This window comes from Castanea sativa, chromosome 7 (genome assembly GCF_040712315.1).
Source record: "Castanea sativa cultivar Marrone di Chiusa Pesio chromosome 7, ASM4071231v1".
NCBI classification, from domain to species: Eukaryota; Viridiplantae; Streptophyta; class Magnoliopsida; order Fagales; family Fagaceae; genus Castanea; species Castanea sativa.
In genome coordinates, this window is record NC_134019.1 from 20,290,037 (window position 1) to 20,362,125 (window position 72,089).

Here is a 72,089-nt window from a genome sequence, read left to right on the forward strand (position 1 = left end):
AATTTCTTAACTCCCTCATCTCTAGGAGTGTGCAGCCAACCCCCCAACCCACAAAACCGACCCGACCCGACCCGACCCAACCCAACCCAACCCACCGAATTGGGTTGGTTTTTAAGGCTTGGTGGGTTGGATTGGATTACAAAAAACTTCTTGATAACAGGTCGGGTTGGGTTTGGGTCATAAAATTCCAAACATGCCAGACCCAATCCGACCTACCCATATATTTAATATATATATTTAAAATATATTATATAATTAATAAAATTTTAAAAATAACTGGCTCTTCCTATCCTATACAAAAGTCAATTAGTTCACAAAAACCCTAGTAAATTACTATTGTTGTTTAGTCCTATGAAGCACGGGTGCATTTTCAGATTCGGGTGCGGGTGCGGGACTCGGCAATTTTTGAAAAAAAAAAAAAGGTGCAGGTGCGGCAAGATGTGGTGATTAAAAAATTATTAAAAATTATTTTTATTTATATATCTTATATATTGCTAAGTATGCTTATTTATATAATAATAATAATAATAATAATAATAATAATAATAATAATAGAAAATTCATATTATAATAATAGTAATAAGTACACAAAAGTTTTTGACACTTGAATTATTGACAAAGGTATTAAAATAGATGAGGCTTCCCATAAATAAATAAATAAAATGTGGCTTAGTGGCTCGCGTATTTAGTTAGCCTAAAAACAAAATAAAGGATATATGTGGCATGCATTAAAATAGGTGTAGCTTCCCATTTAAAAAAAAAAAAAAAAAGGATAGATGGGGCTCAGTCACGTGTTTGGTCAGAGGCACACAAAACAAATAAAGCCTAGTTGTTAACAAAGGCATTTAACAATCCTTTTCTAAAAATAAAAAAAAAAACAAAACAAAACAAAACTTATCAACAAAAAGAAACAGAACAGTCTGTACGCTGGGCTCCGGCGAAAAAAAAGGAAGAAGACGAAGAAGCAAAGAAGAAGAAGAAGAAGAAGAAGAAGAAGAAGAAAGGGGTTAAGGCCAGTGAAACTGTGACAACGATAGTGGCGTGGTATTTTCGGTTTAAGTTTTTTTTTTTTTTTTTTTTTTTCCTTACTGCTAAGTTTCTTTTTCCGGCCGAAACACACCAATATTCGGCTGATTCGCGATTTGGCACAAATCGGCGTGCATCGGCACGTATCGTGAAACAAAAAAAAATGGACACGATTCGATGCACAGGCAGCGGCATCCCTCGTGCGTTGCCGCGTCGGACGCAGGTGCGGTGGCCAGTTTGCTGCGTCTGTGCATCATAGGTTAAGTCATTAGTGTTGTTTGCCTTTAAGAAATTATATTGATACTAATCTTTAAGTTTTTTTAATATATTTATATTTATATTTTTTTCTACTCAATTTAATAATAATAATAATAATAATAATAATAATAAATTTTTCCAACCCATGGGTTCAACCCGACCCATGTGGGTTGGGTTGGGTTAGACTTATATGATGAGTTGGGATGGAATTTTTTTTGACCCACTATGGTGGGTTGGGTCAAAAAAATCCCCTTAACCTAACCCAACCCGACCCATGCATAACCCTACTCATCCCCTTTTGGTTAGAATTGCTTACCCGACGAGTAGTAACAGCAGTCGCTTGCTGCTCCCAAACCCTCTCAAGTTTTTGAAAAAAATCAATACACTGTCTCTCACAACAATCAATTGGGAAACCCACAAAAGAACTAAAACCTCTAATCATCCTTCTCACCCATTCTGAAGGCTCCAGAACCTCTTCCACTGAAAACCGATCTGAACCATCTTCCACAGAGACAAGATCAAGAAAACCATTTGGATTCCACAGAGCCAAAGGTGTAACGACCTCAGGATTACCAGCCTCCTCACCCTTATCCGAAGGCAAAGAGTCATCCCAACTCAGTCTAGGAAACTCAAATTCAATCAAACCACGAGCCACCTCAGAAATAGGAATATTCAAGTCTGAACCCACCACCAATTGGCTCTGAACCTGAACTGGACACCCAGAATTTTCAGCGGTTGTCGAATGAGCTCCAAAAGATGTATCAGCAACCAAAAACCCAGCCTCTTGGTCCACGATTTGATCAGTGACATCAAGGGAGTGAGCCGGTTCTCTATCGGCACTCAAAACTGCCTCCACAACAGTACCGTGAACATCTTGTAGCTGGATTGAGCCATCAATTGTCCTTGAATTTTCTCTAACATTCTCTAAAAAGCAACTTCCTTCAAAACTGTCAACAATTCTGTTATAAACAGCTTTTGCAATTGTAGTCTTTCCTATTCCCCTAAGACCATGAATCGCTACAATTCGAACATCATTTGACTCTAAAAGTGACTCTATCTCCTTGGCATGAGAATTTACTCCAACAGGGCATTTAGCAACATATAACTGTCTGCTTTTTAATTTGAAATTTGATATCCCTTTAATAACACGTTGGATGAATCTAGATTCAGATTCACTGCAAATCACAGAGTATAATAGACAATAAATGAGTTGGACTAGTTGGAAATAATAATGTGTAAATAAACTAAATTCAAGATGTCTAATTTTGTGCAATACAACCTACACTTGAATAAGTATTAATTTAGTACATTTTTTTGCTAGGAAATCAGATTTAGCCTTTCCATACTTGACCAAAATTATCAAGAAATTTTGGAAAAACTTTCAAAAGAATAGGTGGCAAAAACTCTAAAATTTTCTATTCCAATCATTAACCTTAATTAGTAACCTAACTACGAAGATATAATTAAAATAGAATAATTTTGTAATTTGTTATGTAGCTAGTGGCTATGACAAACTACTAAAATTATAAAAACCACGAAAGCATGAGACTAATTAAGAGATACTAACCGATTGTTGTAATGCCATCCACACAAATTAGCAGCTTCTTTTAGAGCTGTCCTCCAACTTTGCACCTTATTCTTGAATTTTTCTTCAAATTTAGTCAACGCTGCCCCAAAATTTCCCCTTTGATAACGTACTTTTGATGGATCAACATTATAAAAAAGTGGTAGAACCAATTGGCCATTTGTCCTACACTGCAAAATCTTGACAAGTTCATCCAAGCACCATGAGGACTCCGCATAGTTTTCAGAGAACACAATGATCGAAATCATTGATCTTTCAATGGTTTTGAGAAGTTCCTCTGAAATTTCTTCTCCCCTCTGAAGATCATCGTCGTTGAAAGTGTACATGCCATTATCACACAAAGCCTTATATAAATGGCCTGTAAAACCATTGCGGGTATCTTTACCTCTAAAGCTCAAAAAGATGTCATAGCTCCATCGGTGAGTGGAAGAAGAAGAGATGCCTCCTCCATCGGTCAGGTCAGCCATTAAGATCTATAAGGCATAAGATTAAGAAATAAAAATTATAAAATTATTAAAAAAAATTGAGAGAGAGAGAGAGTCAACACATGGAAAAACCGAACTTTACCTTTTTGACAGTAGCTTCACAGATTCGAGGAGTGAGTCTATTGCAGTAGAAGCCTCGGTTTGGTGAGAGCTCAGAACTTACTCCAACAGGGCATCTAGCAACATATGACCGTGTGCCATTTAATTTGATATCTGATATCGTTTCAATAAGTTGTTGGATAAATTTAAATTCAGAAATACTGCAAATCACAGAGCATAATAGACAATAAATGAGTTGGACTAGTTGGAAATAATAACGTGTAAATAAACTATATTCAAGATGTCTAATTTTGTGCAATACAACCTACACTTGAATAAGTATTAATTAAAGTAAATGACATATTACTCAAGGATATGAGAAGTATCATCAATTTAGTTCATTCAGATTTAGCCTTTCCATACTTGACCAAAATAATCAAGAAATTTTGGAAAAACTTTCAAAAGAATAGGTGGCAGAAACTCTAAAAATTTTCTATTCCAATCATTAACCTTAATTTGTAACCTAACTACCAAGATATTATTAAAATAGAATAATTTCGTAATTTGTTATGTAGCTAGTGGTTATGACAAACTATTAAAATTATAAAAACCACGAAAGCATGAGAGTCTAATTAAGAAATACTAACCCATTGTTGTAATGCCATCCACTTAAACTCGCAACTTCTCTTAGAGCTGTCCTCCAACTTTGCACCTTATTATTCTTGAATTTTTCTTCAAATTTAGTCCACGCTGCCCCAAAATTTCCCCTTTGATTACGTACTTCTGATGGATAAACTTTATAAAAAAGCGGTAGAACCAATTGGCCATTTGTCCTACATTGCATAATCTTGACAAGTTCATCCAAGCACCAGTGGGACTTCGCATAGTTTTCAGAGAACACAACGACCGAAATCATTGAACTTTCAATGGTTTTGTGAAGTTTCTCTGAAATTTCTTCTCCCTTCCAAAGATCATTGTCGATGAAGGTGTAAATGCCATTATCACACAAAGCCTTATATAAATGGCCTGTAAAACCGTTGCGGGTATCTTTACCTCTAAAGCTCAAAAAGACGTCATAGCTCCATCGGTGAGTGGAAGAAGAAGAGGAGCCTCCTCTATCGGTCAGGTCAGCCATTAAGATCTATAAGGCATAAGACTAAGAAATAAAAAATTAATAAAAAAATTTGAGAGAGAGAGAGTCAACGCATGGAAAAACCGAACTTTACCTTTTTGACAAAAGCTTCACGGATTCGAGAAGTGAGTCTATTGCAGTAGAAGCCTCGGTTCGGTTAGAGCTCAGAATTAATTGAAATGAAATAAAATTATCTGAATCGAACAGTGCGTTTGATTGGGAAAATAACAAAAAAAGATTGAATTTAATCAAAGAAGAGAAAAAGGGATCAGATCAGCACATCAGAAAATGCGTTCGAATGTATTGACAATTTGGAGTTTTAAAGAGAGAGAGACAGTAAAACGCGGCTTCTCCTATTTTACGAAGGTTCTATGAAGGCGCAGTGTATTGACAAAGGAGAACGACCAGTCATCCCTTTCTTCTTTCGTTTTACTTCTTTTTATTTATTTTATTTAAAGGACGGTAAATTATTGGGCATTCTTATTATCATAAATGCGTACTTTTCGCAATGAGTTTTACTAATTAAATTTATTGTAAAAGTCACAATTTATATGAGAGTAAGAAGTACGCATTTATGATACTCCTGATAAATTGGTCCATATGAAAATACAGACGAATACTCTAATGTAGCATCAGGAAATTCTTTGGGGCTTTTTTTTTTTTTTTTTTAGTGGTAGTAGCAAAAAGAAATCTATGTTTTTTATTTTATATATGATGGGGTATGATGAAATACAAAATCCAATCTCGTCCATGGAGGTTGTCCAGGACAAAACTAGGAAAGCAAAGGACTGTAAGAACCTCGTCCATAAAAAGCTCGTCCACGTAGGAAGGTGCTTGGACGAAGATTTACATGGTCAAGTTTTACAACCATGCCATGTCATCCAAGGGAACCATCAACCTCGTCCATAAGAAGGTCGTCCATAAAGGAACGACCTCCCTTGGAAGCGAGATACGCACGACTAGAGGACCCCTGGACGAGGACTCTTAGACGAGCCCTTGACACTTTGGAAATTCCTAAGTGTGTACAACAACTTCTTATCACACACATAACTTCCAGTGATCGTTGGATGAAAAAAATGTAACTCCTAAACAGTTGTGGAAGTTATTCCTGAACCCTCACACCTCCTCAAATCCAAGGGAGGTTACAAGTCTGATAACTATCTTTCGGATACTATATAAACGCTCATTTAGACTGGACAAAAGTACGTTTTTACACATCCTAAAAAGTTGGAACTCCAAAATTTGAGAGAGAAAAACTAACTTTGCCATCGGAGGGTTCTTGGCCAGAGACCCCGATCACCTTTGATTACTTTTCTTCCTTTTTCAGGCCATCAAGACAGCTAGTAGTCCTTTCAAGTCCGAAGCATCCAGCCTACTAATTTTCTTCGCATCATCAATTAGCGCTGTCTGTTTGAATAGTTTTCTTTTCGTTCGATTGTTTGTTTTCAACGATTAGCCTTTCCCAGACAAAAGGTTGAATGGTTCGAACAAGATCAAGGGCTACCAGCCCAGGTCACCAGGAGAGTAGGGATGCTTCTAGTAATCCCCTCCGCGATCGTCAGTCAGCGCCTGTCATGCAACCGCCTTCTGTTCAACATATACAGTCCATGGCTGCCGCTATGGCGGAATTGACCCATCAGAATCAAGAGTTGAACAGGGAGATCAATCCAAGGAGGCAGTGACATTATGCGCATGCGGAAGGACGAGCCTAGAGTTAGGAAGGTAAAGGAGAAAATGTTGAGTCCGAAAATCAGTCAAGGGGTACTGCTTCAAGAAGAGTGCCACACTTGGAGAGGGAGATGGACCAGATGAGAAAAGCCATGGATGAAATAAAGGAGAATATGAGGCGGGCAAACCCCGTGGATGATTTAGTTCACCGAACGAACTCTCCTTTCCCGGCTTCCATCAACAGTCACCCCTACCTCCGAAATTCAAAATGCCTTCCTTGGATTCATATGATGGAAATCGTGACTCGTGTGATCACATCGCTACCTTCAAGATGACCATGCACCTTCAAGGGGTTCCGGACGAGATTATGTACAGACCTTTCCCTACCACACTTAAGGGACCAGCGCGGGTGTGGTTCAGCAAAATACCTCCAAACTCTCTAGGCTCATTTGAGGAATTGAGTAAGTTGTTCGTCAATAATTTTATTGGAGGGCAATGCCACAAGCGTTCCTCTTCTAGTTTGCTAATTATAAAGCAGGGGGAAAATGAAAGTTTGCGGTCTTTCATTACTCAATTCAATAGAGAAGCCTTGACAGTGGATGAAATGGACGACAAGTTGTTATTGGCCATCTTTCACAATGGGGTCAACTCTAACTTATTCATTCATAAGCTCTACGAGCAAGAACCACAGACTATGGCCGAACTCGTCCATTCGGCCCAAAATTTCATGAATGCTGAGGATGCTATTATAGCCAATAAGAGAAAGAGATTAGAACACTCGGAAGCATGTCATCAGCGTTATCCAGATCAGGGTCCTCGTCCAAAGAAGGCTCGGGCAGAAGAGAAAAAAGAAAAAGTTGGTAAGAAGGCGAGTTCCTTAGCGAAAAATCAGCAATACACACCTCTAAATACACCACTAGAGCAAGTGCTTATGCAAATCAAGGATGATCCGTCTTTGAAGTGGCCTAAGAAAGTGAAAGAAGATCCTAATAAGCGCAATAGGAACAAGTATTGTCGCTTTCACAGAGACCATGGGCATGACACAGACGAGTGTTTTGATTTGAAGCAGCAGATAGAGAATCTTATCAGGCAAGGGAAGTTGAGGAATTTCCTTGGACGAGACCAGAGAGATGAGAAGCTGAAGGCCAACGTGGAAGAGTCATCACGACCCCTACTTGGAGAAATAAGAGTTATTATAGGAGGAACCTCGGCAGCTCAGTCGTTCAAGTCGAGGAAAACATACCTGAAGGTGGTGCAAAACGCCAGCTGTCTGGACGATCTCCCAGGACGAGGGAAGCAGACGAGTAAGCCATCACGTTCATGGACGAGGATGCTGGACGAGTTCACCACCCACACGATGACGCGATAGTCATTACCCTATTCATTGCAGATTATAGGACCAGAAGGGTGTTGGTAGACAATGGTAGTTCGACAGACATTCTGTATTACCCTGCCTTCCAACAAATGAGGCTAGGACGAGATCAACTTCGACTAGTGAATTCAGCGTTGGTGGGATTTGGAGGAATGAAGGCGCAGCCTGTGGGCACTATCACATTACCAGTGGTGGTTGAAGCGTATCCTTAGCAGATAGCCAAAGAGGTAAACTTCCTTGGTGTTGATGTTCATCATCGTATAATGCTATTATTGGAAGGCCAACTTTGAATAGTTGTAAGGAGGTAACTTCTACCTACTATTTGTCTGTCAAATTCCTGACCGAGCACAGAGTGGGCTAAGTACAAGGAGATCAGTTAGCCGTCAGAGAGTGCTACCTAGCCATGTTGGCGATGGACGAGCACGTACAGACAATGAGTATAGACGAGAGAAGGATCGCAGCAGAACCCACTGAGGTGTTAGAATATGTCCCTTTGGACGAGAGCAGACTCGAGAAGTTCACTAGAATTGGGGCAAGCATGGAAGAAGAGGCAAAGCATACTCTAGTCCAGTTTTTGAAGAAAAGCCTTGATGTCTTTGCATGGAGTTATGAGGACATGCCGGGTATTGATCCAAGTGTCATTACTCACCGTCTAAATGTGTGTCCCTACTCCAAACCAGTGCGTCAGAAGAAGAGGGTTTTTGCTCCTAAGCGAGATAATGTCATTAAAGAAAAAGTCAAGAAGTTGATCATCGCGGAGTTCATCCTAAAAGTTTATTATCCGGACTGATTAGCGAATGTAGTCATGGTAAAGAAGGTCAACGGTAAGTGGCGAATGTGTATGGACTTTACTGACTTAAACAAGGCTTGCCCCAAGGACAGTTATCCATTGCCATGCATTGACCAGCTAGTGGACTCGACGGCAGGTCACAGGTTGCTGAGCTTCATGGACGCCTTCTCAGGCTACAACCAAATAAAGATGGACGAGGCAAATCAAGAAAAGACCTCATTCATTACTAGCCAAGAGTTATTTTGCTACAAGGTAATGCCTTAAAAAGGTCATGAACTGCAGAGCGTTCAAAGTCCTTTAAAGACATGTCATAGCACGCCGTTATGTCCTCATCCATCACAACCTTCTCAAACCTTTCCCAAGCCAAGTCCTCGTTGGAAATAAGGTTTTGAGGCACTTGTTGAGAAGGTTGAGACGAGGCAGGAGGGGCAACTTTGGACGGGATTTGCACAAACGGGGGATCCTTAGGTTCGGAATCAACATCTAGAATTTGGATGGAATGACCCTGGGGGACGAGGAAAGAATTGGGTTGATCGTCTTGGGTTTGAGCGTCCTTAGCCTTGGACGACTTACGCTTAGCCCTTTTATCCTTGCGTCTGTTTGGAAGATTCTCCAAGTCAACTCCAAGAGACAAGTTCTTCCTTTTATCACCAGTGGATGGACGAGGCTAGGATTCCACCCCCTGCCCAGCTGCCTCGTCCACCACTTCCTTGTCCTTGTTCTCCTTCATCGTCGCCATTCTTGAAAAGAAAGACGTTAGTCACCAAAAAAAAAAAAACTTAAAAACTTACGTATACTGACGGTGAGTTCGTGGGCAATAGCTTCAGTGGACGGCTCTGGACCTAACCCCCAAATGGCAAGACGTTGAAGGCTCACCAAGGAATGGAATGTCCTGTCAGTGTATAGACGTGCTTTCTGAATTCGTTCAAGATAAAACCTGCTCAAATGAGGACGTCTAGCGCCTAAAAAAAAAAAAGAGGAGGGTGATTAGACGACTACAATCAAAGGCAACAAAAAGTAAAGGGACAGCCACAAACGTACCTTCAGTACAAAGGTTCCCTAACTCTCCTGTGTAGGGAGGGAATGGATCCCTGTCAACCTCAATAGGGCATCTAGCCTAAAAGCCAAAGACGAAGAAGAACTCTGTCTTCCATTTCCTAATTGAGGTGACTAAGGACTTTATCAGCCTATAATATCTCCCTCTGGCTATGAACTGGTAAAAGCCAAAGGATTGGTTAATCTCGGAGGTCTTATAGCAGAAGAGGAACTCGTCCACAATGAGAGGACAACCCCCCTCAAACACCTCCCTCCGTAAAACTTGCATAGCGACAATTAGCCTCCATGCATTAGGGTTAAACTGACATATACCTAAACCTAACCTAGAAAGTAACTCCCTGGCAAAGGCATTAAGGGGCAACCTCAAACCCCCCAAGAGGTAAGCCTCATAAATGCCAACGCCAAAATGGGGTTGACAACACCACTCGTCACGCACAGGTACCCTGGGATTTAAATTTTCAGGAATTTGGTACCAAGTCTTAAGGATGCCTAACTTTCTCTCGTTTGTTTTAGAGGCAATCCCAACAGCACAACTATAAACTACTTCTTCCTCGTCTTGAGCAGAAGACGAGGGGGCACTTGTGCCAGCCCTAGACCCAGACTCAGCCCTCATCCTAAGGTTTTCTTGAAGCACCTCTAAGGGAACCCCAGGGACACCTGATGTATACTCGTCCGTAGTGTTTCCCTCACTATTGCTATTGCAATCACTACTACTACTATCACTAGACCCACTAAAACTACTAGGGTCATGATACTCGTCTATGTCTTTGTCAACACTATTGCTAGACAAAGAAATGACTACCTCAGAAATTCTTTAAGAAAGCTTAAAACCTGAGGACGAGGATGGAGAAAATACCTAGATCTAGACGAAGGGAGACTATGGACGCAGGAAACTTCTAAACGAGGCGCTAAGACGAGGGATGTCAAAGAAGAAAATTTCAGAAAATAAGGAGGGTAGTGGAGGAATTCCACTATTTATAGGCAATAAGCTCTAGTACCTGAAGCGACGCGACCGGCCAAAATGTGACAAATGGCACATCCCTCGAAAAATGAGTTGACATGACCAGTCACCAATTAGATCATGACATGTGGCACCCATAATAGCTAGCGTAATGACACGAGTCCAAAAGATGACATCAGTTGATGTACTTCCTAAATGACCCATAGACAAGGGGGCAACTGATGGGATATGATAAAATACAAACTCCAATCTCGTCCATGGAGGTCGTCCAGGACAAAACCAAGAAAGCAAAGGACTGTAAGAACCTCGTCCATAAGAAGCTCGTCCACGTAGGAAGGTGCTTAGACAAAGATTTGCATGGTTAAGTTTTACAACCACGCTATATCGTCCAAGGGAACCATCAACCTCGTCCATAAGAAGGTCTTCCATAAAGGAACGACCTCCCTTAGAAGCGAGATACGCACGACTGGAGGACCCCTGTACGAGGACTCCTAGACGAGCCCTTGACACTTTGGAAATTCCTGAGTGTGTACAACAACTCCTTATCATACACATAACTTCCAGTGACCGTTAGATGAAAAAAATGTAACTCCTAAACAGTTGTGGAAGTTATTCATGAACCCTCACACCTCCTCAAATCCAGGGGAGGTTACAAGTCTGATAACTATCTCTCAGACACTATATAAACGCTCATTTAGACCAGACAAAGGTACGTTTTTACACATCCTAAAAAGTTGAAACTCCAAAATTTGAGAGAGAAAAACTAACTTTGCCATCGGAGAGTTCTTGGCCGGAGACCCCGATCACCTTTGATTGCTTTTCTTCCTTTTTTAGGCCATCAAGACAGCCAGTAGTCATTTCAAGTTTGAAGCATCCAGCCTACTGATTTTCTTCGCATCATCAATATATATAATTTTTATTTTGAAAATTTAATTTATAAGTGAATAAATAAATTTCAAAATTAACAACAAAGTGACCCTATTTTTTAAGCAATATTTTAGTGGAAGTTAGGATTGTATTTTTATCATATTGTCCTTTAGTTTTGTCTTTACTTGAACATAAAGATGTAGGGGTATATTAGAACAAAAAAAATTCGGTCCAAACAGAAGAAGCCCTTTAAACAGTAGAATAGCACAATCGTTGAAAGGACAATGATACTCGCACAAATCATTTTTTTACATCAACTTTAATATTTTAAATGTTAGAGTTTTTTTTTTTTTTTTTGCTTTTTAAAATGTGGACAATTTTAAATTAATTTTGAATATTTATGTAAAATAGCAGAAGTAAATAAGTGTAAGACAATATTTTCTTTTCTTTTTTTAATTTTCTAGTTAATTGTGATGTATCTATTAATTTACTTCCTAATTAATTAAAAAAGTGTAATTTTATGCCTCCTTATCAAGTTTTATTGTGTTGTTTTACTTCCTTTACAGTTGCTAACCAGTGTGATGCACGAAAAAACTATTAAATGTAAGATTCAAAAAATAATGACATGCACTTTTACAACATAAGGTATCAAAGAGATTATACAACTTATTTAAAATCACCTCCTTATAGTTGATAATTTTGGTGGTCATTGCCTACTCAAAAATATTAAAAAATCACCGTATTGAAGTAAAAAAAATTAAAATTTAACAATTATTAACAAATTAAGAGAAATTAACAATTATTAAAAAAAGTTGCTATAGATGGCAGTTGTAACAGAATTCATTCAATGTGCTATAATCGTTTACATCACCTCAATGTGTTATAATCATTTACATCACCTCATAACATTGCTTCATAATCCATGTATGCACACCTCATAATAATATAAACAACCTTGTATAATCGAGAAAGACCAAAAATAGATTGAATTTAATCAGAGAAGAGAAAGAGGGATCAAATTAGCACATTAGAAAATGTGTTCGAATGGAATTCAGATCGTATTGGAAATTTGGAGTTTTAGACAGTCATATTAATTATTAATTTATAATTTTCAAGGATAAAAGAGTAAAATAATTTTTTTTAATTTCTTTTCTTTTTCTCTTCCCCTTTACACCTAAATACATATGTTTTTCTTAAAAAAAAAAATACATATGTGAAATTCGATAAATAAATAAAAGACATATGTAAAAGGCCATAAGTCTTATAGCATAGTGGTATTTATTGTTCTCCTTTGTAAAGAGAACCAAATTTTGAATCCCCTCTTCTCCACTTGTAACAATGTATCCAAAAGTAATAATAAAAAAACACATGGGAAAAAGATTTTATTTTTCCTAAGCTAGGATTTACTTTTTTTTCCCTCTTCTCCTTGCTTTGCTTTTTTAAAATTAAACATAAACCGTAAAATGAATAATTATACATCAATAAAATGCCAAATATGATCGAGTCAGATTTAACTCAAGATGTGTTGTATTTATCTTTTTCATGAATAAAAGTTACAATCTTCTCATAATAAATAAATAAATAAGTAATTTGACAGTACAGAACACTTTTGACCTAAACTACGAGGATATTGTTCAATTGGGGATTCCTCAATAGCCATGCCTTCTTCTCCCAAACCATTTCTGTCTGTCTTTCTTTTTTATGTTACTGAAGCCACATTACAAAGGTAATATATATATAGTGAAGATGAAGTGAGATTCATTTATATATGGACTTTACAAAAATAAAATTTCAATGTCGTTTCAACAATATCTAAAGATTGGTAAAAGGTAGAGAATATTTTCGTGATTATGTATGACATGCAAGTGTGAGATTCTTTTGTCAATCATTTCCATTTTTTGCCTTACATGATTTACTTAGTAGAGTTGGCCTGAGGGAACATGGGCATTTGTCCCTAATTTACAAGTTATGCGGTAAAATGCCTTGTTTTGAAACTATTTCGCAAAAAGTTCCTATTTTTTAAACTTAATTTTAACAAAATCAAGTTATGTATAAAATTCGATAATCTCAAAATCGAGTTATGTGAAAAACTCAATAATCTCAAAATCGAGTTATACGTATATTTTTAAATGAAACTCAACATTAGTAATGTCGAGTTTCACTTAAATTTTCAAAAAAATTTAAGTGGCAAAATATGCATAGAACTCGACATTGCTAATGTGGAGTTCCACCTGTTACTTAATTTTGTTAAAATAGAGTTTTAAAATAAGGGCATTTTGCTAAATAATTTCAAAACAAGAGTATTTTACTGCATAATTTGTAAATTAGGAACAAATATCCATTTTCCGGTTGACCTATTAAACAAACTGACTTATACTTAACCACATTAGGTGTACGTTTGGCACCAAATTAAAAAATCATCTTATTTTACTATTTAGCTTGTTTTTGCCACTATTCATTGGTTTCACTGTACTTTTTGATACTATTCATATGTCTCACTGTACTATTTCAGCTAATTTTTACCTTTATCTACAGTATTTTCAACAAAAAGTTTTCAGTTTCAACAAAATAAGCGGACTCTAAACAAACCCTAGATAATCAACTGTGGCGTTGTAAATATTTGGGGATTCCCAAAGGTGGCGTCTGAGTCTTCTTACACTAATAGTATGTATAAATACAATTTTAAGCAAAATTTCAATTTGAGGTGATGCTTCCATCTCATCACTTTCCGTTAAGATTTATAAATAAATCCAATAAGAATCCGGATCCTGAATTAAAGATGATAACTAACAAAAAAAAAAAAAAGGGACCAAAACAAAGATTTTGAACACAAAATCTACATGTAGGTTTCAATTCTGCCCCTTTCCAAGTATTAGGCCGACTCTTGGCCTAGGCCTAAGGACTCATTAATAAGGTCTTAAATTTTTATATTTTATGATTAAAATAAGTAAGAAAAAGAAAACGTAAAATTCTTTGATATCTATATTTTAGGGTCATTATCTTTTCTTTTCTTTTTTTGAGAAAGAGGGTCATTGTCAATTTAATCCTACATTTTGCTAGCTTTTGATTTATGTTATTTTCAATTTACAGTCAACTAGTAGTTAATAAGTTGACAGTAAGGATCATATTAACTACAAATTTAAAATAATATTGACTATATTAACTGCTACTAAGATTTATGGACCAAATTGATAATGACCTCATATTGGTATTTTTGCACACAAAAAAAAAAAAAACACCATTATGTTGTGTATTCTTTTTCTCACCTCTTAAAGGTTTCAAAATATTCATCCAATTGAAACTTAATCCAATTGGAACTCAAAATTGTTTCACTAAAAAAAAGGTTGTAAATATGGCAAATCATCGTTAACAATTAGTTTCTCCTAATAGCCTGAAATTTTCATTTTTGTAAACCAATCTTCTATTTGATAAATTGTCTATATTGACCACCTACTCTTCATATGACCGCACACCAAAACCCCAATTTCATCTTTACACTTAAAGATGCTAATGATTTTTCTACCGTAGGTTGGGAGATTTTTGCTTATCGTTTGATCTTCTAATACAAAACCTGAGTTGTTATTATTACTATTCAAAAAAAAGGGTAAAAAATCATATTTCAGCTATCTTTTACATTATGTCGTTAATACGTGTATATCAACCTTTTGAGAAATATGTGGATATTACAATTTTATGAAATTTTTGCTATAAACTGATGTATCACTTTATGCGCTCTCATGTGCTTTTCAGTTTTTTTATCAAGCACATATTCCACATGCCAATTGCCAAATACCAAGAAATTGGGGCAGTATGATCATATTGTAGAACAAATCATCAACTACCGCAAAACTAAGTAAAATAATGTTTTGTAGCAATTCATTTGGTTCCAATGGTAAAATGCAATATCATACAATAAAAATTTTGATTTGATATACACTGTTTATAAGAGAAGCAATCAATATTTTTTTTAAAAGAAATGTGCTTCAATCTAAGTACATTTTGGCAAAATACTCCTGCAACCATTTGGCTTCCACTTGCAACCCATAATCACTTAATGCATTCATTGATGATCGATAAAGCCTCCCATCAAATCGTGTTCCTTCAGATTTCATATCCCGTAAAAGCTTCACCAACTCATCGATCCGACTACTCCTTGAAAGAACTCCCAACCATAATTCCAGCCATGACCTTGTCAATTTCACCCCCATTGATCCTAAACTCATTGTAATATCGCAGGCACGTCTCAAACTCTTTGGCTTTACTATAAGCACTATTAACACTAGTGTAACTACCCTTATCTGGTGCAACCTTTCTTCGCTTCATCTCCTTCCATAGCTTCTAAACCATCCTTAAATTATTGGCCTTTCCATGCATTTCCATCAAAGAATTGTAAATCCAAACATTTGGTTCACACTCTCTTTATTTCATCTTGGCCAAAAGCCTCATTGCATCTTTAGGCCTCCCCGTTTTGCCATACATTACAATCATGCTAGAATAAGCCACAACACACTTATGTGAGGATTTGGAAGGGATGATGAGGAATTTTTGGTGGGGTCAAAAAGAGGAGGATGCAAAAATGGCTTGGGTTGGGTGGAAGAAAATGTGTAAATCAAAAGTTCAAGGTGGTATGGGGTTTCGCAATCTCCAAGCTTTTAATTTAGCTATGCTAGCAAAGCAAGCTTGGAGACTACTCACAAACCCATCAACACTGGTTGCTCGAATTTATAGAGCTAAGTACTACCTGAGTAGTGATGTTATGGGAGCAAAGTTAGGGAGCAACCCCTCGTATGCTTGGCGTAGCATTTACAATAGTTTGGAAGTCATAAGGCAAGGCACTAGATGGAAAGTTGGAAATGGAAAGCTAATACACATATGGGAGGATTAATGGCTCCCCACCCCAACCACTCACAAGGTTTGTTCCCCTGAGCTTGACTTTGATGACTTCCCCATGGTTTCCTCCTTAATTGATGTGGACATGAGAAGATGGAGAGCAGGATTGATTAGAGCCATATTTTTACCCTTAAAAGCTAAAACTATCCTCAGCATTCCGCTGAGCTATAGCCTACCTGATGATAGTATTGTGTGGATTGGTAACAAGTGTTAGGACATATGTGTTTCACTTGTTTAGAACATACGTCATTCATTATTTATGTAATTGGATAATCCTTTGTCAAAACACACTTTATTTGTAATTGGGTAGAATTAGGATGAGTTTTATACTTCAAGAAACTGTATTTCAAGATCAAGTGTTGAAGTCATCAAGTCTGTCCAAGAAACAAGCTTAGAAGTGTTCTTTATTAAAGCTCGACAGCTGCATCTATCGAGCTTTAAGAAGCTGTTTTCGCCACGAGGCTCGACAGCACCTCGACACCTTTAAGCTGTCGAAATTTAAGAAAAACAAATTCTGAGTTTTGTTTTGATTCCAATCCGTGGATGTGTCTTTGGGCCTTCTTTTCTCCTAACCCTAAACATATAAAAGGATTATTTTAAGGGCCGTCAAAGGGTGGCAAGTTGCACAAGCATTGAGAAATCCTTGTTCATGCAAATTGTAACTTGAGACAAAGTTCTTGCCCTAGTTCATCTCTCTTGTGAAGAAGTTGCTGTGTCTTTGCACCGTAGGGTTTTGTAACCAAGCATCTTCTTGATCTTCATCGTGTGGATGAATTTAAAAACTTTGCAGCCAAAAATCTTCTCTAGTTGGTGATTGAAGTCGCGTACTGGGATTCGCGCAATTGGTTAGTCACGTACTTGGGAGTCATGCATCGAAAGGAGAAATTGTCATTACAGAACAATTCCAATTAGGTATTGGGGTAAGGTTTCAACTGTAGGTTGGTAAGGTACTTGGGATTTCTTTACTTGCAACCGCTTGTTGTAATAATAGTGAAATTTCGGAAGTAGTGACCTTAAATTCACCCGGTGGGATTTTTGCCATGTAGGTTTTCCCCATTTGTAAACAAATCACCGTGTTATTTAATTTCCGCTGCATACTTAGTTTAATTGGTGATTTGTTTGTGCTACCACGCAATTTGCATGTTAATTTGATTAATTAATAACTTGGCTAATTAATCAATTAATCCATCACAAGGGGTATCAGAGCAAGCACACTCTGATTAGGTTTTAATCTTTGTGTGTGATCCATTGACCCCTGTTTGTCATGGATAGAGGTCAGTCTCTTATTATACCTCCATTGTTTGATGGTACTAACTATGCATACTGGAAAGTACGCATGAGAGCCTTCTTTCAGTCTCTAGATGAGAAGGTGTGGCAAGCTGTGGAGATAGGCTGGACCAACCTAAAGAAGCATCAGTCAATTGGGATGAAGCTAAGATCAAGGCGGCAAACTTCAACAGCAGAGCATTGAATGCCTTATTCAGTGCGGTCATTAATGAGGAATTCAAGAAGATATCCTCCACGGAAACTGCAAAAGAAGCATGGACTATCCTTCAGACAACCTGTGAGGGAACAAAGGCTATCAAAGACTCGAAGCTACAAAGGCTCACTACTAGCTTCGAAGAAATTAAGATAGAGGAGGATAAGCCGTTCAATGAGTTATATGCCAAGCTCAAGGACATAGTAAACTCAACCTTTAATCTTGGGAAAACCATTCCTAAACCCAAGATTGTGAGGAAGGTGCTCAGATCTCTACCCGAGAGATTCCATGCCAAGATCATGGTGATAGAGGAATCAAAGGATATTGACAAGATTCCTCTGACTGAGCTGGTTGGTAATCTGCAAACCTACAAGTTAGGGTTGACAAGAATTGGCAAGTCGGTTAAAGGCAAAAGCATGGCACTGAAGGCCAAGAGCAATGAGACGGATGAGTCATCAGACGATGAAGACTCTAAGATGAAGTCCTACATCACCAGACAATTCAAGAAATTCATGAAAAATGCCAATGGAAAGGGCTTTGACAAGGACCGTAGGCAATCTAACTCCTCTCAGTTCAAAAGTCAAGATAAAGGGAAGAAGGATGCAAGGAAAGAAGGATGCTAGGGATGGCGGTCAGTATACTCTTCCTGCAGGACCCAAGTGCTTCGGATGTCAAGGCTTTGGTCATATGAAATAGGAATGTCTCACATATCTCAAGAGAATTGGGAAGAGTAAGGCACTACTGAAGGGATTGTTGTAGATGTGGATGAAGAAGAGGAATTGGTGGAATCCAAGTTTGAAAAAATGGATGATCAGGATGATATCCATACAGCCTATGAGAAACTGTACAAGCTCTCTGAGAAGCATGAGAAACTCTATAGGCTAGCCACCAAGAAGCGCAGTGATGTGGAACTTAATCGTGAGGAACTTTCCACAAAGTTTGATGAAGCAAACTATTGAGGCACTGAGATTCGAGAACAATTTCTTGGCTGAGAATATCAAGAAGCTTGAAGCGGAACTGTTTCAAGTTAGAGCTCAATTGGAGAGGGCATTAAGTGCGAAGCTGGATGAGATGCTCAGCATTCAGAAATCTGCTTCTGATCGAACAAGATTGGGGTATGAATTCTCTTCCTCTAACATTGCTTCTGCTAATACTACTGTTTTTGTTCCTCTTACTAATAATATTAAAATTGAGAACAATGATGATAAAACTAAATTAGCAAGTGAGAACCTAGACAAGGGTAAGTCCATTTTAGGGGCACCCCCTAAATTTGAGAAGAAGGAAACCAAAACCCCTAGGACTAAGAAGGCTAACTCTCAAAAGCCTAAACAGAAGAAGCAGCATCTCTATCATCATTGTGGTATTGCCGGTCATACTCGACTAAATTGCTATAAGTGGTTAGCCACTCAACAGAGCAATGGCATGATAGCATCTGGGAACCAGAATCAGCTTCAAACCTCTCTTACTCCTCTTGGAGATCTTCTTAAAGCCCTCATGTTCCTTTCGAACTTGAACGGTTTCAATCTTTCCCCCTCATCACCGGTTCAAGGGTTTGCTAAAAGGAAATGTTCTTCCAAGGTGTGGAAGAAAAAGGGTTCCAAGTGATTTATTCATTTCTTCTTTTTCTCTCCCGTTCTTGTTTTTGTTTTTGCATTACTTATGTGTTTTGCTTTACTATTTTGAGTCAGTCTAGTTTTATGCATTGTTTTGCATTGTTTAACATGTTTTTGTTTGTTTGTTTTTAGTTTACTTTATTTTGTTTTTCAAAAAAAAATGAAAAATTAGAAAAATACAAAAACAGTGTGTGTTTGTGTACATCGGTTCTTGTGAACTTTAAAATGGCCATTGAAACAAAGTTTTCTAAACTTTGTATCTCTTATAGCTTAGATGAGCATCTCTATGCACAACTAAACAAGTGAGTTTTGTGGCTCTTTGTTTGTGATGAGTAAGGTTAAGTGATCTCTTGTACTTAACACTCGTATCACTCTTTTTTACGGGTAAGACTAGAAAATCCTAAGAGAAAGGTATAAATAACTATCTCACCACTGTTACCCGCCAATCATGATATGACATCTGTATGCTTCAGCATAGCAAAAGTGCAATGTCAAAAGCTTAACATAATTGGGTATTTCTTTTCTCTCCTTCGTATACCCATGCATGGTTTACTTAATAAAAAGAAAATATGCAAAGAAAATAAAAGCAAAAAGATCAAAAATGCCTTAAATATGATTGCAAGCGTGTTTTCTAGGAGATATGGGAGTTATAGGATGTACCTTGAAGGTGATAGTCCCCATCAAATAGTTATAATTGTGTGTGAGTTAAAGTGATTTTCTCATATCTCAAATCGTCATAACAAAGAGACATTTATGCTATCTTGTGATGTTTTCACACACAACTCGCAATATTCTTTGCTATTTTTGATACATGTGCAAGTACAATGTGATTTGGCCATCACAAGGTTTACATTTGTTGATGTATACTCACTAAACTGTCTTGACTTGTTTTTGAAATATAAAATTGGTTAGACTTGCTTAGTGTGTGAGTGTGTTTGTTTTTGTTCCATGGGCTTAAGATTGTTGTTGAGAGATGATTTTGAGAGTCTAATATGTTGATTGGTTCATTGGTTGAGTTGCATGCGTGATTCCAATCATGTTTGTGTTTTTCCCTTATTGAAAAACTGTTTTAAAAAGTTGGCTCGACACCTTCTCGACACCTCCTCGACACCTGTTTGTCTGTCGAGCTTCTCAACTTTTACTTATCGTAATCTCGATAGCTTCTCGACACCTTCTAGATCGATCGAACAACCTCCTGTCCTCTCGATAGCTTCTCAACACCTAGTGGATCGATCGAGCATCTGTTCTCGTGTCCTGTCTTGTTCCTCGACACCTTCTCGATAGCTGGATCTATCGACGTTGTATTTCTCGACACCTACCTCAACAGATGTCTCGACACCTCTCGATACCTGTATCTGTCAGGATTTACTGAGGTTCTATATAAAGGTTCTGTGCGATTCGATTCTTCATTTCTCTCGATCTCTCTCTCGATAGAACTATCTTTTCACTTGCCAAACCTCTCTCTTACACTCCAAATCCTTTTCTTAAGGTTTCGTCAAGCTTCTTCAAGTTTTTCTTCACTTGGTAAGCTTCTTATCCCTCATTTTACATGCATTTCATGTTTTTAAAACCTAGGTTTTGGGGTCTTTGAAAAATTTTGGGGTTTTTCAAAATTGATGAGTTTGCGTTAAAATTTTTGGGACGGGTTTTGATGATTTAATCTTAAAAACTCCATGCATTGCATCACATTAGCATTCTAATTGTCTTTTCATGCATTTAGATGTGTGCAAAATGTTTGTATGCTGGTAGGATTGGATTGGGCTGAGCCTATGATGTTTTTCATATTGCATGTCACATGTTCATGCATTCCCCATGCATACGCTCTATCTATTCAATATACTTGTTATATTTGAATTGTGTTGGAACTTTTCTGAGTGTTTCTTTCTTCCCTCACTCTTTCTGTTTGCGTTAGTAGTGTCTATGGCACCAAAACATAAGTCTATTCCGACCCAAAACCCTCTTCGTTCTAGGGCCTCTTCATCTTCTGATTCCATTCCTCTTTCTGTTCAGTTCCATGATGAGAAAACCCATCAGGACTTCTCAGAGAACTTTTCCAAACGAGGTGTTCATTCGGAACGCCAAGTTGTTTTGGCAGAATTTGTCGACACTGACCTTCCCGATGTCTTTCACAAACGGGAATAGAAGTCACCGTGTGACGTCCCGGTCACTTGTCCTTCCGTGCTGATCTAGGAGTTTTACTCCAACATGCATGGATTTGATTATTCTGTACCTTTCTTTCTCACTCACGTTCGAGGTACGCGCTTAGTCGTCACATCGGAGTTGGTATCCGATGTGCTCCATGTTCCGAGGGTTGCGCATCCTGACTACCCTGGTTGTGAGCGTCTGCAGACTGTGTCCAAAGATGAGATGATCACTACTTTCTGTGAGCGCCCTTCTGATTGGGGTGAGCACCAGTTTACATCATGTCGACATTTTGCTAAAGATCCTCGTTTCTTAAACATGGTGATGACTTTTGTCTTATATCCTCTCTCTCATTACAACTCTATCACAGAGCCTCGTGCTCGTTTTCTATTGTCTTTTATTGAGGATCTTACCATTGACTTTCCTTCACATTTCATCTTTTCTATCATAGATGTGTATAAGGATACAGCTACCCGTGATAAGCTCATCTTTCCTTTTGCTATCAAGAGGATTTTACACCATCTTTCTATCCATTTTTCCTGTCTCCGACCCTTTTTCTGTCATGGTTGCCATAGATGCCGCTACCGTAAAACGTAGTGAGGCACAGCTTAGGTCGCGTTAGACAGGTTCAGCAGCTCCTTCCTCCCGTTCTGCTCCATCCAAATCTGCTCGTGCTTCATCCGCTCCCTCTTCTTCTACGAACGATGTGTCACTAGGAGACATCATGGCGCTGCTTCAGCGCATGGATGCTCCCCTGGATACGCTCTCTATAGAGTTGTATCAGGTGAATGTTCGTGTTGGTCACATTGCTAGGCGACAGGCGACCATGGGTAGTTTTGCTCCCGAGGTTTCTCCTCCACCACCTCCTGTGGCTTCCTAGTCTGAGGATGATGATGGTGATGATGATGATGCTTCGGATGCTGATGATGGGGATGCTAGCTCTACCGATGAGATGTCTACTTGACACTCTACCCTTTGTCACTTGTGACAAAAAGGGGGAGTAGTTTTGGGTTATTAGAGTAGGCATACTTAGGGGGAGAGCTTGTATAAGTTTTTTTTTATAGGGAGAGTGTTGAATGTTGAGGGATGTAGTGAGGATTACTTGTATTTTTTTCTTTTCTCCATTTTAGATACAGTTTTCTTCCTGTTCCTAGGTCTTGTGACCATTATTACTTACATTGTGCTCATCTTTGTTATATATGTGATGATATATGTTTCTTTCACCTATCTTTACATGTGTTGTTTCTTTTCTCTCTTTATACACATGCTTCTTTATTTTGTATGCAATCTATTATCTCTGTTTCACACTAAGATGCCTTGATGAGTTTTGTTTAAAGTGTTTCAGAATTATAGGTTGTCAAAGTCTACTTGTCATAAACTCTCTTCTTGCAAAGTTTTTCAAGAGTTTGTGTTAGGTTAGATTTTATTGTATTCAACAAGTGTATATGAGTTGAGTGATTTATGACTTCTCTCATATGTTCATCTGTTATTTGTGGTTTTGTCACGAATTGCCAAAGGGGAAGATTGTTAGGACATGTGTGTTTCACTTGTTTAGAACATATGCCATTCATTATTTATGTAATTGGTTAATCCTTTGTCAAAACGTACTTTACTTGTAATTAGGTAGAATTAGGATGAGTTTTATACTTCAAGAAACTGTGTTTCAAGATCAAGTGTTGAAGTCATCAAGTCTATCCAAGAAACAAGCTTAGAAGTGCTCTTTATTAAAACTCAATAGCTGCATCTATCGAGCTTTAAGAAACTGTTTTGGCCCCGAGGCTCGACAGCTTCTCGACAGCACCTCGACACCTTTAAGCTGTCGAGATTTAAGAAAAACAGATTCTGAGTTCTGTTTTGATTCCAATCCGTGGATGTGTGTTTGGGCCTTCTTTTCTCCTAACCCTAGACATATAAAAGGATTATTTTAAGGGCCGTCAAATGATGGCAAGTTGCACAAGCATTGAGAAATCCTTGTTCATGCAAATTGTAACTTGAGACAAAGTTCTTGCCCTAGTTCATCTCTCTTGTGAAGAAGTTGCTGTGTCTTTGCACCGTAGGGTTTTGTAACCAAGCATCTTCTTGATCTTCATTGTGTAGATGAATTAAAGAACTTTGCAGCCACCAATCTTCTCTAGTTGGTGATTGAAGTCGCATACTGGAATCCGCGCAATTGGTTAGTCATGTACTTGGGAGCCGTGCATCGAAAGGAGAAATTGTCACTAAAGAACAATTCCAATTGGGTATTGGGGTAAGGGTTCAACTGTAGGTTGGTAAGGTACTTGAGATTTCTTTACTTGTAACCGCTTGTTATGATAATAGTGGAATTTCGGGAGTGGTGACCTTAAATTCACACGGTGGGGTTTTTGCTGTGTAGGTTTTTCCCATTCGTAAACAAATCACCGTGTCATTTAATTTCCACTGCATACTTAGTTTAATTGGTGATTTGTTTGTGCTACCACGCAATTTGCATGTTAATTTGATTAATTAATAACTTGGCTAATTAATCAATTAATCCATCACAAGGAGTCAATACATTTTTGGCCTATCAACAAGCGAGGTGTTTTTTCTGTTAAAAGCGCTTACTATGTGGCACTCCCTGTTGTGGAAAAGACTAAGGCAGGCGAGAGCTCATTTGGAGATTTCAGAACTCCTTTGTGGAAAAAGATGTGGCAGCTCAAGATCCCACCAAAAGTCAGAATTTTTGTTTGGCAAGCATGTATCAATGGCCTCCCAATCAGGCTGAACTTGGGAAGAAGGGGAGTTAACAATGATGCCTTATGCCCCCTATGTGGAAAAGAAGTGGAAAGCACCATACATGCACTGCTCTTGTGTGGAAAGGTCAGAGAGGTCTGATGGAGCTGGCAAACCTACCCAATGAATATAATGGCTGAAAACCATGACTTGGTGGATGTGGCTTTGCACATTCTCCAAGCTAGCACGCCTAATGACCTGGAAGTGTTTTTCATAACTGCTTGGTCAATGTGGTATAGCAGAAATCAAGCAATCCATGAAGGAAAATGCTTGCCATCCTCACAAATCTGGGGGTTATGCCCAAAGGCTGTTGGGAGATTATAATGGGGCCATGACTGCCTGCTTCCTAAAGCAACAGGCTCCTAATATGGGGTGGGCAGCACCCCCTCCTGGAGTGTGCAAAATTAACGTTGATGGAGCAACGTCAGAGAGTGGTATGTTGTCTAGCGTGGGAGTGATTATTAGAGACTGCAGGGGTGTTGTAGTTGCAGCAAGAGGAAAGCTATTACCTACCCTTTACACCGTGGAAGTGACTGAAGCTTATGCTATTGAGGAAGGGATAAAGCTAGCATGTGAATTGCAGCTTCCTAGAATAATGCTTGAATTTGATTCAGCTATAGCTGTCCACGAGCTGAATTCTAGATCATTTGGAGCTGAATTTGGTATTATCCTACAAGGAGCTCTCACCTTGCTGTCTTCCTTTAGGAGCTGGAGTGTAAAACATCTGAAAATGGACTACAACAGAGCAACGCACAATATAGCTCAGATCAGCAGGAGCACAGAGACATCTCAAACGTGGATTGGATGTTCTCCACCTATAATTCAGAATGTATTGCTTATTGATAGGTCCAAATGTTAAGTCTGGGTAGTTGAAATGTTTCCTTTCTCTGTTGTACTCCAATTTTGTGATTAATGAAAGCCAATCAAGGCTCAGATTCAAAAAAAAAAAAAAAAAAAAAACTCACTTATCCAACCCCTTTTGTTCCATCTCTGAAAATAACATTTCAACTTTCGAATAGAGCCCAAGATGACAATATGCATTTATAACCGAGGAGTGATCATCAAAAAAATAAAATAAAACGAGGAGTATGTAACTTGTCCTGGTTCACATCCCTGAGAAATTAGCTCTTCGTATACCTTAACTGCAGCTAGAAATCCTCTTTTCTTTGAGAAGCCATTGACAATTGCACAGAATATACAATCAGAAATTCTTAACTTTGAAATTTTCATTGCTTTAACAATTTCAAGAGTCTTCTCCATTAGTCCTTCCACATACATCAACACTAGTTTTAAGTACAGCCCCGGATCTCTCAACATTTGTTTGCTTTTCCCTTGTTCGAAAAGATCTTCAGCCACCTTTACTGCTAGCAACAAGCTTGCAAAAGAACAAATCAAAGAAGAGTAAACCGAAGAATTCTTGGAAATTCCTTTCCTTGTCATTTCTTTTAAGTATTCAAGAGCTTCAAAAGCTCTTCCTGATTTTCCTAGGGACTCAATTAGAGTCCCATATATACGAGTGCAAAATGGTGATGAATAAAAATCTAGATGACTACTTTCTAATTCACAAAAAAAAAAATTCAACCACTTTTTCGGAATCACCAAGTCTCATATAAGCTTCCATGATATGGCAAGAACATTCAGAATCCGGAACAACTCCCGTAGATCTCATTTTCCCAAATGCTACAATGGTGCTTCTATACATATGAAGCTTGTTGTAGCCTCTTATTGCAGAACCAAAGGCCAATACACTGACTTTACCATTAGATTTGAAAACTTGAAGCAAAGTCTCAACGATTTTGAATTTTCTAGCTCTAATGCAACTACTACCAATTTTGAACAAGTGGAACTACCAGGCAACACATTATAGTTCTTGAAATCATTACAAACTACTAAATTCATACGCCATTTATTTGAACGTAACAAATACCCGATTACATGCTTTCAAGTTGATTTCTCCGGTCTAAATTCCGGGCTTCCTTTAATTTTTTCATAGTACTCGAAAGCAAGATCCTCGGTTTGAGGACACACGGACACATAAATCTAATGATCCAAATTACATAAAAATTCAAGATTAGCAAAGAGACATATAACTCAAATTTTTTTTTCTCCTCCCTTATTGTATCTATCATATTATCAAAAAATATTAGTTCTCTAAAAAAAAATATTTTCAATGGAAAATGTCCAGATTTCAAGTCCTCTTCCCTTATTGTATCTATCATATTATCAAAAAATATTAGTTCTCTAAAAAAATATTATCAAAAAATATTAAAATTTTATAAATTAAAAAATTAAAATCTATAAATAAATAAAATATTGATATTTAATATAAATAATAGTAGCATTCAATTAGAAAATATTGATATGGATTTCAATAACACAACTTGATATTACAAACAATTAATACGGATAAGAGTAGGAAATTTAATCAAAACAATAATTAAAATTTGTCAAATTAGAGTTTTTTTATAATAAATATAATACAAAATACATTTAAAATTAATTAATTTTATATTTGGGCAAAACTTAGGTTCAATACCGTTCCTTAGGTAATCCTTCTAAATTACAACCACCTGTCCTTCTTTTTTTTTTTTTCAAGCTTCTATAAAAATCAAAATCAAAATCAAAATAACTCAACTTACAAGCATTAACAGTCTCTTTTTATTTCTTTCTACCTCTTTTTTTCATGGCTTGCGAGAAAACTGATAACATTAGATCTCTCGGATTTCTAACACAATCGCTACAGTTTAAGTATTTAACAGTAACCAAATTTCTTTCTAAATACCAGAAAAGGAAGAAAATAAAAACTGGGTTTGATGTCGTGTGTTGATGTTAACGACAAAAGCCCACCTGTACATATACCCATACCAAACCACTGCAAACCCATACTCATACCCAAACCCAACTACCGCTTAGCTGCCAAAATCCACTCCAGAAGCCCAATCCCAAGTATCGATGTCAAGATCTAGCTTTGAAAGAAAACAAAAGCTATGAGAAATCAATTGGTTTTTTTCCCCTACCAGACAAACAATTCCTTCTTGACGCTTGAACTCACTCTATCTTAATTCACTCACTCAAATCTCAAGTATTAGATTCGAAATTCGTGTCCTCTCTTAGGAGCCTACATATTGCAATTAACAATGCATTATAGGGATCCGCTATACACGAAAAAAAAAAAAAAGGTGAAATTAGGTAATGCGTCCCTTGAGATTGTGAGAAGACAAATAGCCTTCTCATTCTTGAGGTTTTGCTTGAGAAGTCTAAGGTGGCGTTTGGTTTATATTCTTGTCTATTCTATCATGGTCAAGATATAATGTTAGTGGGATTAAGAGACGCAAGTTTGATGTTAGTGGGATTATGCTAAAAGCATAAGCATTATTTTATTTTACTTTTTTTGAGAAACACACACACATATATAGGAGGAGGATAAGATAAGGGAATGATGTATTATGAAAAAGCAAGATTGTGGGTTGCTATTATTTAATATTGTAGGTAATTTATGTGTGTGTGTGTGTGCGCGCCTATATATTCCATTCTTCCTTCAAAAAATTTATAAAAATAAAATAAAAAATCAATTCCATCTTAATTTTAACAAAATTGGGAAATTTATGGATTAAATTGAGTCCTTTATATTATATATACAATATAATACAATATATTCCTATATTCATTTTAAGGGTCATAAGGGTATTCTAGTCATTTTAGAAGTATTTTTGTGATTTTGAAAGTCATAAGGGTATTTTGGTCATTTTGGCTCTTCCAAGGGTATTTGTAGTTTAGGGGTAAATTTGGCATTTCCTTGGTAATGAGACTACTTTTTTGGATTATGACGAGAATGTAATTCAATGAACCAAACACCTTAATCTTATATTGTTGTAATATGATTACATGAATCTAAGTTATAAGAATGTAACATTACAATGCAATGTAATACTAATATCAAGCGAACCAAACACCCCTTAAGAGATCTGAAGTTAATAGGTTTGCTAGCAAGGAAAGAAAAGGGGCCAATGCCTAGTCAGCTGAGTTATAAAATTAGACATGTAGCTGTAATTTAGAAGGGGTACCTAAGGACAACATATAAAGTACTGTGGCTAAGTTTTCCCCTTATATTTTTATTATAGGAAAACATCTATGTTTCATAATATTTTTATATTATAAATAAATTATTTCTTTTAACAGAGACTTATGTACACGTGTAAACTACGATAACATTACTAAACAAGAATCCTACAAAAGTGAAAAGGCAAGCTACCGACAAGATCTCCGTACTTTAGCACACTTAAGTATGAACTAATAATTTTGTAACCTTAAGTGAGAAATTCACTAGCAACATAAGAAGGGAATGGCAAACTTGCATACTGAATATTAACCAGCTATACATGACATCTTCTCCATACGCATCCTCACATTTTGAATGCTCAGAAAGTTGCATTCCTAGAAAGAACAGTTCAACCATTAAGTCCATATCAATAGCTTCCTTCCAGCATAAGTAGGAATAATTTAGGGCCAAAAAATAGAGCAAGAATCACACCATTTGGTTTTTTTTTTTTTTGGGGTGGGAAGGGGGGGGGGGGGGTGATGAATTCAGTGCAAGACACTGACGGAACAGGTAGATTACAGCCACCTGGAAATCTGAACCATGAAAGCGCACACAAAGAAATACTATAAATCTATAATCAGCTATTACAAGCTATGACAGTGTGTCCTTCCCTCATTGCTTTCCCTGAGTCCTAAGATCCTCCATTACATTTTTATTGGTGGCCTGAAAGAGGCAAAAGAGGTCTTTGAAGCATACAATAGTAGTGCAAAGATGTGTTGTTATTTTTATATCTGTAATATATAGGTAAACTTAGATAGAATATGTTCGGTGCAGTACATTAGATTCTCCAATTGAATTCAAACACTTGGCTGCATTGACCAATAAGATAAGAATAATGTCATCTTTTCCAATGATAATTAAATTCAAAAAGTGTTTGAATTTAATTGGAGAATGAGAAACCTAATATACTGCACCAAAAGTATATAAGTTTTACCCATTATACACACACACACATACACTCTTCTAACCATGCATTTTATCATGAAATATGTTATATTCATATAAACACTCATCTTATGCTTATGACAGGATCCTACATTCACCCTTGCTTCTCAACAAACAAACAGAACAAAATTTTAAAAAGGTTAACACAATTTTGAGTGTGAAATTTCTCCATACAACTTTCATATGTGAATATAATCTAGAAGTAAAAGGCAAGGCTCATTAAAGTAGCAGGAGTGCTAAATTTTGTGTATCACTCTAAAGGATACAAAAATCTCAATTGACACAACCAAAAAACCAAATGGTGCTGACTATTCTAAAAGGAGTCCTCAGGTCTACCCACATAGTTGCATACCTTTGATAAATATAGCAACCGTTTAAGTTACACCAAGCTCCAGGAGATGTTCAAGCAATGACAATTTCTTCCATCGTCAAAACCCAAAACTTCCAATTATCTTTCTTCAACAATTCCAGCAAATCTGGCAGAGCAATGAAACTTCTATGAAAAATAGTCAAAGATTAGAACAAGGACACTAAACCATACAAATAATTCAAGTTTTAGAAACATTATTCTCCTTCAATAGCAAAAGGAAAGTGATGAACAAGAAAATGATTCAGTTTATTTTGACAAGAAGCAGATGGTCCTCTTTACTCATCAAATTAATTTGGGCTACAATGAAGTTTTACAAACGGTGACGAAAAGAATGAAGGAAAATCATATCTGCGTTGATTAATTTGGGCTACCCACATGGTTCGCCTTACTACTTTCCCTCCTACCAAATGGACCCTACAGTTATGTGCTACATAAAAGATCTGAAAAAATGAAAAAGGGGTGAGGAGTTTGTGGGGTGGGTTCTTAAAAGGCTTTCTAACATTGATTGTCTGAACTCACAACAAAACATCCAAACCAGGGTACAATGGTGAACAAAGCCTTTACCTACCACCCAACACAAGTAGGTACAAAAAATCTCATTTCTACACTTCATCCAACCAAACATAATGTAAGAAATCATAAAATCATTTCAACATTGCGGCATTGCCTGTGTAGATTCATGTGAAAACTATGCAGAAGAAGTGAAGAACCAGATGTTAAAAATAAGACAATATAATGCACATTTTAAATACCAGGACAACAAAAAAAATCTTCAATAACAGCAATATATATTAAAGCAGATGAACAAAGGTAACAAAGCAAACATGGCAGCCAAGATTTGAAATGGGGCAACATAGTAGAATCATTACCTGCAATATCACAATGCAACTACCTTGTCTAAAAGCTTATGTTGTGAAGGCTTTTCAAGCCTTTTCCTGCAAGGTAAAAAATAAAATTGGCACCTCAAATATGTATATATATATAGATGAACATCATTTCTGTACTTATATAAAGAAGGAAGAAAGGAAAATAAATTTCTAGACAGGCATTTTAATATATATGATGAATTTCATATTGTAATATTTAGGAGAGCCTTTTTTTTTATAAGAATAATTTTATTGAAAAAAAGACTACATACAAAAAGCACAAAGCAGCCAAGACAATTACACAAGAAAAAAAAATTTATGTTCAATAAGAAAGAGACTATAAACACAGGAATGGAGTCACTAATTGTGAATCCCCATGAGTGAGACCAATCAAACAAAGTGCCTACAAATGAGGCTAAAACATGGTCCCCTCCCTGTGCTCTCCAAATCCTCAAACATACATCTGTTATGCTCCCTCCAAATAATCCACATCAAACATAATGGCACCAGGTTCCAAATATCTGAAGAATGCTTACCCAACCAGTTCCTCCAACCAAACAAAAAGTCAAGCACTTTCTCAGGTAATTCCCAAGAGACCCCAAAAGATCTGAAAGCAAAGCTCCACAATTGATAGCTTTCGTATAAATCCAGTGAGATTCTCTGACTTAAAATAGTAGTATTCACAATTAGCTATCAGCAGAAAGGAGCTACTACCTAATTTATCATGCATCATTCAAGCTGTCTGGAAATAAATTTATTTCCATCAATCCAACCACCCCTCTTCAAATGTCATACACCCTTCAATTCAAATGGATTTATTATCTGTTCTTGCTTGAGTGCTTTACAAACAAGAGCCAGCCTTATTTAACTAGGCTGCTCGAGTACAACTGATCTCCTAACTAACAATTTTTTTTTTTTTATAAGTAATAAGATTTATTGATATCAAAAAGGGACACCGTAGTACACAGGGAGTGTATAAGGGTCAAATACAGAAGTTACAATCTGTTAGCCTAACCACCACTAACTGAACAATTAACTTCCCAATTCAGGCACATGCTCAATTACTTAACAGCATTAGGCTTAACAGTAACATAGTACACATGCTAACAACCTTAGTAATAGCTAAACAGCTACTAACATTACACAAGCAGTACATCAAGCTTCCAAGTAATAACAGTACCAGTAATCATGGCAACAGCACCAATAAGCGTGCCATTAGCTCAACAGTAAGTATAGCAGCAGCAGCAGCAACCACCTCACTTGAAGCAGGTTCCTAACAACAACTATGCATCCAAATATTCCATCCACTGCCAACATCAAATTCTTAACGCACACCAGTTGAAATTATTCCAATAATTAACCTAAACTAAAAATCTAACTTTTAGAAAATACCCACTAAGAAGATTCTAACCAAAGATAAATACTTTTTTTCTTGGTTAGTTACACATGCTTCCAATGGGTATGTACATTGACCATTGATTTATTATACAAACACCATTCTTAAGGTGTTGTACTATACAAACATTATTTTGTTTACATATCAAAAGGTATGAACAAGGATGTTTTACAAACCTTGTGCTTTTTGGTCTTTGACTATGGATATATTTTGATTGAACCATATACTTCATTTTGATCATATCTATCACAATTAAGTATTTTTATTTAGTTAGTTATTTATAATTCTACAGTTGAAACAAGGGGAATTGGAGTTTTGAACTCTAGATGTCTTTGTTGAAAACACCATGAAATGGTAGTTGAGCTAAAAGGCTCTTGGCTATTTTTACAAAGTGCAAGAGGATTAGATAAAATTTTGTTTTTCAACTTTTTATGATTAGCTTATTATCATATTTTCCATTTATAATTGTTTTCAGATTTACTGAAAATTTTAAGAAATTGAAATAACTATGGAAAATTCAAACTTGCAAACTTTGTGCAAACTATCAAATTGAGCAAATAGGCAAAAATATATTACTATTTTGACTTTATTAACTATTTTTATTGTATGTTGGGGATCTTAATAATGAATTTCCATTCACCAACACAATCATATCCAAGCAAACCCTGCCACCATCAAACTTTACCATCACCCCCTACCCCAGCACCATCACACCACCAGCTACCATCATCTCACCCTTACCACATCACCATGATCACCAGCACAACCATCAGGCCACCTACAATTGTATTCACCACAACCACATACCATTTTTGTATTCACAAAAAAATGCAACATCAACCTATCCCACCACTACCCCATTACAGCTACCACTATGCAAACATGAATGCATGTGCCCCAACCACAAGTTGGTAAAGAGAAAGAACAGCAAAACCCCTTTTTTTATATAAGTAAGAAAAATATTTATTGAAAAAAAGACTACTTAAGACACAAAGTAGCCGAAAAATACAACAAAAGGAAGGAAAACTATGTACAAAAAAGAACATCAAATCCTGAAAGTATTTATTGGAATTTAATAACTTATAACCATACAAGGTGAAGTACCAGGATTCTATGGATATAGAACCACAGGACAGATTGAAACCACAACAAATAGTGCTTATTAGATAAGAACCTTTAAAATTGTGCCTTGTAAAAAAATATAAATATATTAAAATGAAAACTCTGCCGGTTCAAGAAGAACCTGAACAAAATTACCGTTTGGAGATACTTACTTCTCATATAATTTGATAAGTGATCTTGGCCTCTCATAACCATCTTCCTTCCGTTGATGCTTTGGTTTCCCAGCCTGCCTTGATTCTGGTTTCCAATTGGCTTTGGTTAGAGACTGACCTAACAAGTCAGCAATGTCCGTTGCCATTGCCTCAGCCTTCTTCACATATGGAAAAGTTTCCTCCTTGAAGTGGTTTGATAACCACATATACATAGACAACACTTGATGCTTAGTCTCAAGATCCAAGAGCTCTGAATCATTTCGAGCAGAACCCTTTGGCATGCCCATTGCAATATTGACAGGTACATTCTGACTGTATGCTGAAGCAAACCTAAGGAGATGGTACATTGCTTTTGGGTCTCTTATATTAACTGGGGCAAAACAAAAGTTGAAACGATCTTCAAGAGATAACCCCTGTACCTTCTCCAACATATTAGCAACCTTCTTTATGTGATCATGTCGACACAGAAAGTATGACCCATCTAGACGGCAATTTTCACCAAATTTTTCAAGTAGATGGCAGAATGTAACATTGGGCAGTTGCCCAGCAAATAGTTCAACCTGTTCAAAGAATGGGAAGAGACCGACTTTCCTTACTTCTACAAAAGGTTGCTTCAAACACTCAATCAAGTAGTCTAAATCTTCTAAATGCAAGGTTGTTGTGAGTCCGTCTGGATAGCGGCTTCCTCTTCGGCCAGCTCTTCCAGCAATTTGTTTCACCTGCGATGCTGGAACTGGAACAATCTTGTCTCCATTGTATTTCGAAAGACTATAAAAAATAACCCTTCTAATATTAAGATTCAAACCCATTCCAACAGCATCACTAGCAACAAGCACATCAAATTCATTATCTTGATCATTGAATAAGGTAGCTTGCTGTCTACGAGTTTCTGGTGGCAAAGCACCATAAATTACACAACAGCGGTGATTGGTGTGTTTCTCAATTGCCATTTTAACCTCAAATATCTCTCTCCTCGAAAAAGCAACCACGCAGTCCCCAGAACGAACATTTTTAAGATCTCCCAATAGGGTCTTGGCTTCAACCACCAATGGCTTAAACCTGTCATAATGTTGTTCATGCAGCTGATCCCCAGTTTCTGCACAGATCTTTCGAACAATACTCAAAACACTCGGATCCCCACATAAATGTATCTCATCAGCCTTCAATCCAAGCAATGCCCGCGTCCAAGCATAACCCCTACATGGGTCTGCCATCACCTGAATTTCATCAATAACAGCCACATCATACAATTCATCCGTCGACACCATTTCCACAGTACAGGCAATATGGTTTGAAAAAGGGACATATTTCTTTTCTTGACCTGTAAGTAGAGTACAGTAAACCCCATGTGCATTCACCTTGTCAAAGACTTCCATAGCCAATAATCTGAGAGGACTACAATAGATACCCTTCTTGGCCTCCATAAACCGTTGCAGAGCATTGTAAGTTTTACCACTATTGGTTGGGCCACAATGATATATTATCTTCCGCTTCATAGCCCGTGCAAATGGAAACCAAGTGTGGGGCTTGGTAAGGTCTGCCGACTCAATCATACCCCGAAAACGCTTAATCTCATCAGGAAACTCCTCTAAACAATACTCAACGAAGATAGGAAACAAGAACTTGACAGCATCATCGGATGGACCAAGCGACACCACATACTTAAAAACATCAGCAGAACATTTCTTGAAGAAAAAGTTCCGGAACTTTTGCACTGCAGTAGGAAAGAATGACATCCCAATGTAAATTGCGAGAGCCTGATTAGACGCCCAACCCGATTTCCCAAAATAACTAAACACTTGTTGCATTACCTCCCAATCACACCGTGTCTGCTTCGCACCCTTCTCCGCATTTCTTAACTCACGATACACTTCAACAGGATTCCGCAATGCAACATTCAAATGACCCTCACAACTCTCCAAACCCACATCATCATTATTATCACTAGCCACCATAGAATCAACAACAATACCCTCTTCATTGATACCATTTCCCAATTCAACCATGGTTGAATCACCAACAGTGCTACAACCACCCTCATCATCATCATCATCATCTAGACCAACGGTTGTTTTCCCAACATCAGCATCGAAATCACATTCAGATTCAGATTCAGATTCAACCATTGTCAAACTAGACACACCATGATCATCATCATCATCACCATTAGGTGCTGATGAAGAAGAAAAGGGTTTTGCATAGAAGGTGGCAGAGGCCTTAAATTTGAGAGGTTGTGAGGGAAATTTACAAGGAGCTAATAAGTGAAAGAAAGTGAAAGAAGTAGTGGAAAATGGAGGGTTTGGGTCATCTGAAGCAGTAGGACAAAACCGGTAATGCTGAGAAATCAAAGGGTCATAAAAAGAAAGGTTGGATAGCAGAACCCTTAGCCTAGTAGAAGTAAAAGAAGAAGGGTGTGTCTTAGGTTTATAAATTCGAAACAGGGACATGGCTGTTGTTGATGTTGAACTAATAATATATTCACATTAAAATGAAGAAACGCAGAACCTGGATGGGAGGATGATGGGGAGAAAAGAATTGAAATGAAGCTCCGCCTCCGTACTACTACATCTACATGTACACTGTGGTTTGAGCTGATAAACGATGACGTATTGCAGAAGATTCTAGAGAAGCTACCGGCGTTATCGTTCGCATCGGCGGCGTGCGTTAGCAAAACCTGGAACCAACTCTGCTATCACATCTTCTGCTCTCTCTCTCTCTCTCTCTCTCTCTCAAGTCTCAACCCCTCCCTCATGTAATTTTACCATTCTACCCCTCTCTCTCTCTCTCTCTCTCTCACACTCACACAAACACAAATTGAAAAATTATAATTGGATTATTTTTATTTTTATATATTAGTTTTGGTAAATTGTGTGTTAAAAATTGTTATGTTTGTTACTTTTACTTTTACAGATTTACCTTCCATCTTTATTTCTGTTTCTATATTTCAAGGACGCAGCAGAAATATATAAAAAAATTATCTTTTTTTTTTTTTTTTGAACTGTGACTTAATTGTTTGCTAATGCTTATTATAATGCAGATAACAAAAAGATTGGGATCAAATACTCCGTTTATTGTTTCTGTTGCTGGTGGAATAATTGGAAGGGATGCTCTTACCAATGAATTTAAAGAGGTTTACGTCTCTTTTTATTTGCTACTTTTTTATTCATAAATTGTCTTCTTCTTTTTTTTGGGAAGCAAAAAGTAATGGTTTTACTTTTGTTGATTTTTTTATTTATTTTTTATTACTTAAATGTTAATGTAGGTCATGTGGGGAGATATTATTAGCGATTCAGATGAGGACGTTGGTGAGGGCCAAATCAGCCAAATGCCACCTTTTTTTCAAATTTTTTATCCAAAAAACACTGTTTCGAAAATAATTGGTGATCTACCACTTTTTCAAGTACTCGAGCTCACCAAACTCGAGTACTAGATTTTGTAGTTCCACCGTAGCATGCCAGCATGGCATCTCGAATTAAAAAAAATGCACTTAGTACTCAAGTTTTCTAGACTCGAGTACTGTATACTGTGGTACCCGAGTCCAGTAAACTCGGGTACCAATCTGGGTTGGCCACCATCTATTCAGTGTATCATGCCCATTATACTCGAGTTTCATGGACTCGAGTCCATAAAACTCGAGTATTGCTCACTAAAACCACAGAAAGTTCAAATTTTATCTCTCATTTCTCACTCACCACTCACATACCTGAACACACTCTCACTCTTCACACCCAAACGTACAAACCCCAAACCCTTACTCCACCGGAAACAAGCCCATTTCATCGGCGGCTGAAATCTCTCCTCTCGCCGGCGACCTCGCACTCACTCCACCGGAGACAAGCGCATCTCATCAGCAGAGGAAAACAAGAACTCTCCTCTCGTCGGCGTTCTCGCACTCAAAGATTAACATTTTGGTAATTTTTTTTCTTTCCATGAGTTTTTAAATTACACTTCAGTTTAAGATTACAAAATTTCCCAAAAGGTTTTGATGATGCGAAGAAAATCAGTAGGCTGGATGCTTCGGACTTGAAAGGACTACTGGTTTTTTCTACGGCCTGAAAAGGAAAGAAAAGCGTATCAAAGGCGACCGGGACTGCCGGCCAAAAATCCTCCGATGGCAAAGTTAGTTTTTCCCTCTATGTAATCTGAGTTCCAACTTTTTTGGAGTAAAAAATGAACGTACCTTGGCCTTGTCTGAAGCAGCCTTTATATAGTGTTCTTATAGGCAGTTATCAAAATTGGAACTTCTCCTGGATTCAAGGAGAGGTAGAAATCAGACGTAACTTGCATAACCGTTTGGAAGTTATGCTCTTGTTTCGCAACGGATACATGACGGTTATGCGTGGGATAAGGGATTGTCACATTATGTTCGGAGATTCTTCTAAGTATGATCTCCTCGTCCTGGAGTTCCTTCGTTGAGTGTCCCCAAATTCCAAGTATAGCATACTTGTCCACGAAGTTTTATGTGGACGAGTCCTCTCGGGGCAGGTCGCGCGCATCCCCTGGATGAAGGATGTAGCTTCACTATCATTCTCTAGACGGCCTTGTACGTTACCCTCGTCCTGAGGATAACTCCTGGACGGCTGCCGAGGTGATGACCGTCCAGGGACAGTCAGCGTTTTCGCCCCACATCAGTTGCCCCCTCATCCAGGAGTTATGCAACGTATCGACAGATTTTAGGACGAGTTCATCCCCCTTTAACCCCTCTTTTCTCTCTCTTTTTTTATCATGCGCCACGTGTCACGCATCCATAGGGGACCAGTCATTTGTATTTATTCCTTCGAGGCATGCGCCAAGTGTCACCTTTTAGTTGGTTCCGTCGTTGCGATTACCGAGACTTTTCTACCTATAAATAGTGGTTTCCCTCTCATGCCCCTTTCACTTTTTCGAATTCTCTGCTTTGACATTCTCGTCCGTCGCTTCGTCTAAGAAATACTCTCAGCGTCTTTAGTGTCCTTCGTCTAGAGCCAGGTAATCTTTCTATACTTATCTTAGCTTTCCTTTTGAAGTGTTAGGGTGTTTTCAATGGCCTCCTGCTCGTCTAGCGACAGTGTGGCCAAGGCCATAGACGAGTACCATGACGACTCTAGTTATGATACTTCCAGTAATGTTAGTAGTAGTAGTGGTCATACAACCGAGGAATACACATCTGGGGTTCCTAGAATCCCCGTAGAAATCTTCCAAGAGGGTGTTAGGACGAGGACAGCCTCTGGTGCTGACACCTCGACGAGTTCCCCGCCGTCTTCCCCTTTGGACGAACGGGAAACTGTGTACAGTTGTGCTCTAGAGGTTCCTTCTAGGACGGACAAGAGGAGGTTAGATGCCCTTAGGACTTGGTTTCAGATTCCTGATAATCTAAACCCTAGGTTAGCTGTCCGAGGTGAATGGTGTTGCCAGCCTCGTTTTGGGATAGGCGTCTATGAGGCTTATCTGTTAGGGGGGCTTAGACTTCCCTTGAATGCCTTTGCTAGGGAATTGCTCACCAGGCTGGGCTTGGGGGTGTGTCAGCTTAACCCTAATGCATGGAGACTGATTGTTTCCATGCAAGTCTTATGGATGGAGGTGTTTGACGGGGACCGTCCTATCACCGTGGACGAGTTCCTGTACTGCTATAAACCCTCCGAGATAAATCAATCTCGAGGCTTCCATCAGTTCACAGCCAGGAGCAATGACTGTAGATTGATTAAGTCTTTGCCCTCGTCTGACAGAAACTGGAAGACGGAATTTTTCTTCGTCTCTGGTTTATGGGCAGGGCATCCTGTTGAGATTGGTAGAGACTCGTTTGCTCCTTATACTGGAGACATAGGGAACCTTCGTCCAGAAGGTATGTTATGTTCTTCTTTTTTGGTTCTTTCTTATTGTACTTTTTCTTTGAACGATGATCTAACCATAACTTCTTCCTTACCTTTCCAGCTGTTGGACGACCTTCCCTGAGCAAATTCCACTGTGATCGCGTCCACAGGGTCCGTCTACATTCTGAACGAAACTTTCACTCGTTAGTGACTCTTAAGCGTCTACACAAGTGGGGACTCGGCCCTGAACCGTCTGTTGACGCCTTAGCACACGAGCTAACCACCCGTAGACGTGAGTGTTGCACTTTAAGACATGTCTTTTCCATTTTTGTTTTATTATTATTTATATGTCTTTTCTAAATTTTTTTTTTTTTTTTTTTTTTTTTAGGAATGGCAACCATGAAGGGAAACAAGGGGAAGGAAGTCGTCGACGAGGCAGCTAGATCTGAGCCTCAACCCCAACCTCGTCTTGTTTCTGGGGAGAAAAGGAAAAGCTTGTCCAAGCATGTGGACTTGACTAGCCTGCCAAGTCGTCGGGGGAAGAAAGCTAAGTCTGGGTCATCCAGGCCTGAAACTGCTAGGCCTGAGCCTACTTCCCAACCGCCCGTCCTGGTCCTTGATGTTGACTCGTCCACGCCCCTAAGCGCCACTCCGTCCAAGTCCCTTGCTCTTGACTCGTCCCAGCCCCCTCAAGGGATTTCTACTAACTTATTGGGAAACGAGGATCTAGCTTGGGAACGTTTTCAAGAAGCTGTGAAAGGCGAGGACGTGGCTGCGTGCTACAATATGTCCTTGAAAGATTTCGAGCATTCTGGCGTCCACGATCTCTTCAAGGTGACTATCTTTGCCTCTTCTTGATTTGCCCATGTTTGCCCAACATTGTTTCTATCATCTGAACTTCCTTTTCTTTTATGTAGGCTATGTCCAAGTTCATAGCTGCGTCCAGGCAGGCCACTGAGTTGGACAGGACGAGGATCCTTCTAGAGAAAAGAATAGAAGAGATCAAAAACGACTATAGGACGTGGGCAGAGGTGGCGAACAAGGCCAAGGACGAGGTTGAGGAGTTCAAGGTTTTGGTGGGGGAGCTGAAGTCTGACACTGCCAAGAAGGACGAGCGTCTTGAACTTCTTCAAAAGAAAAACGACGAGTTGAGCCAACTTCTGAAGAAAGCTAAAGACGAGGCGGTGGAGGAGTTCAAGGCGTCCAAGGAGTTTACTGACCTGATGGACACGAACTATGCAGCAGGGTTTGAGGACTTTAGGATGGACGCTATGGACAGCTTTCCTGAAGTTGACTTTAGCGTCATCAAACTCAACCTTGCCGCTGCTACAAGTTCTCTCGTCCACACAGGTTCAGACGATGTCAACGTTGAGGACGACGCTTCCACCAGACCAGCCCAGGACGACCCTAATGCTGATGCCCCTTCCCCTTGAAGAAGTTATTGTTGTTTAGCTTTCTTCTTTTCTCTTTTATTTTATTTAAAATGTATTTGAGAATCTGAAATGTTATTCAAGTACAATTTCCTCGTCTAGAGCATTCTAGACGAGCTTATGAACAATGTCTTTTACTGTTACTTTATAAGGGTTTTTGGACGGTGGTCGTCTACCCTTTTCAAGTTAAAGAATATCTTTTTTGTTTGTTATAATTTATGTCATTGTCCTTTAAACTATGCTCTAAGTGTTGAATGACCGTCTACAATCTTTCTATGGACGACCCACTTAGGACTGATGACGACTGCATTACTTTGGCCTGTCCTTTAAGCAATTTTTATTCGCCTTCTCGTAAGCAGTTTATAATGTTATGTCTTCTCGTCTTGACGAGTGTTCGTCTCTGGAATGTTACATCTTAAATCTTACTTTTCCTTCTTAGACGAGTGGGCCTTGGCCTTTCTCTCTTGCTTTATCCTTTTTAAAGGAAAGCGTTGGACGAGAAGGCCTTAGCATTTTTTTTTTTTTGCCTTATCCTTATTTAAAGGAAAGTTTTGGACGAGAAGGCCTTAGCATTTTTTCTTTGCCTTATCCTTATTTAAAGGAAAGTTTTGGACGAGAAGGCCTTAGCATTTTTTCTGTCTTATCCTTATTTAAAGGAAAGTTTTGGACGAGAAGGCCTTAGCATTTTTTCCTCTTGCTTTATCCTTTTTAAAGGAAAGTTTTGGACGAGAAGGCCTTCGTCCCGAGATTTTATTTGTCTAAGGCTTTGCCTCGTCCGTGGATATTATCAAGGAAACTGGAATTCAAGTACATAAGAAATCCAAACCATATTATTATATGAACATTGTTCACAAACTTGGCACGCGTTTATAAGCTAGTGCCTTATTAAGATATCAAGTACATAGCATCATCTTTCATAAGCTAGTCTGTAAGTAGTGTAGAAGTTTAAGAACTAGTGCACTTTTATTCATAACACACCATAATAGTAGTAAAAGCACAAGCAAATATAAGCAAACAAGCAAATCACAACTGAAATTTTGCCACTGACTTCCCTCGTCCCCGCTCATCACTGATAGTACCTTCGCAGATGCTCCACGTTCCAAGGATGCTCTAACTTCCGCCCGTCTAGGGCTTCCAGGTAGTAGGACCCCTGCCTTTTACAGTTGATTACCCTGTAGGGTCCTTCCCAATTGGGTCCCAGTTTTCCATGAGCTGGGTTCCTGGTCGCCAAGGAGACCCTTTTGAGGACAAGGTCCCCCATACCGAACCGTCTGGGCTTCACCATGGCGTCATGCTGTCTGACCATGAGATTTTTGTACCTTGTCGTCCTTTGTTCCGCATCCATTCTTACCTCATCGATAAGATCGAGGTCGAGGCGAAGTTGTTCCCCGTTGTCTTTCTCCTGGTACTCCATCACTCGGTGACTTGCCATGTGGACCTCCGCTGGTATGACAGCTTCACTCCCATAGGCTAGTTTGAACGGGGTCTCTCCTGTTGGAGTTCGTGCGGTCGTCCTATAGGCCCAAAGAACACCCGGTAGCTCGTCTGGCCATATCCCTTTTGCCCCCTCAAGCCGAGTCTTGATGATTTTCAGCAGGGATCGGTTTGCTACTTCTGCTTGCCCATTTGCCTGTGGATGGGAGGGTGAAGAGTAGTGATTCTTGATGCCAAAATGATTGCAGAAGTCCCTGAAGGGTGCGTTGTCAAATTGACGCCCGTTGTCAGATACTAATACCCTGGGTACTCCGAACCTGCATAGGATGTTCTTCCATACGAAATTTTTCACGTTCTGCTGAGTGATTGCTGCAAGAGGCTCGGCTTCTACCCACTTGGTAAAGTAATCTATTCCTACCACCAAAAACTTCATTTGCCGGACTCCTATGGGAAAAGGACCCAGGATATCCAGTCCCCACTGTGCGAAGGGCCATGGGGCTGTCATTGGGGTCTGATACTCTGACGGTTGTCTGGGCACATTGCTATAACGCTGGCATTGATCACATACCTTGACATAGGCTTTAGCGTCTGCCTGCATTGTTGGCCAATAGTAGCCGGCACGGACGATCTTATGGACGAGGGACCTTGCCCCTGAATGATTTCCACACGATCCTTCATGAACTTCCCTCAGAACATAGTTTGACTCGTCAGGAGCCAGGCATCTTAAGTAGGGTTGAGAAAAGCCTCGCTTGTACAACACCTCATTTATGATGACATATTTGGCCGACCTGACCCTTAACTTTCTCGCTTCATCCTTGTCTTCTGGAAGCCTCCCATCTTTGAGATAGATTATTATTGGACTCATCCAATTTTCACCTCCTCCTATCTGCTGTATATCAGGGATGTCTATGCTCGGCATGTACTGGACGTCGTCGACCTCGTCTATGACTCCTGCCGAGGCAGCCTTTGCCAAGGCGTCTGCTTCAGCGTTCTCCTCCCTGGGAAGTTGAATAAAACTTATGGTTGAAAATTTCCGGGCAAGGCGTTTCACTTTGTTAAGGTACTTCTTCATTCGATCTTCTTTGACATCACACATCCCATTTACATGGTTAATGACCAGTTGAGAGTCTCCTCTGATTGTTAACGACTCCGCCCCTAAGGACTTGGCCAATTCCAACCCCTTGAGTAGAGCCTCGTACTCAGCTTCGTTGTTGGTAGTTGGATACTGCAGACGGACCGCATACTCCAGCTTGTCACCCTCAAGGGACTTCAGTACAATTCCGACCCCTCCTGCATACAGTGTGGACGATCCGTCTACATTTACCACCCATACTTCATTTCCTTCGCCCTTGCTCAGGTCGTCCTGACTGGGGGTGAATTCTGCAATGAAATCTGCCAACGCTTGCGCTTTTATTGTGCTCCTCGGGAGGTACCTGACATCGAACTCGCTGAGCTCAACGGACCACTGTACTAACCGTCCAGCGGCTTCCAACCTGCTCATCGCCTTTTTTATGGGATGGTCTGTCAGGACGTTGATGACGTGTGCCTGAAAATAATGTCTCAGCTTCCTGGAAGCTGTGACTAATGCGAAGGCTAGTTTCTCCATCATCGGGTATCGTCCTTCTGCCCCTCTCATCGCGTGGCTTGTGTAATAGACCGGCTTCTGGACTTTCCCCTCTTCTCTGACCAACGCTGAGCTTACTGCGTGTGGGGACACTGCCAAGTATAAGTACAACTCTTCCCCAGGTACAGACGGACTCAACAACGGGGTCGTCATTAGATACGTCTTCAAGTCTTGGAAGGCCTTCTGACACTCTTCCATCCATTCAAAAGCCTTCCTAAGGACTTTAAAGAAAGGTAAACATTTGTCAGTAGCTTTCGATACAAACCTGTTGAGGGCGGCGACTCGTCCAGTAAGAGACTGGACTTCCTTGATATTTCTTGATGGCTCCATGTTCAGTATCGCCTGGATTTTATCTGGATTCGCCTCAATTCCTCTGTGCGACACCATAAACCCCAAGAATTTACCCGATGAAACCCCGAAGGCACACTTGCTCGGATTTAACTTCATGTGGTACCGTCGCAACGTATCAAAAGTCTCTTGAAGGTCGTCAAGATGTTTATCCTCGTCCTGGCTCTTCACCAGCATGTCGTCCACATAAACTTCCACATTTCACCCGATTTGAGGACGGAACATATGGTTAACCAGCCTTTGGTAAGTCGCCCCTGCGTTCTTCAAACCGAAGGGCATAACCTTGTAGCAATACAACCCTTGGCTCGTGACGAATGAGGTCTTCTCCTGATCTGCTTCATTCATCTGAATCTGGTTATACCCTGAGAAAGCATCCATGAAGCTAAGTATCATGTGACCTGCCGTCGAGTCCACTAACTGGTCAATGCGCGGCAATGGATAGCTATCCTTGGGGCAAGCTTTGTTGAGATCAGTGAAGTCCACGCACATCCGCCACTTGCCATTGGCTTTCTTGACCATGACTACGTTCGCCAACCAGTCTGGGTAATGAACTTCTCAGATAAACTTCGCGGCGACCAACTTCTGCACTTCTTCCTTGATGGCATTGTCTCGCTCGGGAGCAAAAACTCTTCTCTTCTGACGCACTGGTTTCGAATAGGGACACACGTTCAGGCTGTGGGTAATGACGCTCGGATCAATGCCAGGCATGTCCTCATGACTCCATGCAAAGACATCGAGGTTTTTCTTCAGAAACTGAACCAAAGCGTGCTTCGCCCCCTCTTCCATGCTTGCCCCAACTCTGGTAGACTTCTCGGGCTGGTCATCGTCCAAAGGGACGTCCTCTAATGCTTCAGTGGGCTCAGCCACGACCCTTCTTCCGTCTATACTCATCGCTTGCATGTGCTTGTCCATGGCCAGCATGGCTAGGTAGCATTCTCTGGCAGCTAGCTGGTCTCCTTGTACCTGGCCTACTCCGTGCTCGGTCGGGAATTTGACGGACAGGTGGTAGGTGGAGGTTACCGCCTTCCAGCTGTTCAAAGTTGGCCTTCCAATAATTGCATTGTATGACGATGCGCAATCAACAACAAGGGAATTCACCTCCTTGGTTATCTGCTGTGGATACGTCCCGACAACCACCGGCAACGTGATGGTGCCCACAGGCTGCACCTTCATTCCTCCGAATCCCACCAACGGCGAGTTCACTGGTCGTAGCCGATCTCGTCCTAGCTTCATTTGTTGGAACGCGGGGTAGTAGAGAATGTCTGCAGAGCTGCCATTGTCAATCAGTACCCTCCTGGTCGTGTAGTCAGAGATGAGTAGGGTAATGACTATCGCGTCATCGTGTGGGTGGTGAATTCGTCCTGCATCCTCATCCGTGAAAGTAACAGCCTGTTGGTCTACCTCCTTCGTCCTAGGAGGTCGTCCAGACTGTTGGATGTTCTGCACCACCCTCAGGTATGTCTTCCTTGATTTGGACGACTGTGCCGCCGAGCTCCCTCCTATAATTACCCTTATTTCTCCTAGCGGAGGGCGTGATGATTCTTCCACCTTGGCCTTCATTTTCTCATCTCTCTGATCTCGTCCAAGGAAGTTCCTCAATTCTCCCTGTCTAATGAGATTTTCTATTTGCTGCTTCAAGTCAAAGCACTCGTTTGTATCATGCCCATGATCCCTGTGAAAACGGCAGTACTTACTCCTATTACGCTTGTTGGGGTCTCCCTTCATTTTGTCCGGCCACTTCAAAGACGGATCATCCTTGATCTGCATAAGAACTTGCTCTAATGGCATAGTCAAGGGCGTGTATTGCTGATTCCTCGCGGAGGAACTGGCCTTCTTACTATCCTTATCTTTTCTCTCGTCTACTCGAACTTTCTTCGAACGAGGTCCCTGGTCCGGATAGCGATGGTGGCCCATTTCCGAGCGCTCTGCCCTCTTTCTTTTCTTGGCTATGATAGCGTCTTCAGCATTCATAAAATTCTGGGCTGAATGGACAAGCTCAGCCATAGTCTGTGGTTCCTGCTCGTAGAGCTTATGAATGAACAAGTCAGAATTAACCCCATTGTGGAAAGCGGCCAGCAATAGCTTGTCATCCATCTCGTCCACCGTTAAGGCTTCTCTGTTAAACCGGGTGATAAAAGACCGCAAACTCTCATTGTCCTCTTGCTCTATGGTCAGCAGGCTAGAGGAGGAACGCTTGTGACGCTGTCCTCCAATGAAGTTGTTGACAAACAGTTTACTCAGTTCTTCAAATGATCCCACTGAGTTTGGGGGAATCTTGTTGAACCACACTCGCGCTGGTCCCTTGAGTGTGATGGGAAAAGCTCTACACATGATCTCGTCTGGGACCCCCTGCAGGTGCATGGTCGTCTTGAAAGTTGCAATGTGATCGCAAGGGTCGCGATTTCCATCGTACGAGTCTAGAGAAGGCATTTTGAACTTCGGGGGTAGAGGGTGACTGTTGATGGAAGCTGTGAAAGGGGAGTCCGTTCGGTGGACCATATCATCTACTGGGTTTACTCGCCTCATATTTTCCCTCATTTCCTCCATGGCTTTCCTCATCTGGTCCATTTCTTTTTCCAAGTGCGGCACCCTTCTTGAAGCGGTACCCCTTGTTTGATCCTCGGACTCTACATTTTCCCCTCCTCCTTCCTGACTTGAGGCCCTTCCCTCCATGTGTCCTTGACGCTGCCTCTTGAGGTTGATCTCCTTATTCAACTCCTGGTTCTGACGCGTCAGTTCTGCCATAGCGGCGGCCATGGATTGTATGTGCTGAATAGAAGGCAGTTGCATTACAGGCGCTGATCTGCGATCGTGAAGGGGATTACTAGAGGCATCCCTACTCTCCTGGTGGCCTGGGCTGGTAGCCCTTGATCTTGTTCGAACCATTCAACTTTTTGTCTGGGATAGAATAACAGTCTTCCCCACAGACGGCGCCAACTGATGATGCGAAGAAAATCAGTAGGCTGGATGCTTCAGACTTGAAAGGACTACTGGTTCTTTCTACAGCCTGAAAATGAAAGAAAAGCGTATCAAAGGCGACCGGGACTGCCGGCCAAAAATCCTCCGATGGCAAAGTTAGTTTTTCCCTCTATGTAATCTGAGTTCCAACTTTTTTGGAGTAAAAAATGAACGTACCTTGGCCTTGTCTGAAGCAGCCTTTATATAGTGTTCTTATAGGCAGTTATCAAAATTGGAACTTCCCCTGGATTCAAGGAGAGGTAGAAATCAGACGTAACTTGCATAACCGTTTGGAAGTTATGCTCTTGTTTCGCAACGGATACATGACGGTTATGCGTGGGATAAGGGATTGTCACATTATGTTCGGAGATTCTTCTAAGTATGATCTCCTCGACCTGGAGTTCCTTCGTTGAGTGTCCCTAAATTCCAAGTATAGCATACTCGTCCACGAAGTTTTATGTGGACGAGTCCTCTCGGGGCAGGTCGCGCGCATCCCCTGGACGAAGGATGTAGCTTCACTATCATTCTCTGGACGGCCTTGTACGTTACCTTCGTCCTGAGGATAACTCCTGGACGGCTGCCGAGGTGATGACCGTCCAGGGACAGTCAGCGTTTTCGCCCCACATCAGGTTTAAGTTAGGAAATTGTGAATTTAATCATGTAATCTAACATCCTTGATGATGGCTGGTGTTTTACAACTATAAATTCCACAAACTGTGATTTAAATTGAATTTCTTGCAAATGACATGCATAGGTTTTTAGCTTTTGTGGTTGGACTTGAAATGACCAGAATAGTTTTTCAATATTTGATAGGAAAAGTTGTGTTTGAATAACTAAAAAACTCTTGATTTTAAGTTTTAACTCCTACTGTTATTAGTAAAGCTGCAACTGAAACAACAAGAACAAATATTGATATGGTCTATATGCTCTTCTATTGTTTGGGTAAGGATTAATTTAGAGCATTTATTATAATTTGGGATTACTACATTTTTCAATCACAAAAAAAAAAATGGGGGTCTGATGAGTATTATGTGTGGTAAAATAATTTTTCATCACACCCCTAGGATTTTTTTTTTTTTTGTGATTGAAAAATGTAGTAATCCCAAATTATAATAAATACTCTAAATTAACCCTTATCCAAAAAATAGAATAGCCTCTGAGCACGCGCGTATATTCTATTCAAATTCACTTATTCCTCTTTTTTTTTTTTTTTTTTAAATCTCTTCCATATTTTGGAAAAATAAAAAGACTTCTACTATAAAACCACTGCTATAACTTCTTCATCCATATCTTTATATTTAGGCACTAACATATCTAATTTTGAAAGAAAATAAAAGGCTAAATTTTAGGGATAAGGTGGGGAATTGGTGTGACCCTATCCTTATTTAAAAGTTTATCAAAAAAAATAAAACAAACCTACACATTTAAAAGATATCCGATGTTCTATCCATGTACTATTTTAAAAATCCCACTTTCTATCCCACATTTAAAAACTACCCGACCGCCTTTTTTTTAAACCCAAATTCACGTGATCCTCTTTTTTTTTTTTTATAAAAAATCTCTTCCATATTTTGGAAGGAAAAAAAAAACTACTCGTTTAAAAAAATCTCATGTTCTATCCATGTACGATTATCAATACTTATATTGCATTTTTATAAGGTACATAAGTAAATTAATAAATTTTTTGTTAAAGGAAATGCTCCTAGAAAGATCCTAAAATTTAGTAACTACACATCCACGTTTTTTTTTTTTTTTTTTTTCCTTTTTGGTGTTGTTGATGTTTTTTTTTTTTTTCAACTTTTATGTATGGCAGTTATAATTTTTTGTCTAATCCTAAAATGTAGTTTTTTAATCCTAACATTTAGCCATTTACTAAACATCCATAACATAAGTAAATAAAAGCTTAAATTTCAAATTTTATGGCAAGAGATACACGTTTCTTTTGGTGTTGTTGTTCTTTTTAAAAAATCTAATAACATTTATCAATTTTTGTTTAATCCAAAATTTTAGTTTTTTAGTCCTAAAAGTTAGCCACTTACTACACATCCATAACAAAAGTTAAAAATAATTTAAATTTCAAATATATCAACAACTTTTAAAACTGAGAAAAAGGTATGTAACATTTTTTATGAAGTAGTAAATTAATACGTATGGAAAAAAATTTAAATTGAATTTGACATAGAATTATACAAATGATAAATATAGTTTCTATTACAAAAGAAATTTTTTTACAACAATTTCTTAGATAACAACCACTTTATGTGAGGTTTAATACATATAATAATTCTTGTAAAGTCTCTCACCTGAACTTATCTAATATTCCATTCCAATGACTCCTCAATGCACTCCAAAAAATTTGTGCATACGAGAACCTGAGAGAGATAAAAGAATTAAGGTTAAACCAAGTATTTTTTTTTAAAAAAATTTTAATCAACAAACTAAAGTTAGAATTTAACTCTAACATGGTCTTTTTAAAATCTAATCACCACATCATCAACTATTTAAATAAATAACTAAATAAAAATAAATAAAATTTAACGCCAAAAACATATACAATGTTGGTAAAAAATAAAAAATAAAAAACTTTAACGCCAAAATCAATCAAACTAAAACACAATATGATTAAAACAATTCCAGTATGACAACAATAGTTCTAAAGTTGAAAATTAATAAAAGAGAAACCGTGACTAAGCATAAACTAATTAAAAAATAACATATATTAAGCACAAAATTCAAGTATTTATTAGAGAGAGAGACCTATAACATCACAGGAAGACCTAGGCATCACAATTCCAGTATTGGGTCTCACATAGTACTTCTTTGGATTTGTAGTCTTCACCTATATATCAAACAAACCCATATCCAAATTTTCACACAAATCAATATTACAAAAACCCAGAACACAAATAACAAAAAAAAAACCCACGTCAAAAACCACGAAAGGTGTTCAAAAAATTGGAAATTTGAAAGTGAATTATGAAGTAGTATTAGTGTAGTACCTTGAAAGCCACATAGTTATCGGTCTTATTGAACAATTGCAAAGAGCATGAGATCTGCTTCCTCGGCTCAACTCTTTAATAGCAATTATTATTATTTTTGTTCATGAAACAAAAACAAAAGGAAACAATTAGAAGCATAGAAAACAAAAGCACAGATCTGAAAGTAGAAAAAAATAAAAAATTTCTACTGTGTAAAAGCAAAAATAAAGAGAGGAAAAAAAAATTGAAATTTGAATTCTTTGCCGTCATCACAAAATTTTTAGAGTGACTAAACATAGCATCATTGAAATATAAAATAAAATTAAAAACAAAATACACATTGTCACATTAACCTTGAGTTTAGTGTACATATCGTAGACCTTCATATACAAAGCTTCCATCTGCAAAAAAATTAATAAAGCAAAATAAGAATTACAGAATTTAGGTAAAAATAATATAAAATAAAAAGAAATCTTTAATTTTTGAACGTATAGGAAGCAAACAACAAAATTTTCATACACATTTGCAATTTAAGCGAATTCTCAAAATGGGAAGAAAGAAAACCCTACAAAGGGGATCAATGTGAAGATAGAACTTGGAAATTTGTTGGAGCCTTTGACAATAAATGTCTTTAATCTGAAGAAAAAGAAAGGAGGGTGTAGAGCTAAACTAAATGTCTTCAATCTGAAGAAGAATGAGAGATAGAAAGTGTGGGGGGTAAAAGTGCTTGAATAAACGTTTGGGCTTTGGGCCTGATTGGTTGGTACAAGTCTGTTTGATCAGGGTCTCTAGGCCCACAAGTCAGTCCGCACTATAGTGGTCCGAGGAGTTGTCTGAGGAGGAGTATCTCCTTGGACAGGCCCAGCAAGGGCCCTGGGACTTGCTAAACGGCTTAGAGGCAGAATTCTAGAAGAACTGGTGGGTAAAGGTGTGATCCAAGTACCTTTTAGAAGTAGGAATGTGTGAGAAATATCTGAGGAAAAAGTTGCTACCACCACATTAAAGGCCCTGCATCTACCTCCCTGGCCGCATTAATGCAGAAATGACCTCTGAACGGTAGAATTCAACCTTCCGGCTATTATTGGAAGACTTCAAGAAGGTGGTGGATGGGACAAGTATCTAAGAAGAAGATTTGTGTGACACATGGATGAAACAGGGAAGAAGAAGAAGTATATAAGAAGACGAGAGAGGAAAGAGGAGGGGGGCCTTCTTCTTAGCCAAAAAACTAAGAATTGTAATCTCTTGCTTAGAAAAGGAAATACTATATGAATTGTCCTCGGCTTACGTCCAAGGAGCTTCTTTTTTGTTACGTCCATCTATTACTTGCATAGACAGCGGCATTCTAGCTTGTTGATCAACTTTCCAACATCCCTAACCTACGTTCCAAACCCATACTCTACAAATTTCATTGTATAAGGCTCTTTGGGCCTGAGCTCATCACTTGTTTTTGGGTCCAGGTACAAATTGTGCAGTTACAATTGGCGCCATCTGTGGGAATCTAGCGTTGAAGGAATTGGAACATCATGGCAGGCTTAGGTTCACATCATGCAGAATCTTAGGGATCCCAGCGTGAAGATCTTTTTGAGCGTATTGAGCGTCGGAAGGATCAAAAGGGAAGCGTGCATACTGTATATCCTGACGCGAGCCATACGCGTGGTGGAAGCAGTGCCACCCATGAGGATGATGCCAATGCCATGCAGAGAGAGATTGACCACCTCAAGAAAAAGCTACACCGTGTCAGACGAAGGTGGGCTTCACCCCCATCCAATCCTTCCTCAGAGGGGTCCCGGGGAAGCAGTTATAGTCCAAGGTCCAGGACTCCCCCTAGCGAAACCTTCTCTTATGAAAGGGATAACCTACCAAGTCGTAAACATAGGAAGCTTCCCTCTAGGGGCTTGGGGAACGATGCTATGAGCCGAGCATTACACCAACTCTCCAAATCGCCCTTCTCACGCAGGATCGAGAAGAGAAGGCTCCCTAGACGGTTCACCCAGCCCACCTTCACCATTTATAATGGCAGGACGGACCCGGTTGAGCATATGAGCCATTTTAATCAGAGGATGGCAGTGCATTCTCAAAACGAAACCTTGATGTGCAAAGTCTTTCCTTCTAGCCTGGGACCTGTTGCCATGAGATGGTTTAACCGACTAAAGTCGGGGTTTGTCAATTCTTTCATAGAACTTACCAGGGCATTCGCATCTCGATTTATCACATGCAGCAAAGTCCCTCGACCTTTGGACTCACTACTATCTATGGCCATGAGGGAGGGTGAGACATTGAAAGCATACTCCGACAGGTATTAGGAGATGTTTAATGAGATCGATGGAGATTTTTACGAAGTGGCGATTAATACTTTTAAAGTGGGCCTCCCCACTGATCATGATTTAAGGAAATCCCGGACCAAAAAGCCCGTACGGAGTGTACGTCGCCTCATGCACTGCATTGACGAGTACAAAAGGGTTGAGGAAGATCAACAACAAGGTAAGGGTAAGGCGAAGGTTATCCCGCAGGAGAGAAGGGATTTCAGGTCGGACAGGTACCATAACAATAAGCCGAGAAAAGATTACTCTAGGCAATCTGGCTCAGCCACTCCTCAAGTAGTTAATACTGTATTCCAAGAACCAGTGCACCAATTGCTGGAGAAAGTCCGTAAGGAACCCTCCTTCAAGTGGCCCAGTAAGATGGTGGCGGACCCTACAAAACGAAATCAGAACCTTTTTTGTCAGTACCATCAGGATGTGGGTCATACCACCGAGAATTGTCGGACCCTTTGGAACCACTTAGAGCAGCTCGTTAGCAAGGGAAAATTGAAGCAGCACCTATATCAACCCGATGGACAAGGAAATTGTTTGGGTTCAAATAATCAGAAGAACAATTCATCTCGGCCGCCCTTGGGGACGATTAACGTCATTTTCGCTGCACTTGGCAGAACCGGTTCCTGTCCTACCAGGGTGATGGCAGTGTCACATCCCCAGGCCGAGGAGTCAGGCTCGAGGCTGAAGAGGATCAAGGGGAGTGCGCCTATTTTAGCATTCTCTGATGAAGATAAGGTTGGGACCATTCAACCCCATGACGACCCCCTGGTGGTCACATTGAGGATAGGGAATTATGACGTCAAGAGGGTGATGATCGATCAAGGCAGCGGTGCAGATATTATGTACCCTGACTTATTCAAGGGGCTTAAGTTGGGACTGGAGGATCTCACTCCTTATGACTCGCCGTTAATAAGTTTCGAAGGGAAGGCTGTTATACCAAAGGGACAGATCCGGCTGCCCGTACAGTCCGGCTCGGAAACGGTCGAGATGGATTTCATTGTGGTTGACGCATATTTTCCATACACGGCCATCCTCGCCAGGCCTTGGCTGCATGCTTTGGGTGTTGTCTCCTCAACTTTGCATGTTAAAGTAAAATTTCTTTCAGGTGGAATCATCGAAGAAATTCTTGGTAACCAAACAGTAATAAGGTAATGCATATCGGCAGCAGTATTGCATTAGGCCAAGACAAAGTCCTCGGCCTTGGCTGTGATGGACTTATAGCAATTAACGACTCTGGATGCGCCCGGTGTGGTAACAGCAGAGGATGCCATGTGTGAGAATTTGGAAAGATTTCTCATAACCGATGATCCCGAAAGGTTCTTCCAAGTTGGGATACGGTTACCACACCAAGAGAAGATGGAACTGGTAAAGCTTTTGAAAAAAAATATCGATGTCTTTGCTTGGGATCCCTATGAGGCTCCGAGGGTTGACCCAAGCTTCATTTGTCATCATTTGAACGTCAACCATGCCATTGTTCCCAAGAGGCAACCACCTCGGCGTTCTTCAAAGGAGCATTCCGAGGCTGTCAAGGAAGAGGTGCTCAAACTCAAAAGGGCTAGGGCTATTAAAGAAGTTTTCTACCCGAAATGGTTAGTGCACATAGTCGTAGTGAAAAAGAAGAGCGGAAAGTGGAGAGTATGTGTGGACTTCACAGACTTGAACAAAGCCTGCCCAAAGGATTCATTCCCGATGTCACGCATTGATTAGCTTGTGGATGCTACGGTCGGGCATCTTCAGATGAGTTTTTTAGATGTTTTCCAGGGTTATCACCAAATACCATTGGCGTTGGGTGATCAGGAGAAAACTGTCTTCATTACTCCAACAGGGAACTATCACTATAAAGTAATGTCGTTCGAGTTGAAAAATGCAGGGGCTACTTACCAAAGGATGATGATCAAGATGTTTGAATCGCAACTTGGAAAGACCATTGAGGTATATGTGGATGATATGGTAGTGAAGAGTAAGACAGTACCTATGCATGTGAAAGACTTGGACGATACTTTTCAAATACTTAGGAAGTACAAGTTGCGTCTTAATGCCTCAAAGTGTTCTTTTGGGGTGGGTTCTAGAAAGTTCTTGGGTTACATGGTGACTCGTAGAGGAATAGAGGTGAATCCGGCACAGGTCAGAGCCATTCAGGGCTTGCAACCACCTCGGAATCCAAAGGAAGTTCAGAAATTGACCGGGATGACTGCTGCTCTCAGCAGATTTATCTCTCGGTCAGCTGACAGGTATAGACCTTTTTTCCAACTGTTAAATAAATGGAAAGGATTTCTATGGTCCGAAGAGTGTGTCTTAGCTTTCTAGCAACTTAAGGAATATCTTTCCCAACCACCCATTATGTCTCGGCCGGAGGTCAATGAAATCTTGTTTGCATACCTAGCTGTAACTATCCATGTAGTCAGCCTAGTTCTTATAAGGGACGGCGGCGGGGTACAAAGACCGATTTATTATGTCAGCAAATCTTTGAATGAAGCTGAGGTACGTTATTTGCCTTTAGAGAAGGCAATTCTGGCTGTAGTCCATGCCACACAGAAGCTTCCTCTCTATTTTCAGTCCCACACCGTCGTGGTTTTGACTCAACTGCCTCTCAAGTCAGTGTTACGAAGTGCTAACTACTCGGGGAGGGTAGCCAAGTGGGGAACTATTCTAGGAGCTTTTGATATCAAATACATGCCACGCACCTCGGTGAAGGGCCAGGTTCTCATGGACTTGGTGGCAGAATTCGCCGAACCATCGTTAGGAGAAACTGCGAAGGAATCACACATGGATGAAAAATCAATTGGCATGATCACGGGCAAAGGGCCTTCGATTTGGAAAGCGTATGTTGATGGGGCAGCCAACCAGAGGGATCTAGCATTGGACTTGTTTTGGTATCCCCTGAGGGAATTGTCTTTGAGAAATCGTTGAGATTAGCGTTCTCGGCCACTAATAACGAGGCCGAGTACGAAGCGGTCTTGGTTGGTATGAATATGGTACGTAGAATGATGGGAAAGGCAATTCATATGTCCTCGGATTCTCAATTAGTTGTGGGCCAAGTGACGGGGATCATGGAGGCTAGGAATCCAAGAATGCAAGAGTACCTGACCCATGTCAAGTGTTTACAATTCGAGTTCGATTCTTTCATCCTTTCGCACATTTCTAGAAGTGGAAACACACATGCGGACTCGTTGGCCACTTTGGCAACATCCTCGGCTCAATGTTTACCTAGGATTATCCTCGTCGAAGACTTGCTAAAATCAACTCTAACCACTGCAAGTGCCGTCCATATCCATCTGATAAGGCCCGGACCTAGCTGGATTGACCCTGTGGTCTCTTTTCTAAAAAGTGATATTCTGCCCGAGGACAAGTCTGAAGCAGATAAGATTCGTCGAAAGGCGCCTCGTTTCTGGTTGTCCGAGAATCAGAAATTGTATAAACGCTCATTTTCCAGACCTTATTTGTTATATGTACATCCTGAAGCAACGGAGGCACTTTTGGAAGAATTACATGAAAGAATTTATGGAAGCCATACTGGGGGGAGATCCTTAGCCCATAGAGCTCTGACTCAGGGATATCAGTGGCCCAATATGCAGAGGGAAGCTCAAGACTACGCAAGAAAGTGTGACCAATGCCAAAGGTTTGCTCCCAATATTCATCAGCCTAGGGGAGTCCTTAATCCTTTATCTAGTCCTTGGCCATTCGCTCAATGGGGACTAGATATAGTTGGGCCCTTTCCGAGGGCTGTGGGAAACAAAAGGTGGCTGCTCGTGGAGATTGATTACTTCACTAAATGGATCGAAGTTGAGCCTTTATCAAATATTAGGGATGTCAACTCCAAAAAGTTTATCTGGATGAATATTATCACTAGATTTGGGGTACCACACACACTCATTTCAGATAATGACGTACAATTTGATTGTAAAGCTTTCAGGCAATATTGTAACGACTTGGGCATCACAAATAGATACTCCACCCCAGCTTATTCTCAGGGAAATGGGCAAGTCGAGGCTGTTAACAAAGTTATAGTCAATGGACTTAAGAAGAGGCTGGATGATGCAAAGGGTAGATGGGTAGAGGAGTTGCCATATGTTCTGTGGACATATCGGACTACACCGCAGAGATCCACTGGAGAAACACCCTTCTCCATGACTTACGGGGCCGAGGCGGTGATACCTTTAGAGTCTGGGTTTCCCATATTAAGGATGAGTTCCTTCAGCCCGAGAAATAATGATGGCCTCCTGGGAAAAAGCCTGGATCTGGTCGAGGAACGACGAGAGGCCGCTATAGTCCAAATGGCTTATTATCAGCAAAAGCTTAAATGAGGGTATGATGCTCATGTGAAGCTAAGGCCACTAGCGCCTAGGGATTTGGTGTTGAGGAAAGTCGTGGGTACTACCAAAAACCCAGCATAGGGGAAGCTAGCACCAAATTGAGAAAGACTATATCGAATCATCTCTGTAATGGGTATAGGGTCATATCGATTAGCTGATCTAGATGAAAAAATTGTACAACGCCCCTGGAATGTAAACAACCTACGAAGGTATTATTATTAATAAAAAGTATTTTTGTCGTTCGTTGTTCAGATTATCATTATGCAGTCTGGTTTATTTATTGCTGCTCATAAGTATCAAACAGAAACTTGGACATGAATGGTCCTCGAACCACATGCGTTGTGGAAATTGATATCCTATTGTTTGTTAAACAGAACCTTAGTTATGTCAGGTCCTCAGACCTTCTACTTTGGGAAAATTAACATTTCAAGTTACTTCTAAGTATCAAACAGAAACTTGGTCATGCATGGTCCTCAGACCACATGCCTTGTGGAAATTGATATCCTATTGTTTGTTAAATAGAACCTTAGTTATGCCAGGTCCTCAGACCTTCTACTTTGGGAAAATTAACATTTCAAGTTACTTCTAAGTATCAAACAAAAACTTGGTCATGCATGGTCCTTGGACCACATGCCTTGTGGAAATTGATATCCTATTGTTTGTTAAACAAAACCTTAGTTATGTCAGGTCTTCAGACCTTCTACTTTGGGAAAATTAACATTTCAAGTTACTTCTAAGTATCAAACAGAAACTTGGACATGCATGGTCCTCGGACCATATGCCTTGTGGAAATTGATATCCTACTGATTGTTAAACCTTAGTTATGTCAGGTCCTCAGACCTTCTACTTTGGGAAAATTAACATTTCAAGTTATTACTTCCAAGTATCAAACGGAAACTTGGACATGCATGGTCCTCGAACTACATGCCTTGTGGAAATTGATATCCTGCTGATTGTTAAACAAAACCTTAGTTATGTCGGGTCCTCAGACCTTCTACTTTGGGGAAATTAACATTTCAAGTTATTACTTCCAAGTATCAAACAGAAACTTGGACATGCATGATCCTCAGACCACATGCCTTGTGGAAATTGATATCCTACTGATTCTTAAACAGAACCTTAGTTATGTCGGGTCCTCAGACCTTCTACTTTGGGGAAATTAACATTTCAAGTTATTACTTCTAAGTATCAAACATAAACTTGGTCATGCATGGTCCTTGGACCACATGCCTTGTGGAAATTGATATCCTATTGTTTGTTAAACAGAACATTAGTTATGTCAGGTCCTCAGACCTTTTACTTTGGAAAAATTAACATTTCAAGTTACTTCTAAGTATCAAACAGAAACTTGGTCATGCATGGTTCTCGGACCACATGCCTTGTGGAAATTGATATCCTATTGTTTGTTAAACAGAACCTTAGTTATGTCAGGTCCTCAGACCTTCTACTTTGGGAAAATTAACATTTCAAGTTACTTCTAAGTATCAAACAGAAACTTCGTCATGCATGGTCCTCGAACCACATGCCTTGTGGAAATTGACATCCTACTTTTTGTTAAAAAGCAGTTTAGTTATGTCGGGTCCTCGAACCATCTACTTTGGGAATATTAGCAGAAACCATACCACGTTAGTGTTGAGGTGCTGATGAGCCACTTGGATTGCTTTATGCCCCAAATTAAATTCTAAGTTAAATTTTTAATTGTGTACTGCTGTGTCACATATGTTATGCTCTTGAGGTACGATTTACAAGTATACGCTAAGTATGTGTACTTTTATTTAAAGTTACGGCAAATTGAAATATTGGAAGTGGAGTTAGTTGTTCCATTCATTCATCTTTGCGCTGATGAGTATTTTTACACTAAAGATTGGAAGTCAAAGTTTCTCATTAAATTCTGTTAATATACATTCAAAGCAAAAACCCTAAAATTTGTTACATAACAAAGAGGGAAGAGGTCCTAACTAGCCTAAGCCTTAAGCCTTAGGAGGGGGGTCCTGCTCGGAAGTGCTGGCAGCCTCTATTCGTTTCAACTCTATTTCAAATGAGGTCTGGGCTTGTTTCCCTTTATCTGTTGCCACCGAAGGAGGGACATTGGGCTCGGCATTTTGGGTCGTAGTCTTCTCGGTGCCATCGCCTTGTTCCTTCTCTTTGTTGGAACCTTCAGGTTCTTTAGGAGTTGGAATGGGCTCTAGAAGCATGGGTGGGAGCATGGAAGACGCTATCTCAGGGGCAGGAGTGATAGGAGGAAGTTCTTCGATCACCTGGATGTCTTGGGGGAGCCAGATGTTTTCGGGCTTCCTCAACTTGGAGGTTGTGGGAATCCCTACCACATTTAAGGCTTCCTCCCACACTTGTTGACAATATTCCCGGCACAGCTCGACAAACTCCTCAGTTAGTTGGTTTTCTGTCACTTCCACCCCTTCCTTGTAAGCGACCTTCTTCACGACCTCCATGGAATCCTTGAAGGTACGAGCCTCATCCCTCACCCTAGCAAGCTCCTTCTTCAGGTCAGAGTTTTCTTGTTGAGTTTTGGATAAGTCTTCGTCCTTTTGACGAAGAAGCTTGCGTTGCCCCTCCACCTGGGTCCTCATTATCTTTAGGCTGGCCTCGGCACCGTCCATTTCCCTTTTTAGCTCTGCCAGCTGTGTGGTTAGCTTCCCGTTCTACGCAAGAGCTTGGCCTAGGGACTTCTCGGTCTCCTGCCTAAGCTCTAGTTCAACTGCAGCTTTCTTCCTAGAATCTTCCACTCTCAGCAGCGAAGACTTCCTGAATGGCCTGTGGTGAAATATCAAAATAAATGCATTATTAGTAGCACAAATTTAAAGTATATAAGAATGGTTCTTTCTTTAAGGTGTAATGAAAGCAATAAAGTGAGGATAAGACTTAAATACTCACCAAAGCCAAGTCCTTTTTTAGTGAAAGGAACAAATGCGGTTGGTTCATCTTGTCCAGGGCGTCCATGTCCTTGGGCAAAAGAAGAGGATGTTCCAAGGCATCGGCCAGGTGGTGAGCGTGACCTTGTTGGAACGCCCTAATACTGGATTGGCAGGAGATTGGTGCTCCGTCCAATTTCAGCTCGGGAGACCAGTTAACCGGTGTACGGCGTACCTCGGCAAGGTCCCTGTTCTCCCTGCTTTCCACTAAAAAGGCACGTCCCTTGCCTTTGCTAGGTTTTTGTTGTTGTTGTGGTTGTTGTTGTTGTTTCAGCTTCTTCTGCCTCTCCGCATCTGCCTCCTCGGCCTCATTCTTCCTCGTCTTCTTAGGCTCCGGAACGGGAGGCTTAGGATCGGAGGGAGGAGGGGGCGGTGGCAAGGACGGACGGACCTGCAACCCACCCGTTCCCTTTTGAGAGACTTTCGAGCCCCTTTTATTCATCAGCTTCCGTAGAGTGTCCATATCTTCTTCTTTGGAGTTGGAATCAGGCTGTGCAATTACTAGACCTTGTATGCTCGAAGTTTCGGCGGGCGCGTGTTCTTCGTCCGAGAGGAAGACGAGTGGATCTTCTCGAGGTCTCTCAGCTTCCTCGAGTCGAAACTGGTCGATCTCCTCATCTAACGATTGTAGCGAGGACCCTGGCTCTTCTCGGACGACAGTTGTCTGGAAACGTGCCAAAAGAGGAATCGTTGCAATCAAGCGGGAGTATAGTATGATGGAGGGGTTGTCTGGGAATTCACGGTTAGAAAGGAAGCCCGGTCGTGGCACATCTATCCTTCTGCGTCATTTGTCTCCCGCGGTGATCGCGTTCTCAATTTCTTGAAAATCCACTGATAAAGGATCGTATCCTAATATCAAGTGGGCAGCTCTCACTTGTAGGTCTTCACTGACAAAGACTTCGGAGCGAAGGACGCGAGTCAAGTCTGCGACATTGCAAAGGCTTAGACGCGGATGTACGTGTTGTTTATATGTGAAAAGAAACATCCGAGAAGATGAGCATGGTTGGATTAATGATAAATATCAAGGGAAAAAGCAATAATGTGCAATATAATTGAAAACGGAAAAATTAACGGGATTGAGTCATGGGTTAGGAAATCTAATTCCTATGAAGTCACACCTGGCTCTCCCCATTCGACTGGGCAGTGAGGACCGTCAAACCAGTTTCCCGAGGCGATGAGATAGTCGTCTTTCATGCCTTTGTTGGATTTGGGAAGACAGGATATCAGCCTAACGATGCTAGACCTAGATTTAATGTAGTATCCTACACTTTTGAGTTTATGGCACTCGTACATATAAGCAACGTCGTGCCATGTGAGGTTCAGACCCATTTGCTCATTTAAAGCATCGACACAACCTAAAACCCTAAATACGTTGGGTGTGCACTGATCTGGGCATAACCTATGGTTGCGAAGGTATTCGCTGGTTACGTTTTTCATGGGGAGGGTCATCCCACCTTCTATGAAGGCAATCATGGGAATGATAACCTCTCCCTCTCTCCTAGCGCCACCTATGGCTTCTACTGGGCAATATTTCAAGCCTACATCATGAGGAGTCTGATATTTGGCCCTAAAACCCTCCATACCAGCGTCAGTGTTTACTAAACACTTAAATCTACCCATTTGGTGGGAACGAAAACGAAATTTTAAAGAAGGAAAGGGATCTAGATGGTGGCCGAGGACAGAAGCCGAGAAGGAATGAGTAAAGAAAAGTGAGAACTTACGGGAGTTGATTATGCGATTCTTCACGAGCTTCTTGAAAGAAAAGATAATATTTGGCACTTAGATGCGATTGATTTCTGAAAGAATGGATGGAGATACGGGTTCCCAGGCGTTTTAACGTGCGGGAGGCGGCCTCGAAATTAAAATTCTCCCGCTCAAATTTTTAGAGCAAATCTGGGCCGTTGGATGCGTATCCCACTGTTGAACGTGGGGAACAGGATGTAACTTGCGGTCATAAATGCGTGCGTTCCGGGTTTCGAAGCGTCAGAGACGTTTTCAAAGAATGAAAGGACCCCTACACGTGTGGCGAATTGCAAAGTGTGTGGAGGGTGTGCTGTTTGGTTCAAAACTCTATTTCTCTCCTCAGATGGGAGGGAAAAATAAAGTTTTGAGGGGCTATTGTGGGGGGTAAAAGTGCTTGAACAAACATTTGGGCTTTGGGCTTGATTGGTTGGTACAAGTCTGTTTGATTAGGGTCTCTAGGCCCACAAGTCAGTATGCACTATAGTGGTTCGAGGAGTGGTCCGAGGAGTTGTCAGAGGAGGAGTATCTCCTCGGACAGACCCAGCAAGGGCCCTGGGACTTGCTAAACGGCTTAGAGGCAGAATTCTAGAAGAACTGGTGGGTAAAGGTATGATCCAAGCACCCTTTAGAAGCAGAAATGTGTGAGAAATATCTGAGGAAAAAGCTGCTACCACCACATTAAAGGCCCTGCATCTACCTCCCTGGCCGTATTAATGCAAAAATGACCTCTAAACAGTAGAATTCAGCCTTCCTACTATTATTTGAAGACTTCAAGAAGGTGGTGGATGGGACAAGTATCTAAGAGGAAGATTTGTGTGACACGTGGATGAAACAGGGAAAAAGAAGAAGTATATAAGAAGACAAGAGAGAAAAGAGGAGGGGGACCTTCTTCTTAGCTAAAAAACTAAGAATTGTAATCTCTTGCTTAGAAAAGGAAATACTATATGAATTGTCCTCGGCTTACGTCCGAGGAGCTTCTTTTTTGTTACGTCCATCTATTACTTGCATAGACAGCGGCATTCTAGCCTGTTGATCAACTTTTCAACATCTCTAACCTAGGTTTCAAACCCATACTCTACAAATTTCATTGTATAAGGCTCTTTGGCCCTGAGCCCATTACTTGTTTTTAGGTCCAAGTACAAATTGTACACTTACAGAAAGTGAGATAGAAACTGCAAAGCGTACATGAGTTTGTGAGTTTTAAAGTGTAGGAGTTTTAATTTACATATTTATCCTTGTTAGTTGAAAACTTGTAAGTGAATATGATGAGGGTACTTTAGGCATCTAAAATGTGGAATCCAAATAGGGGAAGCCCCTTAAATAGTATTACTAGCCTCTGAGCACGCGCTCACGCACGTGCTCAGAGGCTCTTCTATTTTTTGAGTAAGGATTAATTTGGAGTATTTATTATAAAAAAATGCCCCCTACAACCCTATATTTAATTAGAGACAAAACTAAACGACAATCCAGTAAAAATGCAATTCTAACTCCCAATAAAATATTACCTAAAAAATAGGACCACTCTCTTATTAATTTTCAAATTGATTTATTAACTTATAAATTAGATTTTTAAAATAAAAATTATATATATAAAATAATTAAATACAGTTTTTTTTTCTACAAAATAGAACCACTAAAAAAAAGCCTCATCTTTGTGCGTTTGATGAGGCTTGTGTAGTTGAAATATTTGAATTCAAGTAGAAATAGAATAAAGTAGACATTTGAATAAAATAGTAGTAACCATTTTTTCTGGGTAGTGGGTTTTCGGTGGAGTTAAGTTCTCCGAAAATGTTGGTAGTGATAACTAATAGGGATTAAAGAGATCGTGATAGAGAACATGATAAGAAATATTGGAATTTTGAAATCCGAAAATTTGCAGTAATTTAGGAACCGTTTAGTGGTTGTAGTCTTGCATTGTGTAGAGTGTAGTGTAGACAACTTTAATTGGATAATTTAGATACACTTAAAAGTCACACAAATTCAAAAACTTATAAATTAGATTTACAAAATATAAATTATACATATACAACAATTTCTTAGATAACAACCACTTTATGTGAGGTTTAATACATATAATAATTCTTGTAAAGTCTCTCACCCGAACTTATCTAATTTTCCATTCCAATGACTCCTCAATGCAATCCAAAAAATTTGTGTATACGTGAACCTCAGAAAGATAAAAGAATTAGGGTTAAACCAAGTTAAAAAAAAAAAAAAATTAATCAACAAACCAAAGTTAGAATTTAACTCTATCATGAACTCTTTAAAATCTAATCACCACATCATCAACTATTTAAATAAATAACTAAATAACAATGATGGTAAAAAAAAAAAACTAAAAACTTTAACGCCAAAAATATATACAATGAAGGTAAAAAAAAAAAAAAGTTCTTAAAATGAAAAAAAAAAATGCGTAGAAGGGAAAAAAAAAAAGTGAGAAACCTGGCACTTGCTCTGTACGTCTGGAACGTTTGGTGCAAAGAATTCTCTTTGCATAATTGGAGCACAATCTTGATCACATTGAAAGGAAAACAACAACAAAAATTACAACACTGCATCAACATCTCGTGTAATACACTAATACATATCACAAATTCACTTCTTTTTTCGTAAAAAAAAATTCTTAAAAAGAAAAAAAAAAACGTAGAAGGAAAAAAAAAGTGAGGAAATAGAAGATAAATTTTTTTTAGAATTCAACTCTATCATGGACTCTTTAAATAAATAACTAAATAAAAAAATAAAATTTAACGCCAAAAACATATACAATGATGGTAAAAAAAAAAAAAAAGTTAACGTGATACATATAAAAAAAAAAATAGAGCTCAAAGAAAGTCAATCATAAACCAAAAAAAAAGAAAACAAAGAGAACTTGCAAAAGATAGAACCTGGAAATTTGTTGGAGTCTCTGACAATAAATTTCTTTAATCTGAAGAAAAAGAAAGGAGGATGTAGAGCTAAACTAAATGTCTTCAATCTGAAAAAAAAATGAGAGATAGAAAGTGAGATAGAAACTGCAAAGAGTACGTAAGTTTGTAGGTTTTAATGTGTAGGAGTTTTAATTTACACTAGCCTCTGAGCACGCGCATGAATGTGTAGGAGTTTTAATTTACACTAGCCTCGGAGCACGCGCTCACGCGCGTGCTCAGAGGCTCTTCTATTTTTTGGTTAAAGGCTAATTTAGAGCATTTATTATAATTTGGAATTACTATATTTTTCAATCACAAAAAAAACCTAGGGGTGTGATGAAAAATTATTTCATCACACATAATACTCATCACACCCCTAGTATTGCAGAGGTAGTGCATTATAATGAGTATTATGTGCGATGAAATAATTTTTCATCACACTCTTAGGTTTTTTTGTGATTGAAAAATGTAGTAATCCCAAATTATAATAAATGCTCTAAATTAACCCTTACCCAAAAAATAGAAGAGCCTCTGAACACGCGCGTGAGCGCATGCTCAGAGGCTAATATTCCGTAATTATTATCCTTTTTTGCCAATTTTATTTATGCAATAATCAACGTGTTATTGATTGGAAGATGATGCAATAATTTAGTATTAACCTTTAGGGGGAGGAAAAAAAGATTCTCTGAATAAATCATATAAATAGTGCATATATTGAAAATGCATAATAAAATTGTAACAATAAAACTACTTACAAAATACATGTGATGACCTTTATGTAGTTTTTTTAATCCTAAAATTTAGTCATTTACTACACATCCAGAGCATAAGTAAATAAAAGCTTAAATTGAAAATTTTATGGCAAGAGATACACGTTAATTGTATAAAACCACAATTATATTTTGAGATTTTTTTTTATCAAGTATTAAATGGTGCTTTAACCTTAACAAAAGGCTAATACAATTGGGAATTAATGTTTAGAAGTATCTAGAAAAAACTTATTAATTTACTTATGTACCTCATAAAAATGCAATATAAGTATTGATAATCATAGTTTGTCAATTTTAAACTCATTGGATACTCAGCTATTGTAAAAATTAGTAGAAGCATCGAAATCCAAATCCAAAAATGCAAGCCATGTACCAGGTGGTTGGGTAGTTTTTAAACATGGGATAGAAAGTGAGATTTTTTTAAAATAGTACATGGATAGAACATGAGATTTTTTTAAATGTGTAGTTTTTTTTTCAAAATATGGAAGAGTTTTTTTTTTTTTTTTTTTAAAGGAAAACGTGAATTTGGGTTTAAAAAAAAAAGGTGGTCGGGTAGTTTTTAAATGTGGGATAGAAAGTTAGATTTTTTTTTTAAATAGTACATGGGAGTTTTTTTAAACGTGTAGTTTTTTTTTTTTTTTTTTTGATAAACTTTTAAATAAAGATAGGGTCACACAAATTCCCCACCTTAATCTTTTAAATTTCCCTAAAATTTAGCATTTTATTTTCTTTCAAAATTAGATATGTTAGTGCCTAAATATAAGGATATGGATGGAGAAGTTATAATAGTGGTTTTATAGTAGGAATCTTTTTTTTTCCCCCAAAATATGGAAGAGATTTAAAAGAAAAAAGAAAAGACAAAAATGTGAGATGTTTTTTTTACAAAAGAAAACGTGATTAAGGAAAATGAAGTTTAAAAAAAAAAAAGATAAATCTTGAAAAAAGAAAAAAGGAAAAGAGAGAGAGAGAGGGAGAGAGAGAGAGAGAGAGAGAGAGAGAGGTGAGCATATCTTTCTGGATAAGTATGTATAGTTTTTTTTTTTTTTTTTCAACAAACCGCATGGGATGTAATCAAAGAAGTTAGTTGGGTTCAAATAGAACATTAGCATTATTTGGATTTTGAACAAACCAAAAGGAAACCTGAGGTTGTTTAAAAATTAAAAAAATAAAAATAAAACGTGGGATTGTGGGTTAGATTTTTAACTTTTGTTATGAATGTGTAGTAAGTGGCTAACTTTTAGGACTAAAAAACTAAAATTTTCAATTAAAAAAAATTTTATAAATGTTATTAAATTTTTTTAAAAAAGAACAACAATACCAAAAGAAACACTACACATCCATAACAAAAGTTGAAAAATAGTTTAAATTTCAAATATATCAACAACATCAACAACCTTTGAAACTGAGAAAAATGTACGTAACATTTTTTATGAAGTAGTAAATTAATACTTATGGAAAAAAATTTAAATCGAATTTGACATAGAATTATACAAATGATAAATATAGTTTCTATTACAAAAGAAATTTTTTTACAACAATTTCTTAGATAGCAACCACTTTATGTGAGGTTTAATACATATAATAATTATTGTAAAGTTTCTCACCCGAACTTATCTAATATTCCATTCCAATGACTACTCAATGCAATCCAAAAAATTTGTGCGTACGTGAACCTGAGAGAGATAAAAGAATTAGGGTTAAACCAAGTTTTTTTTTTTAAAAAATTTAATCAACAAACCAAAGTTAGAATTTAACTCTATCATGGACTCTTTAAAATCTAATCACCACATCATCAACTATTTAAATAAATAACTAAATAAAAAAATAAAATTTAATGCCAAAAACATATACAATGATGGTAAAAAAAAACTAAAAAACTTTAACGCCAAAAACATATACAATGAAGGTAAAAAAAAATTCTTAAAAAGAAAAAAAAAATACGTAGAAGGAAAAAAAAAAGAAAAAAAAAAGAAGAAGAAGTGAGGAAATAGAAGATAAAGATTTTTTAGAATTTAACTCTATCATGGATTCTTTAAAATCTAATCAAATTCAAATTTTCAAAATTACATTTAAAAGAGAGAGAGAGAGAGAGAGAGAGAGAGAGAGAGAGTTAACGTGATACATATATATATATATATATATAAATTTTAAAAAAAAAAAGTAGAACTCAAATAAAGTCATTCATAAACCAAAGAAAAGAAAACAAAGAAGAACTTGCAAAAGATAGAACCTGAAAATTTGTTGGTTGAATGCTTCTTTTGTAGCATAAGGCAGCTCTGTCTTTGGATGACAATACCTACAACATGAAATGACAATTCATTAAGAAGTACAGTGGTAGAGTATATGAAGGAACCATTCATTTCAAAATTACATTTAAAAAAGGAAAAAAAAAAGTTAACGTGATACATATATATATATATATATATATATATATATATATATATATATATATATATATATATATAAAGTAGAACTCAAAGAAAGTCAACATAAACCAAAGAAAACAAAACAAAAAGGAACTTGCAAAAGATAGAACCTGAAAATTTGTTGGAGCCTCTGACAATAAATGTCTTTAATCTGAAGAAAAAGAAATGAGGATGTAGAGCTCAACTAAATGTCTTCAATCTGAAGAAGCATGAGAGATAGAAAGTGAGATAGAAACTGCAAAGCGTACGTGAGATTGTAGGTTTTAAAGTGTAGAGTTTTAATTTACATATTTATCCTCGTTAGTTGAAAACTTGTAAGTGGATATGATGAGGGTACTTTAGGCATCCAAAATGTGGAATCCAAACAAGGGAAGCCCCTTAAATAGTAGCATAGATATTTATCCTCGTTAGTTGAAAACTTGTAAATGGATATAATGAGGGTACTTTAGGCATCCAAAATGTGGAATCCAAACAGAGAAAACCCCTTAAATAGTAGTATAGAAGATATATATATATATATATATATATATATATATATATATATATATATATATATATATATTAATGCCCATTTTAGATGATGTGGCAGGGTGCGCAAAATAATGAGGATACCATAATATTCATTTCTAACAGAAAATTGGCAAATTGGGGGCAATTATGTCAGTTTAGATTATTAGATTAAGATTTGTGCATTTGTACAACTTTTTGTCACTCTTAAGGAAAGTGTTTAATTTTTTTTATGAGCTCTAGAGCAGTTTGAGGCTTTGACATTTAGAAGTATCTGTATATTAGAAACCTCAAGTGGCAATGTTTGACAAATTTGTGAAGGATATTAATGTCAAAGCTACTGTTTCGCGTTATATATCCTCAGGTGGGATCATAATGTCTGGAGTAAGTTCATCCGTCCATTTTGACTTTTTTTTTTTTAAATCATCATTTTATTTCTTTAGAAAAGTTTGAACTTGCATTGCTAACATGTGAAGTGAATGATGTTATAGGAAGGACCTGTGGACTACTTGAAACCTGTTATTGATTTGTTGGGTGAGTATTGATCTGCCTATACAATTTTCATATATACATATATATTACCTTGTATTAGACTCTCTTTTTGAGAGAAGGATATTAATCTTTGTTTGGTGTTAGGTAATGGATGGCTTCCTTTGGTCGATGAAAGATTTTTACTATTACCACTGAGTTGAGGTAGAGTGATAGGTAGCAAGTTTGTGCTTTAGTTGATTACAACTCATGTATTGCAAATTATGTCATGCCAAGGAAAACTGTCATTGTGGGTGATGAGCTTTCTGAATTCTATATAGAAGTGGGAATGAAACTAGCAATGTCTGGGGGATTACGAATTAAATACTTATCAGACAAGTCTAGTGATATTTATTTTTGTGTTTTTTTTTTTTTTTTTTTGAGAAACACACACACACACACACATTTTTGTGTTTATTAATTTGTACAGTACTCTTTGTTTTCTTATATGTGTGTCCAATGTGAATTGATATAAATTTGCTAACATGGATACCTCTTAAATTATTATGAATTAATAGATTTATGGGTAGTCTTGTGAAGCTCACCCTTTTCCTATATAGGGATGACAATTTAGATCCGGCCCGCGGATACCTGGCTCGGCCCGACCCTAATGGGCCGGATTTTACCCGGCCCGATAAAGAATAGGGTCGGGTATGGGTTTTTAAAAAAAAACCCGAAGCGGGTTCGGGTCGGGTCCAGGTTTTATAAAAAAATCCGAAACCCGACCTGAAACCCGCCCCGGATAAAAACCCGGTTATGGAGGATAAGACATTTTGTAAGAATTTCTTAGTCTTTTTCATTTGTTAGTTGGAGGATAAGACATTTTGTAATTTCCTAGACTTGTGGGATTTATTTTGTAACTTTTTAAGTGATTTGTTGATTTAAAATCTTAGTTGTGATTTATTGATTTATGATTAACTTATAATTTGGTTTGATTTGGTTGCCCTATAATGTGGCCTAAATGCCAAATTTTGGCATTTGGGCCATGTTAAATGGCTTGAATAGGCTTGAATCTAGGGAAAAAAATTAATGGGCTTAAAAAAAAAAAATTTGTTAGGCTAGATTTGGGCCCAAGAAGATAAACGGGCCCGCGGGGCCCGTGGGGCCCTGCGGGGCGGGTATGGGCCCCGGGAAAAAAACCCGATTAATAATCGGACCGGGTCCGGGTTCCGGGTCTTGGCCCGCGGGTCGGGTCCGGGTATGCAAAAACCCGGCCCGAACCCGACCCGTTGCCATTCCTATTCCTATATTAATATCTGCCCTCGGTTTTGATTTTATGTTTCCATTGCTCTTATTATGTTCCTTGATATAAGAGTATTGACTACTACATTAATATTTTACAAAGAAAGATGTCAATTTTTATATGCTTATTGCCTATTCTTCAACTAATTCCATAGAGATTTGGAGAAAATTTGTCTTTGATCAAAGCTTGGAGGGATGTGGTTAAGAGATGGCTGAGAGATTGATGGATAAAAGTTGTGTCAAATTAAATCCAAATCTCTGAAAGTAAACGAGAAAGGTTTTGGGTTTTGTTGTTGTTGGTTATGGTTTTGTCTAGTACTTAATATGAGATTCAAATTTCTATGAATTCCAAAAACGAAACGTAAAAAAAAAATAAAAAATAAAAAAAAAATTGGGGAAGAACAATAAAGGTTTTGTTCATCATGTTCTTTTGAAAAAATGTTTTACAAAATAAAATAAATTATTTTATTAGATTTTAGGCTTTGTTTTAATTTTTTAGAAGTTTTTTTAATTAATTAATTAAATGGAGTAACTAAAGATACATTGCATGATTTCATTGGACCAACGAAAAAATGCAATAAGCATAGTCAACATTTAAGGAACACATTAACACGGGTATAATGAATGGAAACGGAGATCAAAAAATTTAAAGTTAGAAGATAAAATCAAAATGACCCCAAACGTCACGATTTATTTTGCACTTTAGTGACTTAGACTATATTATAGTAGGCCTCATGTTCATAGGCAAATAATAATATTTAAGCTTTACTCGTTTAATATTTTAGCTCAAACTTAAGTTTTTAGTTTGCCTTATTTACTAGGAGTTTAGGGAAATAACAACAATTTTCAAACAATTACGTTACTTAGCATTGTTTTCAAACTATTTAGAAAATTAACATTTCGAGTCTTTTAGATCCGAGTTTACTGTAGCAACTCAAGTATCAAAGACTCAATTTCTATGAAAATCCACGTAGAACTTGAGTCTTAGAGACTCAAGTTCCACAAAAGAAAACCAAGAAATCAAAAAATGTGAGTCTCTTCTTCTTCTTCTAATCTCTTCCAATACTCCATTTGGATAAAAAAAAAAAATCCACGAGTTTCTACAAACAACCAAAGAAATAACAAAAACACAAACACAAACAAATGATCAAAGCAGAAACCACATGAAGCAAGAAATCAAAATAGAAACCAAAAACACCCAAAAAGGTCAAAAACAGAAACACAAAGCAACAAACCCACAAACCCGAGCAACAAAACCCATGAACTCAAGTGGTGAACCCACGAACCTAGGCGACGAAACCCACAAACCCAAGCTCGGACTGAACCCACAAACCCAGATCTCCCTAACCTAAACCCCTCGGCTTTGACTAAACTTAGGCAGCAAAGGCTCTAGGTGAAGGATTTGTGCAAAAGTTTTCTTCTTCCTCAAGTGAAGGTTTCATTTTCCTCCATTTCTTTTTTCGTGTAGAGCAGAAACTCAAGTCTCTAATACTCGAGCTCCACGTCACCTCATGAAAAATAAAGTCTTTGAGATTCAAGTTGTTATAGTAAACACGAGTCTGAGAAATTCGAAATGTTAGTTATCTAAATTTTTTAAAAACAATGCTATCTAATGAAATTATTTAAAAATTGATGTTATTTTGAAAAAAATAGCCCGAAAATGTTCGGGTTGCGAAGTTATACGGTAACTATTTCCCTCATTTCCCATAAATAAATTCAGACAAATGAGCGTGTACTCTTCTTTAGACAAGTCAAAAAAGAAAATTATATATATATATATAAAAAAAATAGTGGTTGAGGTCGTTGAGGAATAAAAGTTGGAACCGCAAATCCGAAATCGGAAAGCAAAACAAGGAGATGGGAGACGAAAAGGTGAAGGCAGAGGCTCTGCAGATAATAGGAGCCTTCCAAGTGCTTCCCAGATTGGTTGTCTTCGATCTCGATTACACCCTCTGGCCTTTCTACTGGTACTCACTACTTCTTCTTCTTCTTCATATATACACAATAAAACACATCATTAATTACTGCATCTATGTTAATGATTCTTCAATGACAAAAGAGTCTTCTTCTTTTTTGTGTGTGTCTAATCTTAATAAAGTAAAGTTATTGGGTACTACCCATTTTAATTTTTGTTCCATAAAATGTTGTCGTTTGATGTAAACCTGTGTGAAAAATTACTGTTACAACATAACAAGTTTCTCTTGCAAAAAATACCTTTGATTCTCTCTCTCTCTCTCTCTCTCTCTCTCTCTCTCTCTATATATATATATATATATATATACACACACACACTTTTTGTCCAATTTCTTCATCTGGGTTTTGGTTTTTTTTGAAGTGAATGTCGCTCCAAACGTGAAATGCCATCATTGTATCCACACGCTAAAGGCATAGTACATGCGCTCAAGGACAAAGGGATTGATATGGCTATTGCTTCAAGATCACCCACTGCTGATATTGCTGAGACTTTTATTAACAAGTTAAGCATCAAGTCCATGTTTGTAGCACAGGTCTCTGCCTTCCCCTCCTTAATTTAAAGTTTATATTTTTATCTTTTCAAAAAAATTAATTTCACTCTGTCATTGTTATCCTTGTTGGTTTAGCATATAAAAAATAAAAAAAAGGAGAGCTACACAATGGTGTGGCCTTTCCAAAGGAACAAAAATAAAGTTGGGGATAAGACGGATCAAACCCAATTCTTGAATTATTCACATCAATTTTGGTATCGATTGTAACAGAAGATTCTCTTTTATGTGGAAAAAGGGCCCGTGTCAATATTAATGATT

The 72,089-nt window shown here is 38.6% G+C and overlaps 3 protein-coding genes and 1 pseudogene across 15 annotated transcripts in view; 1 reads left to right on the forward strand and 3 right to left on the reverse strand.

Moving 5' to 3' along the window:
* LOC142643044 (uncharacterized) overlaps window positions 1–4,934 on the reverse strand; it is a 9,735-nt gene extending 4,801 nt beyond the window's left edge. The window contains exons 1-6 of one of the 8 annotated variants that reach the window (XM_075817566.1): window positions 4,620–4,934; window positions 4,041–4,534; window positions 3,437–3,530; window positions 2,852–3,342; window positions 1,601–2,459; window positions 1–1,272 (exon numbers count right to left, since the gene is read on the reverse strand). The exon at window positions 1–1,272 is cut by the window's left edge and continues 3,766 nt beyond it. In XM_075817566.1, the coding sequence (XP_075673681.1) occupies window positions 898–1,272; window positions 1,601–2,459; window positions 2,852–3,342; window positions 3,437–3,530; window positions 4,041–4,528 (2,307 nt within the window). In that variant the 5' untranslated portion in view covers window positions 4,529–4,534; window positions 4,620–4,934 and the 3' untranslated portion in view covers window positions 1–897. Of the gene's footprint in view, window positions 1,273–1,600; window positions 2,460–2,851; window positions 3,343–3,436; window positions 3,615–4,040; window positions 4,550–4,619 lie in introns of all 8 variants that reach the window. The other 7 variants (XM_075817565.1, XM_075817571.1, XM_075817564.1 and 4 more) reach the window with 7 other exon arrangements.
* Window positions 4,935–15,222: 10,288 nt separating this feature from the next.
* Window positions 15,223–28,580, reverse strand: LOC142644108 (pentatricopeptide repeat-containing protein At5g13770, chloroplastic-like; annotated as a pseudogene).
* Window positions 28,306–35,774, reverse strand: LOC142643440 (DExH-box ATP-dependent RNA helicase DExH18, mitochondrial-like). Of its 5 annotated transcripts, none has more exons than XR_012845857.1 (4): window positions 33,066–35,657; window positions 30,399–30,464; window positions 29,512–29,635; window positions 28,306–28,549 (listed from the first exon to the last, which is right to left on the reverse strand). XR_012845857.1 is itself a non-coding variant. In XM_075818068.1 (3 exons), exons 1-2 carry the CDS (start codon window positions 35,510–35,512, stop codon window positions 30,407–30,409), a joined length of 2,505 nt encoding a protein of 834 aa, XP_075674183.1. In that variant the 5' UTR covers window positions 35,513–35,774; the 3' UTR covers window positions 29,264–29,635; window positions 30,399–30,406. The 5 variants fall into 5 exon arrangements, 3 of the variants coding, with proteins under 3 accessions (XP_075674183.1, XP_075674185.1, XP_075674184.1); XR_012845858.1 differs by having other exon boundaries at window positions 29,512–29,655; XM_075818068.1 differs by lacking the exon at window positions 28,306–28,549 and having other exon boundaries at window positions 29,264–29,635; window positions 33,066–35,774.
* A 35,266-nt stretch (window positions 35,775–71,040) lies between these two features.
* Window positions 71,041–72,089, forward strand: part of LOC142642198 (uncharacterized) — a 2,409-nt gene continuing 1,360 nt past the window's right edge. The window contains exons 1-2 of one of the 2 annotated variants that reach the window (XM_075816544.1): window positions 71,041–71,273; window positions 71,642–71,813. In XM_075816544.1, coding sequence (XP_075672659.1) covers window positions 71,164–71,273; window positions 71,642–71,813 — 282 coding nt within the window. In that variant the 5' untranslated portion in view covers window positions 71,041–71,163. The remainder of the gene's footprint in view (window positions 71,274–71,641; window positions 71,814–72,089) is intronic. The other variant, XM_075816545.1, reaches the window with a different exon arrangement.

Excerpts from the sequence above, each read along its gene's own strand:
- LOC142643440 (XM_075818068.1), bottom strand. The coding sequence starts at position 35,512 with ATGTCCCTGTTTCGAATTTATAAACCTAAGACACACCCTTCTTCTTTT. Across the intron at positions 30,465-33,065 it reads CTTATCAAATTATATGAGAA|GAAAAGGCTTGAAAAGCCTT; the intron begins GTAAGTATCTCC and ends TTTACCTTGCAG.